Source organism: Adiantum capillus-veneris, chromosome 9 (genome assembly GCF_014529385.1).
Source record: "Adiantum capillus-veneris isolate H3 chromosome 9, ASM1452938v2, whole genome shotgun sequence".
NCBI lineage: Eukaryota > Viridiplantae > Streptophyta > Polypodiopsida > Polypodiales > Pteridaceae > Adiantum > Adiantum capillus-veneris.
Genome location: NC_140939.1, coordinates 117,092,282 through 117,164,370, shown reverse-complemented (window position 1 = coordinate 117,164,370; position 72,089 = coordinate 117,092,282). Strand labels below are relative to the sequence as shown.

Sequence of the window (72,089 nt, the reverse complement as noted above, 5' to 3'; positions counted from 1 at the left end):
GGTACACATCCATCATGGCGACTGGTGAGCAAGTAGGCTCTTAACAATTGCACTACCTAATCAAAGCTTTGATACCATGTGTTGTGGCCCAGGAGCCACAACTTGTTTGAACACAAGACAATTCCTTCACCTTAAGCGCCGAGGAGGAGTACGAGAAAGTGGGACATGATTGCAAAGAAAATAGTTGATTACTTGAATGAGATTGCCAATTAAAAGAGAAGTTGCTCGCAAGAAAGCACGCCAGGTAGCTAAAGAGTTGAGATCACAATGCAAACCATGGTTTTGTTGTTTATAGTACTTAAGAAATCATTTTTTACATGCACTCTTCTCATCCTTCTTAGCTTTCTTTGCATATGCAAGTTACACGGATTTTGGCTTACCATGTATAGAGACAACTTTCCCCTTGTTTGATCTACAAAACGCATAATGTTCCTATTCTGCTTACATTGCTCCTCTTGCACCAAAACAAAAACCAACTCATCAAACTTAAGGGCATTCAAATTTCCCTTCATCGTAAGTATGAGAGTAGAAGCAAAACTATCGTAAGAATCTAGAATACCATTCTAAATAGTCTCCACAAGTGAATTGTCAAGCAAGATTTAATCAGCAACCACTAACTGCTCCTTGAAATCCTTGATCTTAGTAAGAAACATACCCATGGAGTCACCCTCACTCATACGTTCCTTTCAGACTTCTTATGTAGATAAGCAACTTGAGCCTCATTTTTTACTTGATACAGAATTGAAAGTGCATTCCATGCCTCTTTTGCAAGTCTGCATGAACAAATGTGGAAAATAATGGAATGTCTAACAGATAATGATATAAAGGCATGTGCATGCGTATCATGTCCATCCAATTGCTATGCAACATCTTCACCAGATGTAGAAACAATTCTTATGAGTGCAACAATATGACCAATAGTACTAGGACCCGCAATATTCTCAATGGTATCTATAGCTATAGTAGGAGGGTCCACTTGTGAACCCGGTCTAACCTCACAACCTTGTAAATAATATTCCATAAACCCTTTGCAACTAGTACATGCTACATTATGTAGGCCTATTATGTGTGGTTGGTCCCATCCAACTTATCCTCGATGATAAGCATACAAAAAACGTCCGAGTTATCAGCTATTGTAGACTCATATTATAACCCAAAAATGAACATTACAAAGAGATACAACATCATAAATATGACCGATGCAACATTGCACAACCCATAGTAATAAGAGCCTGCAAAATATATTGTTTTTGTGCAAATGAGACAAAATCGACAACACCCAGTCATTTTCAACATGCAAAGGGCCCCTTGCCAAGGCTTTGACATGAGGGCTACTCTCTGGACACAACCATCTATGCACTATGTAGAGGGTTGGCATGGTTTTTTCTTATCAGTTGTAGTGTCAGAAGCACAAGAAGTGGATGATGAGCCTAAGGGGGGAGTGAATTATGACATTGACATGGAGATGGCCCTCAACCTCAACTGCACTTCGTGCTCCCTCAACCTCCTTTGCTACTTTCTTGCTCTTCCATCTATGGTTGAGTTCTATCCTTGCCCTACAAACCTCCCATCTGCCTTCACCATTCGACACACCTGTTGATAGTGAGACCCGCCGAAAGAAAGAGAGGGATAGAGAGAGAGAAGGAGGAGGAAAAGAAATCGAGAGATAGGTGGAGAAAAAAAAGGGATAGGGATAGAGAGAGAGAGAGAGAGAGAGAGAGAGAGAGAGAGAGGAAGAAGGAGTTTAACGAGAGGTAGGGGTAGAGAGAAAGGGGGAAATAGAGGGGTAGAGAGAGAGAAATGAAAGGAAACAGGGATATAGAGAGGCCAAAATGATTGTTACAAATTGGTGAATCTGATACCATGGTTAGGTATAAGTGATAAGTGAAACTAAATATTACATTGATTTGTGATAACCATTTTTTGCACTTTTGTGATAGAGATAGAGAGAGATTTAGGTAGAGGCAAAGAGAGAGAGAGAGAGAGAGAGAGAGAGAGAGAGGAGAAGGAGGAAAAGAAGTCGAGAGATAGGTAGAGAGAAGAAAGAGGGATAGGGATAGAGAGAGAGAGAGAGAGAGAGAGAGAGAGAGAGAGAGAGAAATGAACAAATGCAAGTATACAAAGAGAAGTAGCAAAAATAGAGATAGATAGACAGCAAGAAAATATTTAGAAAGAGAAGAGATTACACTAAACTTATGGTAAGACAGAGAGAGAGAGAGAGAGAGAGAGAGAGAGAGAACTTTTATTGATCTGCTTTTATGAAATTTGTCAAGAGCGAGGAGTTTGAGGGTAAGTGGGGCCATGCCACCACCGAAGACAGCACCGTTTTGCTAGTATGTATCAAAAGGCATGCACACCTCTCATTTCAAGCTAATATATATTCATAAAGGAACAAGCCTACACCAACAATACTTGAGCTTGGAATGCAAATCCAATGCAAGCGTCATTCTAAAGAGAAAGAGAAAGTTTCTTTCTCGTAGAAATACTTCTTTTTCACCACCACTTCCGAACGTCAACTGTTGTCATGTGTAATTTATTTTACTCCCGTGTCAAGTTATTTTGTGTGTCTTGTTAGCTAGTTCTAAAGTTCTCATCATAGACTCCATCCAAACACTTTATTTCTAGCTTAGTAAAATACTGAAGGAACTATTTAACTTTTGCAATCGTTAAGCAACCTAAAGAGTTAATTAAATACATGGATCATAACAAGGGAGAGAGTGGCAGAGTGTGTGTGGAGGGGTGAGAGTCTTGTGAGAGTGAGAGAGGCTTGAGAGAGAGTGAGGGAGTCCCCTTCCCCCAACCGTTGGAACAAACGGCCATACACAACTTGTTTGACTTTGTTGACCAACACGGACAACGCACCATCCTAAGCGGACGTGGTCGCCGTTCCAATTGGGACTATGACCGTCGATTGTGCACCGACCGAACAACGATCACCATCCATAAACAACTATGCTATATGGTACCGTACGAAGTTAAAATTTGCCATCTTCTGCCATTTGTTGCCTATACACATGTTGCATTTACACACATAATCTACCATTTGTTGGCTTGACGCATGTCTTCTATCATTTGTTGCCCACAATAATTAAGCTTTGAGTGTTGTTGGCTTTTTTAATGCTAATATTGTACCATACCTTATAAATTCTTAAGTTACCAATTAGACCTCGACATTGTAGCCACATTGCTATCTCGACAAGACAGGCAAAAGTCGTTCAAGATTAAGTACGCATTACTACGAGCCTTTCTAGGTGACAAAGAAGATCTATAAAGTTGCTTACCTAGGTAATCATTGGAGACTACTAGTACGGCCGGTCGCCTTCGGCGGCCTCTCTCTCTCTCTCTCCCTCTCTCCCTTTTTATCGCATGCAACTGGGTTTTTTTTCGTTTTGGACTTTAGCTTTTCAGGTTGTAGATTACGACACGTGTAAAGGGAAGCCCTTCCGCCATATTATGTTATTAGTAGATATTGCTTTTCATGTAGTCGCTTGAGTCTTGGCACATAAGAAAAGAGAGGTCACAAGTAAAGTTTCCCATATCTATGTCCATGGTGAAGTTTTACAACTACTCATCAATGGATGCGAATTGGATGGAGGAGGAGGAACTCACATATACTCCTCAGGTGTTGCAGTTTTACCTTAAAGTCTTTTGAGTTATAACTGACTTCAATTAGGAGCATTACCCATTGCTTGAGAAGAGTACCACCTCCACCTCCATAGAGACAATTTGGTGATACTAGTGTATTACCCATAGTGACCACTCAACCAGAAACGGCAAAAATAGAAACAAAAAAACCGATGTTTTGAAGTTTCGGTAAAAATGGCAAGAAACAATGTTTTAAAAATCATTATCATTTGTCATTAGCATCATTATCTTTTTAATTACACCCTGTCACCTCTTATAACTGAATATTCATGTCACTTAGAAGTTGTCATCGAAGCCTAACAATAGCTCCAGATCGAGCTACCACAATATTCAATAGTAGTCTTGACAATAGCTTTGGGGATCAAAATTGAGTTGCCATGGGTGACACTGCCCAAGAGAAACTTACATTCTGCAGAGTTGTAGCATGACACCTCAGCCTACTACTTATAGTGGTGTGGACATGGGATAATGGTTGAGTCGTGATGAGCTAAGGCTAATCAAACCCTATAGGTTTGCTTGAGCCTTGCACACTCACTAGAGTGTGTGTAGTTTGTTCTATAGTGAATAATTCGTGTGGGTGTTCAATATACATAAAAAATGTTTTGTTTTTGCAGTTTGCAAGCCTAGCCCAACCTACAACGTTGAAGGTCCGAAACATCATTTTGACAAAAACGAAATGAGCCAAAACGGCCATACCGTTTCGCCACGGCCAAAACGGAGTTTCTTGTTATTACGGTATTACGCGAGGTACGATTGGTTGACTTTGCCATGAAGCCTCTATGGTTACTGTGGATTCAGACATAATGTTGGGATTTTAGACACTCCAAATGTTGTGGATAGCCGCATCAATGCTATCAAGTTAACACGGATAGCCACGCGGTGCTATCAAGTAAAAAGGATAGCTGGGACAGTGCTATCAATACACAAAACTCAGTGGTTTGTTCATTCAAGAGGAGAATGTCATGTAGACGTGAATTTACATGGACGTTTATTCATTCAACAAAGGGGCATATCATGTGGGCGTGAATTTATGCAAAAACACTGACCAAATTCCGTAAATTTGCAAGTAATTACCTAAGGCCTTAAGCTACACGTGTATTAGGCTCGTGTGAATGCCAATTGTCGACTAGAGAACTTAACTCACATGGAGACCCAAAATAGTAGAAACGCCCACTAATTGCCAAGCGACAACATTTTTTTTACAAGAGAGGGACCACTTTTAATTTTCAAGCTTGCTTTGGTTGCTCGGATATTTTGTAACCTGACTCTTTTGAAATCAAAGTCAAGATACTGCAAGGAGCACCGTTTTGAGGGCCAACCGGCATCTTATGCTCTCTTTCTCTCTCTTATTCTTTGTGAAAGTAATGTAACAAGGTGGCCAGTGTGATTTTTGTAGCACTCCCTCATTCTTTTCCAATATGTGAGTGAAATCACAAACTGTAGCTTTGTATTGCTCTCTTCCACACAACTTGCATTACTTTCTTACCCTGGAATTCCACTACATTCTCCAATGTTGGAAGAGCACAAGGTTTTCTCCTAGGGCTTATCCAAGCTTTGATGAATAATCCATATGCTTGATTAAAATCTAGACCTAGATATCCCCTTTGGGTAAATTGCAAGAGACTAGTTATATCAACCTTGAGATCATTTGGACGTTCTACAATAACTTCTGCTTTTCCATATCCTCCAAGAATATCTTTATGGCACAAGTTGATAAAGGGTACGCCTATCATCAGTAATGCCCAAAGCTTCACAAGTTTCATCGTCTCGCCGATACTATCATCTAGAATTTCCTGCCGTCCCTCGTATTTTTAAGAAGACTTGGGGGGATTTTTTCTGAGACACTTTGATTAGAAGGGATTGTGGCCTTCTGATCGGAAAGATATATATATTATTATTATCTATTTAAGGTCTAAAAAATGGGGCTATATAGGAACCTTACATAGAATTATTTCCATAAATTTAAGAGATTTTGGTTTTTTTTCATCACAAATTGATATAAAAAATACACACATCTTATACTTTACTAAAACTGGATTACATATACACTCTGAACGTTTGTTTTAAGTTAAAAAGTTGTAAGTTCGACATAGATGACAACTGATATAGTCCAATAACACTTGTAAAATGGATTCAAGGCTAACATATTTGTTGTATTGTTTGAATGGATGAAGGTAAGGACTCTATCCTTTCTTGGAATTTTTTGGCTTGAAGCAAATGACTGTCCGCGACTTCACTTGCTCCTACTACTTGGGAATTACTTCTTTGATGGGTTATTATTATTGTATACTAGGATGAGACCTCAATCTTATAGCCATGTACAAAGATAATTCTAAGACTGAGTTGTTTTTGTACTAATCATTGCCATTGTTTTCTAAAGACGGCTGTCTTTTGAGCGTAAAAGTTCATTTATGACCTATTATATAAGTAAAAACAGCTACACACACACGTCACTTTCATCTGTAGCTTACTGTTATGATAATGGATACTTGTTGATATTGAACACTATATTGATGGTAGGTAAATTAAAAAAAGGTTTTAAGTAGGACATGGATAGCAACTGAGAGGTTTGTTGACACCTGTAATATGTATTCAAGGCTAACATATCTGTTGTCTTGTTTATATGGATGCAAGTGAGGACTCTATCCTTACTTATGATCTTTTTGTCTTAGCTATTGTCCATCACTGTCGAACCTAACCTCTTTCACTTCAGAATAAGTTGTTCTTGACTATCTTATATACAAAACACTAGAATGTACATAATTGAATCAAAGACTGAGATGTTTTTGTGCTGATCATTTAAACCAGGTGTCTTTTGAACTATTATTTTCTTTTGTGTATAAGTAACAACAACAACACACACACACACACACACTTGGCTATGATTTCTTCATCTATCTACAATCTACTTGCTTCCGTTGCGTGTTATCTTTTAAAGTAATTCTCACTCTTCTAGAATTTGACTGTGCTAAGAAGCTGGTTTAGCTTGCTTATTTTCAACTGTTCTTAGTAGTTTGCTTATACTGACCATAATAGAGATGAATTGGTTATATTGCCTTGTGGGTGATTCCAAGAGTCTTTACCTTGTACTTCCCTCAATGGTCAAATCTGGCTTATGCTTTGCATAATGGAGTTGTTGGCTATATTGTCTTGTGGGTGCTTACCATGAGTCTTTACCTTGCATTCTCCTCAATAGGTGAATCTGACTTGTTCCTTTTTTCCCTGATATGGATGACTTTGGGATTTTTTCCTCTTTTCCCTACCATGATTAATTCTCTTGCATAGTTGATGGCCAATGCATGATGGACCTGAACAATTTCCTTTAGCTTTGCTCAGCTTTGATTCTCCTTCTATCTTTGTACCATGACTTGCATGTCTTAGTAGTTTTGCCCTCTTAGTACTTCTTTGATTTATTTTATGGGATGCTCCTCCTTGGTTGCCTTGGGGGATTAAAAGTGGCATGTATTTTTTTGGGACTTTTGGTCTATTTTCTCCTTATTCTTCTAGTCAAGAGACTTGTTAAATGGTCTCATAATAGGAATACACCTTCTAAATTTTGTAAGGCTAAACTTGGGCTTATCCTAGAATCTTTTAGTGCATTCTCCAGTGGGAATGCCCCCTTCTTTGTAATGAGGTGGAAGTTTCTAGAAGCATTTTTTCCTTACTATATAATGGGTTTTGGGTTTTCTCGCCTTTGAGGCTTATGTATGTGTGATCTTCGGATGGGCTCCTTGTCTGTGGGGTTGCTTTACTATGCCTCATCCCTATTTTGCTTTGCACAAGACTATCCTCGTTGTTCCTGGCCAAATATTTCCATTACTCTTTATGCCCCCCTTTGTTTTGAGTGATGGGCTCAAGCTTCCTTATGGAAAGATACTGCAATACACCACTTTCTATCTGGTTTAATTCTTGCTTGGATTTAGTTGCAAATTACAATATGGAGAGTATTATATGTTCTCTTTAAATCACAGTTCGTCCCATGGTTCTTATGACATTTTAGGTAGTGATACTCTTGTGCCTATCACTTGCTTCTATATGATGGTTCCTACCTACATATACATTTTGAAGGTGATGGGAGTACTCCTATGATCTTGCCTACTCAATATTGGTTGTGGAGGGAAGAGAAGGACTTGACTTACTGCCCCTTTCTATTTAAAGGTGAGGGAGTTTTTTCCCTCACTTAGATTTTAGTTACTTAGTCTTGCCTTAAAGAGTGGGAGAGAAAGAGATTTTTTCGAGAGTGAGATGTTGTAGCGTGCTGGTGTTTTCCATTTTGATATTTATTGATACTTCCTCCTTAACTACTCTATGGAGATAATGGGAATGCTTCTTCTTCAAAGGCTTCCTACTTTATAACTGTCTTTTTCTCACTTGCTTGACTAATTATGGTGTTGATTGAAACTCTATCATGGATGCTTGGCTCTAAAATCTAGTCTTAATTCAAGTAGTTAACTTTGCAAATGTGGACTTCTTGACTAGCTTGCAATCCTTATTACTTGAATTAACTTGAATCACTAAAAGTAAGAGGATATTTTGGGCTTTTGGCAAGCTATGTGAAAAGAAATATGTGTCTTTGAAATATGGTATTGGCTATTTCTTAAATACTAGTTGGATTTATGGACTATGATAAGACTTTCTAGATTAAGAAAGCAATACTAGACCTTATCCGTTCGAAGGATAGTGACGTAGGCGTGAGGCCTTTTGAACATTTCTAAAGCTTGGCTCTCTAAGAATTTATTGCTGCTTTGGCTTAATTAGATGACTATTTGTGGTAAACACCAGGAGTTTCTTGTTCACACCTACTATAGAAGTTTATGGAAAATTTCATTGTCTATTGGTTACTCCTGAATCTAGCCGATGTGGCTACAAGTGTTTACTGGTAATGGTGTCCATTATAGCTGATATATTTTTGGCTGCTAAACCTAGTTCATGTTAAATGTTTTTGACTAATTCTTTTGTGTTGCTTTTTGTTTACCCTCTCTATTTAATTTGTCATGCTACATTAGTCTTCTGGTGCTAGTAATTTTAGACTTCTGATTTTATGCTCTACAACAAAAGGATTACCGATCTTGTTGCTACTCTAGTGCTACAAGATGGTTCTTATTGTGGTTTACAACCTAGCTGCTATTCAGGTTTTACTCTACCAACATTCCCTTTTGGGTTTGGTAGCTCTTGTGTGGCTAAATTCCTTTGGTTATTACTACTTAGTCTACTGGTTGAAGCTATAGTTTGCAACAAATGATATGATGACCTGGTTGCTACTCTAGTTCTATAATCTTGTTGTTTCTCCAAATTACAATCTGGATTTTTATAAATTGGTTCTGTTTGTGGTTTAGAATCTTGTTGACACTCGGGTTTGCTTTATCGGCACTCCCTCCTTGGATTTGTGACACTTGCTGGGCATGGTTCTATTAGTTTTTATTACCAATGTACTGTTAAATATACAATACATCATGGCTTGGCTACTGGCCTTTTGAGAATCTTCATGAGTCTCTAAGCCTATGTGCTATAACTTTTCTCTATGATTTTGACACCATAACTAACAAAAAATTGGGTAGGGATGATCTTGATAGCGTGGTGGTAGAGATGATGGGGTGCTTTTGTTCTTGAGACCTAGCCAACTGGGTTTGAATCCTAGTATTGTATGCTAATAAGTTGGCCTTGTTACCGTCACATATGATATGCTAGGTGGAATTTTTTGACTGAATGGTTGTGATATCTGGATTTGGAATCCTTTTGAGGAGGCATGTTATAAATTACTTCTCTAACCAGTTCCTTTTCTTGCTACACTACTTCTAAATATGGTTACATGATGCTTGGAAGCCCTTTGTTGGATTATTGTTGTACAAGTGATTGCTAATTTACTGACAATGCCACTTGGATGTTTGGAAAAGCACTTTTTGCTGCTTATATGTCTAATTATCCTCGTGGAAAAATTTCTTATATCCTGGCTTTTCTAGACTCTTATGTTTAGGATAAATTGAGAGATCTCCCTAAAGCTTGAACGAGCTTGGAATGATGATCATTGCATTGAATTCTTGGTTGTAAGTTTCTATGAGCAAAAAGATTTGCTTGTTCTTCCAATTAAAACTTGTAGACTAGGTAAAGGATGTCATTGCACTTTTACTATCCAAAGATGACTCCATTACTAAATGCTTGGATCTAGCTCAAGGAGAACCAAAGTTGTAGAATAAGCATTGATTTTCCATTTTGCAAAAAGATAATTTGAAAAAAAATTATATTCAGTGATAAAATATAGATTTATTTTGCTAAGTCTCTAATGATCAAATGTAAATTACTCTGAGAATGCAATTATCGCTTGGTACCTCAAAAATTGTCGAACATTTTGCTGTCAATTTTATCAAAGTCAAAGTAAGGAAATGATATTTTTATTTTTAGGATCACATGTCTACCTTTGCATATATAATATTGTAGTAGTTTAATAGTTCTTAAGTTCGACATGGATAACAACTGATAGGATCTTTGACACCTGTTACACATAGTCAAGTCTAACAAAATCTATTCTCTTGTCTATATGCATGCAAGTGAGAATTCTACTTGATTTAAAAAGGTCTAGTGTTGTTGCAGCCCGACTTTGGAGATGAAGGCTTATTTCATTCTCATTTACTGCTTTAGTCTTGATGTAATGAATAATTGAGTGATTGATACTAAAAAATGAGGGGGGGGGGGGGGGGGGGGGGGGGGGGAGAGAGAGAGAGAGAGAGAGAGAGAGAGAGAGAGTACAAAAGATACCTAAGAAACGTGCCTGATGAGTTTTGATTCTTGAATGCAAGTGCTTACATGCTCACTATAGACTTACTCAAGGAGGGAGAGGGGTGGAATTTTGAATATTGTAGAAACAATCACATTGAGAGAGAGAGAGAGAGAGAGAGAGAGAGAGAGAGAGAGAGAGAGAGAGAGAGAGAGAGAGTCATTGTCCTTATAGGTTAGATTGACCTATGGGACCAAATACAACATGTAGAATGCTTTGAAAACTATGGATTTAATGGTGTCAACTAACGAGTTAAAGCCATGATTTTTTTGGGAGAGAAAGAAATGTAAAGCCATGGTGTGAGCTAAACTGTGAGAAAAGAAAGTTTAATGTGATGTAAAGCAAAGAAATCAAGTAGGGTACGATGCTCATACTCTCAATTTTTCAAGGGACATAATGGGAATACAAAAAGAGACTCTCCTACACCGCCTCAATGCCCAGTCTCGCATTTAAGGTCGCAAGAGTTATGCCAAATGGCCAGTGTGGTATAGATTGTGGATAAGGGAATAGGCTCAAGCTTGTAAATGGTTGAATATAGCCTACTCTTTGAAAGAGAAACATTCTTTTGTAGTGTGAGAAAAGGAGGTGAGCAAGATCAATGACATGAATTATTTCATTTCACAAACTCAATTCACCAAAAGATACCTAACAAATGTACCTAATGAGTTTTGAATCTTGAATGAAAGTGCTTACGTGCTCGCAAACTTACTCAATGAGGGAGAGGGGTGTAATTTTGAATATCTAGAAACAATCATATATATATATATATATATAGAGAGAGAGAGAGAGAGAGAGAGAGATTCATCATTCTTAAAGGTTGGATTGACCTATGCAACCAAATACAACAGGTAGCATGCTTTGGAAACTATGGATATAATGGTGTCAACTAGCAAGTTGAACCCATGAAGTTTTTGGGAGAGAAAGAAATGTAAGCCATGGTCTAAGCTAAAAAGTGAGGAAAGAAAGTTTAATGTATGAAAATCAAAGCACTCAAGTAGGGTATGATGCTCATACTCTCAATTTTTCAAAGGACATATTGTGCATACAAAAAGAGACTCTCCTACACTACCTCAATGCACAATCTCTCATTTAAGGATGCGAGAGCTAAGCCAAATGGCCATTATGGTAATGGAATAGGCTCAAGCATGTAAATGGCTGAATATAGTCTGCTATCTCAAAGAGGAACATGCTTTTGTAATTTGAGAAGAGGAGGTGACAGAGATCAGTGACATGCATGATTTTATTTCACAAACTCAATTTTGCACCACGTCTTCAATTTAGCATAATGGCCAAAAATCTTGCGAAAATAAACAACCGAGCAACTTTATTTTTCTTCAGTTCTATCATTTTTTTTCATGCTCATAATTGTGAGTGGGTATGTTATATTAACTCAAAAAGGATATACAATCAACCTCAAGTACTGTGTGTGCCTTGAGGGGGAAATGATTCTAAAGGGAGGATCGTATCTATATGCAATAGGAGCATGACAAAGAGCCACTAAGTATTATTGTGGGACCCATGTCTAACCTCACCATCCTATCTTATTGCAGTATTAGCGAGAACCACGATTAATTTGTCAAACCATTGGACGAAGCTGACTCGACTAGTGCAGGCTACAAGAGGTTGTCAATCTCACGGAAAACAACTAACAACTCGCACCTAAATCAGGCTACACTCAAGTGGCTGAAATCACCAAAAGACAATTGCTCATCGGCAAGCAAATCACATCCTTTATAGCATCAAATGACATCCAAACGTAACGAAACTTCTAGGACAAGTTTATAAGACCTAAGCACACATGCTTATGGTCTCAAACCCCACTTTAGGTCAAGTTCCAAAATCACGATTATTAACAGCAGTGGGTTTTTGACCTAGTCGTTTTCGACCCAGAATGCATCTAAATGCTTAGCAATGATGCCCCAATACTGCACCTATGCTTAGTTTTCAATTTAAAATTATAAATTCCTAGTTATGATGAAATTCGGCGATGCCAAAAGCTACAAAATACTGTGAATGGCTTATGTTAATGCGTAGAGCTCTTACCTGCGGTTGCAATGCAATAAACGCACTCGCAATGTGACAACCGGAGAGGGAATAGGAAGCACGAGAAGGAGAGAAGTGAGCACCGTTAGCTCACTCTGTGTATTTCTTATCCAAAAACTTATAAAAAACTTACAAGAATTGGCTTTTATACCTTGGCCAAGGTTTTTGGGTGGTCAAACCTAATAATCTAGAGTTCTACCAAAGCTGGGCGATGACTGGCTGATACAATCTGAAAGCTTGTAGCCCCGGTTCATTAATTACAAAGTTTATCCGAGAAAATAGGAATTACAATATTCTCAATTTATCAAAATAATAATTTTTTTACAAAGAGAACTCCGAAAAATGATGTCCGTGTTAGCTTGCTGCTAACATTCCCCCCCTCCTCCCCTGTGTCGTCCTTTGACACAACTTTATGGGATGAAATAGTCTTTCGAGTTGACGGCTGGCGAGGCGGTCTTTAAGCGCATCCAGTGCCTTCTGATATCTGATTCTTCGTTCTTTGTCGGGCACTTGCAAATTGCATTGTTACTTTATCCTTCAGCTTCACCGTTGAGTAGCCTACAAACCTGGATGTTAGGTTGTTGATCGATAGTGCAAATATCTTCGTTCGCCAGGTGAAGAATCCAATGTAGAAATCTTCTTCAAAGGCTAGCATATTATGCGATGGCAAGAACATACATGTGGCATAGAATCCGTAAAGGACTTCTTCTGAAGGCTACCCACTCAACTCGTAGCATAAACCTTTGTTTCCTTCCAAGAATAATAGCCATGGGGCTCCTGTTTGCTCAGGCTCATTAAAAACTTGTATACATGTTAGCAACATTCTGCAGATTTTATATAACATAGCACAGGAGAGATCTACCAGACTCTTGAAGAAAGACATGGCACCCATTAGGGTTTTCACCATCTATTTCTCTGTCGCTTGGCCTCTCTCTGGAGCTGGCAGCCTGGGGAAGTTAAGCCAAGTTGGCCTCTTCTTTTGCAGTGCTTCATGCGCTTGCCATGTTCTTACTCTGGGTACAGGACAGAAGGTTGGATCTCTTTGAAGGGCTGCAGGTGCTCTTGTGAACAGAATCAGGTATCCTGGATTCTTGTTCAGCCAGCTTAACCACCACTTTGGGTGGTCTTTATCTGCACCATCTTCTTGCATATCTTTGTACAGCCTCTCTTTCACCTATAATAATTCTACTTTGATGAGAGGACACGGCAGGGATTGTTGATGCCATTGAGTGTTGATCTGATTGGGAGTGAGTTGAGTAACATTGACAGAGTGTAAAACTCTCAACTCCCAATCCATTGTGTCTTTCCAGTGCTCATCCACCTCTAGGGTGATCTTCTCCTTCGGTGCATCTTCTTTATCTTTTGACAGGCTGAACCATTGGCACTGTGTCTTCATTCATGATGTTAATTTGAAAATCGTCATCACCACTCGGCTTTGCTGTTGACTGTGTCTCAAACTCTGCAAACAAGACCGAGGGTATTTCTATCTGCGGCGGCTCTGAAGTGCTTGCCTCTTCCTGCGTGTCTGGTTTTCCATCTATGAGGAGTTGATTAATCCGTTTGAGTTCTGCTATCTCCTTTAGAAGCTCCTCCTCTCTCTGAACCCGCATCAATGCCAGGTCCTTGCGTTGTGATTGTTCTAGTTTTAATTTCAATTCTAGGTCTTTGTTTTTCATTTCAAGTGCTTTGTACACTTCATCAGTTCCTTTGATCGAGGCCACGGCTGGATTTTCTCTGATTTGCCGTAAGAAAATGGCATGATCATTGATCCACTGCTCCGAGTACAGCAGAGAAGCATTGGCAATATCTAATTGTACCTTAACTTTTTGAGCTGACAGAGATGTCATAAGAAGTTCATTCGTAACTTCTGTCAGCTGCTCATCTTTTGCTTTGCAGGCATCGGATAGTTTGGTGAGTAGATCACCTAACTCCTCCATTTCTTTTTGTTACCTATCTTTGGCTAACTCATGTTGTTTCGCTTTTGCCTTCAGCTCTTGCACCTGCCTTTGAAGATCAGTGATGACAGTCATCGTGTCTTCTAACTCTCCTTGGAGAGCTTCGATCACCATCTCAAGTTCTTTGGCCTTGGTGCTACGGTTTAGTACTGCTAAGCGGAGTCTCTCCGTCATTTCCTGCATCTGCCATGCATATTCATTGACCAGTACTATTCCTTCATCATCATTTGACTGCAACTCCTCCTGTCTTGCCAGATGGATGTGCTTGCAGCCTCATGTGTGGCTTCTTGCTGCGTCGTAAGTACTGGTTGTTCTTGTGTAGAGGTAGATGGTCGGTCTTCTTCTTGGGCATCCTGAGGCTTTGATGCCTCGGCAGTTTTTGGTTGAGTAGAAGTAGAGGGTGTAGGCTCCGACCTTGCTGTCTCTTCAAGTACCAGCCTTTCTTCCTTCTTTGGCTCAATTTCTTTCTCATGTGCAGTGGTAGACTCTTTTTCTGCATCTGCTTCCTTATCAATCTCTTGTTCAGATCTACTTGCCTTTTCCTCTTCTGGGTTTTGAGTATCTTCAGCTGCCTTCTCCTGTTTCGGCTTGGCCTCTTTTTCTTTTTGTCTGTCATGTTGGTCAGCTTCTTTTGTGGATTCTATTGGTTTGGTGGACTAGAATCATTGTCTTTCTCAGGCTCTGCTTCTTCATTGGTGTCTTTGCCTGTAGGTGATGGTGGTAGGCTAGGCATGGGATGGTCTTGTTGTTCTGTAGGCGGTGAGGTGGGTCGGGGAGATCCATGACTTTGCTCTTGGCTAGCCATTTCCTCGGCTTGCCTTTGGTCTTCCGCCTCCTTAGCTTTCTTAGCAGCTTCTTCTGCCTCCTTCAGCTTTAGAGCTTCGGCCTCTTGGTACATTCTTTCTAAACATTCTGTTGGATCATCCGCCTCTTTTCTTGTATGATGCTTCGTTCGAGGGCCTTTAAGTCCAACAGATACCCATTTTTCTGGGCCCTTCCCTTGTGCTTGCCCACTGCACTGGTACGCCTGTTTCTCTCTTTCAAAGCACGCTTGTTTTTGAGCTGGCTCTTCTTGGTGTGCGGCCACATCTTTTCTTTTCATCTCTTTTCTCTGAGCTCTCTTTTCTTCGTTGTTAGAGCTCTCGTTGCTGTGCCTTTTTGGCGAGCTGTCAGCTGACTCTTCATCAGATTTATATGATCTCTTACCTGACCTTGTAGCTCTTGGAGAGAGTTGTGCTGCCAATATCCATGTGTTCTTATCAGGGGCAGGTGGTAGGTTGTCGTCCATGCCGATGGCATGATATGCTATTCTAGTCAAGACCTCTGGCGCACCCAAGTACATGATTTTGCCTTCCTTCTTGGTGCCCTTCAAGGTTGTCAAGACATACTGCGCGTGTTCCACATTAGGAGAAAGTTGGACTCACTTTTGGGCCCTGTAAGAAGTTCCACGTCGGCTTAGAGAGAGAAAATGAAAATGTTAACTTGTGCATTTTATGTGATACTTTTCTGCGCAACAAAAAGCCAAAATGACATTCTTTGGTAGGTAGCCGCCGTCTTTATTCTTACCCTTCGTTCTCTTGTCAGGAATCCAACTAACCGTATGACTAATTAACTTGACCCTTGAAAGCCTCCACGAAATCATTGCGTTGTCTCCTCTTCCTCCTCCTAGTTTGCAGTAGAACCCAACTTCCGATAGTTATACGAGATGGAATCCATGCTTGATCGTCTGTAGTATAACTGTTAAAAATGCTAACAGAGTCAATGGTAGTGCTAGGCCTTCGAGAAGTAGACATGGTGTGCAGTAGAATGAATACATAGAAAGGTTAGCGCAAATATAAAAAAGGGAAGAAGTTTTGAGAGGGAAGTAGAGCTACTCAAAGTCATATTTCGGCGGGAACAAAGTACTAGATAGAGTCTTCAATGAAAGTTCTGAAATTCCTCGGTACATAGTTAGTACGACTTACGGCATTTATGCCTTGAAAGCGTGAAATTGTGCAATTTGATGAACCAAAATAAAATTTCCTCCCTTTTTTTTAAAAGAGCTTGACTCCAAAATGTCGATTTTCAACGTAACGTTAGCCTCTTCCTCATTGGTCGAGCGCCACTCTCTCTATAGAACTGAAAGGCCCAAAAGTGAGTCCAACTTTCTCCTAATGCTGGTTGTCTTGTTGTCAACTTGAGAACCTAAGTGAATGTGGTGGCCACGGCGTGATTTGGTGTAGTGTACCCTGGTGGCCTTTTTGCCAAGAAATGAAAGTGTTGGTGGTACAAACGGGCAGGCTCTTCCACTTGTTTGTGAATGAGGTCTGCAAATGTAGTCGCGACAGTCTCTTTGGTAAATGTGCCTGCAATTTTAGTGTCCCTTGCTCGCATGGTCATCCCTTCTGTGGGCAGTCTGAGTGCCTCTGTCACTATCTCTTTTGTGATCACTACTTCGACCTTGTTGCCTTGGGTGTCGGATATCTGTGCGGTTCCGTCTTCTTTGATGGTGGATAGAACTCAAAAGCCTTCTGAAAATCCACTCCGCAAGGCTCTTATTCGTAGAAATGCCTAATCCCCAGCCTGTGGTTAGCCTCTTTTGTCTCTGGCTTTGCGGCTACATCATAGACTTCTATGGACAGGAGTTGCAACGGCACCTAATGCCCCTCTTCACTTTTGAACCTGCCAATGAAGACTGTAGTTTGGTGCTCTTCCAGATGTTCTCTAGAGAGATAGGATGCCTTTGCTGCTTTGACTGACTCGGGGTCTAGTTGATACGCGGACAGTTCCTGTAGTTTCTCTTTTTTGTTGAGCTTCTTTTTAGCCCTCTCCGCTGCTTGCATGGCTCCTGTTCAGTGAATAGGGTGTAAAGTTAGCAGATTTGTCAAAATTTTCTTTGAAATGTCCTTTTAAACTGAAATGCTGACAATTTGGTTCACTTTGCTTCAAATCAATTTTTAAACAAGCAAAGATGCATAAAAACATGCAAGGAACAAAACTATATGGTCAAAACAAAAATTGCAACCAAAGTAAATAATCGCGATTATTTACAGCTGAGGACAATTTTCAACTTTTTGCAAACTTGGCCTTATAGGCTTGAAGTATATACCAAATACATGCTTTGAGTGAATTATGGGTTCATTTGGATGTATAGGGTGAAAATGGTACCAGATTTTGTCTCTAAAATGTAGATATAAAGGAAATTTGAGATTTTGAGCTCCAAACTGATTCAAAATTGGCTAGTGGGCTCAACACATCATGTACTTTGGATGTATGATGGCAAAATATCAAAAAATTTCAATTTTGACCAAAAAGTAAATAATCGCGATTATTAACTTTTCTTCCAAAAATTGACTTTTTTTTGGTACAAATTGGTTCTAGGCATTGTATAGACCTTGATTATGAGATATGAAGTGATTTGGATCAAGAATTGTGGTCCATAACCCAAATTTTGGCTTGCAAAGACTTCTTTGCCTTTTTTGACAATTTTACAAGTAATGGGTGGTCATTTTGGCTCATACTTGATTTTTGGCATGTAATAGGTGTGTACACATGATAGGTTAGATGATTGACAATTTCCAAGCAAAACTGATGCAAAAGTAAATAATCGCGATTATTTACAACAGTGACAAAAACTTTGCAAAACCTACCAATTTTGACCTAGACATGTTTCATACACCTAATACAAGTCCTAAACTGAATTTGGTCAAGTTTGGTCATGCCGGCATCACTTTATGCTCTGTCGACTCTAAAATCACCGCTTTTTGTAACTACACTTCCGTTCGGTCGGTTGGTCAACTTTGAGGCTTTGAACTTGTCCGCAACATAGTCGTGAAGCAATCTGTCCAATTCTGGCTCATTTGGAGTCACTTTGACCCCGTATGTCGAATTTGACGCTTTGTAACCTTCGAGCCATTTTCTGCTTTTTGAGGGCTTTGCTTGATGGATTTCACCAAACCAATCATATACATTGTATATGGCTCATTAGCAAGCCATCTGTGGAGTCAGGTCGGAATTTTGGCATTTGCCAAAAATCCAACTTTTCTACTGGGGACCCCCTCCACCCCAATCGAATGGTCATCTAATGGTATAGAAAGGTTCTATTATGTTAGGGCATGCTATGATTCAAATCCCATCTGATTTGGTCAAGCTGGCAGGCCGCTATGGTCAGTTTTAGGTCGTATGTCTTCGTGCACTGCTCAATTTCTAGGGTTTTTTCTAGGGCTTTAGACTAGCTACTGGCCGTACAAAATGGGCCATTGTTAAGTAAAGAACTTACCCCTCATCTTTCATGTGAGACGGTGCTGAAAATGGTCAACTGTGGGCTCCAGAAAAGTCGCACAAAAGAGGCCGAAATCTCTCTCTGCAAATGCTCCACGTGTAAATGAGGTGGTTTTAGCCTACCTTGGATATCTATACCCGGACTTCCCGAACCAAATTTCCCCAGATTCCCCCATTAGTCCTACTAAGCCGTGAAATCTATGTTAGACTCAAAAAATTTCCCTGATCGGATTCCTGTAGCTCGTTCTGCAAGAATTTTGCAAAAGTAGGCATGGTCGCCTAATTTAGACTTCCCGCTTCCATCTTCTGATTTTTTTGAAAATTTTTATGCTTGTCCACCTTGTCTTTCTAATCACCATCGTGTCTTTCATTTTTACATTTGAGCTTCCCTGCTATTTATTATTAATTTTTGACCTGTTTATTTGAAAAAATTAAAGAAAATATCAAAATGCTTTAAAAAAGTAAAGTAAAAATCCAATAATTAAGAAGATCCCTTGAAAAACACAGATTTATTGTTTTTTGTTGGATTTTTCTATTTTTAAGCCTCATCATCAATAAAAATAATGAAAAATACCCAAAAAATGACTATTTTTTATGATTTTTTGATAGTATGTACACTATTTACACTCATCGGAAAGATATTATCAATCAATTTTCCCTTGATGATGAATTATAAGGGCATTATTAGATACTTTTGTAAAAAATCACACATCAATATCAAACTTTTTCCTCCCTCTTCAAACATTGCCCTTCATTACTTAGTACTTAGTGCCCTTCCACCCCTCCTAGATGGCGTACTCCGCGACAACTGTGTGCATGGGTTGAGCAATCGTGTCTATGCATAGTCGTGATTTGGTCTACCATAATATGAAGATCAATGCAATTCAAACCAATATGTTGTGCAAGAGCTGGGTCTTGAGTAATTAACTCAAGGTTCCGATGTCGAGGTTTGCTACTGATGTCTTCGAAAGAGAAAATCTTGTAGCTTGTGTGCTCTCTATTTGATTGTACCATCAGGATGCTTTAGCACACTAATTGCTTGACCTGTTGGTAGCACTTTTGATTGTTGTCGAGCTTTTTCTCGCCATTGGTAATTTAGTCGGCGTGGTGCTGCATGGTGTGGTGGAGTCTGTTGAGACTTAACTCGCCATTACTTGATTAGTTTCACAGGTTGTGGAGAAGATAAGTGCTCCTTTTTCTTCCAAACCATTTCCATGTTAGGTTCCTTGCTCGAAGATGGTCGTCTCTATGTTCGAACCCTTGGAACCTTCTTTTGTTTCGTCGATGAAGTTTTAGGCACCCAAATTTGAATCAGTTTATTTGTGCTTTTGGTACCCAAATTTACCTGACTCCTTGCATGCTTTTGTTTCGTCGATGAAGTTTTAGGCACCCAAATTTGAATCGGTTTATCCTTAAGCTATGCTTTTGGTACCCAAATTTAGCTGACTCCTTGCATGCTATATGTAGCATTTTCTATTTTCAAAGTGTTGATGGGAATGGACCTGCGCATCAAAGTACAACTCAACAATCATAGAACCAATGCTTTGGTCGACACAAGAGCTATTCCCATTGTCGATTGTCTATTTTCAAAGTGTTGATGGGAATCGGTATCTGTTGATGCTTGAGAGCAGCAGCCGAAGCCGAGCTTGAGTATCCGAATCCGAGCTTCCTCTTGGGCTTCATCAATAACCTGTTGTTGTTTGATCTTCCTTTGTTTGGTGCATGAACTCTTTCTACAATTCATTCGTTAATGGAAAATTGTAATTCTTTAAACGACATCCACTTATCCAGTTAGCCATTGGTTCATAGCCATTGGTTCACCATCTAAGGTGGACAATTTTAATGCTCCACTTGGAGATACAACTTCAATGATAAATGGTTCGTTTCCCTTTTTCTTAAACTTGGGAATGTGTTGCTTAAGGGAATAGACTAGAACTAAGTCCCCTTTCTTGAAGATTTTTGTGATTAAGTGGGAATCAAAAAACTATTTTTGTTTTCGCTTTTGTGCATAGATATGAGCTACAACAGCTAGCCTTTGCTCGTCTAGGTTTTCCAAATCTTCGAGTCTTTCTGACAATTCACATCCAGTCCACTCAAGATTTTGTGCTACCCTTAATGTCGGCAATAGAAACTCTATTGGAAGTATGGCATCAAGACCATAAACAAGGTTAAAGGGTGTAGCATTTAGAGTTGTTTTGAATGAAACTCGATAAGCCCATAGAGCAGCATGGAGATTCATTTCCCAGTCTGTCCTTCCTGAACTAACCACTTTAGTCAGCACCGAGCTAAGAATTTTATTCGTACGCTCAGCTTGTCCGTTTGCTTGTGGGTGATAGGGAGCCAATTTGTTATGGATGACCATAAACTCATTAAGCAAATACTATATTACCTCATTGAGGAAATGAGTTCCCCGATCACTGGCAATCTCGATTGGCAGTCCATATCTCGTGAATACATACTCACACAAGAATGCAGCAGTGGTTCTGGCATCATTCTTTTGAGTTGCTTTCGGCTCGGCCCACTTGGTCAAATAGTCCATAGCTACAATGATATATTGAGCTTGGGTTCTATAAGCAGGTGGCTGTATTGGTTCAAAAAAATCTATACCCCATTTTGCAAAAGCTCTAGCCCCCATCATTGGTCTTAAGGGCATGCTATCTACTCGTGTTGGCATTTTTTCTCGTTGACAAGCATCACACCTTCGAACATATTCTTTAGCATCTGCAAAAAGTGTTGGCCACCATATGCCTACCATCAATATTGCTCTTTCGGTGGTCTCACTAGAAAAGTGACCTCCAGCTAATCCAGCATGTACTTGTTCTATAATCGGAATATACTCATTTTCATTTGCACAAAGACGCAAATGTTGATCTTTATCTCTCCAATACAATTGGTTCGCAATAAGAGCATAGTCTCTTGCTTCAGTTTCAATTGCTCTTTGACGGCGTTTACTCATATCCTCAAGAAATGTTCGGCTCAATAAGTAAGTAACCAGATATTACTCCACTTAGGAACAGGTGACATTTGAAACAATGTTACATGAGGAATGGGTGTTTGTTTTTGACATTGAGGGCAATCCTTTACAAAAGATCTAACATCTCTCCTCATAGTCGGCCAAAATATTCCAAGTCTCAAGATTCGTTGCATAGTTTGGTCTTCCGCAAAGTGAAGTCCTACTATGGTAACATGTGCTTGACTTAGGTACTGTTCTTTTTCTTCAGGGTTAATGCATAAGAGAAATACTCCGTCCCGATTTCTTTTGTATAGCCTTCCAGCTAGTAATTGATACATAGCCGATTGCTCGATTAATCCGATTGTGATAGGAAGTGGTATTTGTGAATTCCACTTGAGCTATTGTCATTAATGACACAATGTTTTCCAACCATCTAGGTATCATTTCTACGGAGAACAAATAGGCATCTGGTAAATCATCGTCTACCCCTTTAGGTGATTCTCCTGAAACAATCCTTGACAAATGATCTGCTCGTTGATGTGTAGTGCCTTTTTTTACAACCACAGTGAAATCAAATTCGAGGAGAATGATGAACCATCTCACTATTCTCCTTGTGTTGCAGGGCTTGTTGACCAAATACAACAAAGCTTGGTGGTCCACAAAGAACACAAACTTGTTGGCTAATAGGTAATGTCTATACTTTTTAATGGCATAGATCATTCATAATACTTCTCTTTCGGTGGTGGTGTAATTCTTTTTCGCCATGTTCAATTGCTGGCTAGCATAAGATATAGCAAAGTCAATTTTCCCGTCTCCTGGTTGAGCTAGTATACAATCGATAGAAAAATTAGAAGCATCTACATGTACATGGAAAACCTTATCCCAATCTGGTGCTTTCAATATTGGAGCGGAGGTGAGAGCTTGCTTAAGCTTCATGAAGGATTCTTCACATGCCTTGGTCCATTAAAAGTGTGTAATCAAGCTATATTTGGGTTTTGCAATTATAGCGTACATGTAGATGAATCATCGGTAATATCCACAATGCCCCATGAAGGCTTGTACTCCCTTGGTTGTTGTTGGTCTAGGCAAATTTGTAATGACATGAATCTTCTCAATGTCAGTAGCTATGCCATTTTTAGAGACTATATGTCCAAGAATTTTTCCTTTTCTACCCATGAATGTGCACTTTTCAGGATTTAAGCAAATCCTATAAAGTCTACATTCTTCGAATATCTTTTTGAGGTGTTCAAAATAATTATCCCGGATTGATGAATGTACACATAGATCATTCATATATACTTCTAAAAATTTCCTAAGATACTCTTTGAAAGCATGGCTCATCAACCTTTGAAACGTGGCTGGAGCATTAGTTAACCCAAACAGCATAACGCGATAGGCAAATATAGCCCATTCTGTTGCAAAAGCAATTTTATGCTGATCTTTTAGGTAAACCAAAACTTGATTGTATCCCGAAAAGCCATCTAAGAAGCTGTAAGCTTCTTTTTCTGCAACTCGTTCTAAAACATGCTCAGTTATCGGAAGAGGAAAGTTGTCTCTGATGGTAGCTGCATTCACCCTTTTGAGATTAACACACACTCGTAATTTTCCATTCTTCTTGGGTACTACCACAATTGGAGATACCCAATCGGTGTGTTGAATTTTGTAAATGAATTCAACTTGCTCCAGTTTTTCAATCTCTTCTTTTATTTTCCTGGCAAATGTTTTGTTATACGTGTATGGTCTCTCTCTACTTGGTTTTGCGTCATCTCTCATGGGTATGGTATGTTGACGGATTTCTGGATCAACACCCTTGAGATCCTTGTAAGACCAAGCAAGGATATCATGGTATTCCTTTAATAAGCTTAGCAAAAGCTTTTCTTCTTCTTCTGTTGGGTCATTCGCAATGTAAGAAGGTCTAGCTCTTCTCCTGGTTCAGCCAAATCTATCCTTTTAGCGTTTTCAGGTCCTTCGTAAGACTCACCCTATTTTCGTAGTTCCCTAACAGGTTGTTCAACTATGATTTTTCAATCTTGGAGAGTATACTTTTTGTAATGGGATGGAAGATGCATTACATCCTTAACATCCTCTTCCGTGGTTTCCATTTCGGTTATGTATATCTCCTTTAGAGCTTTTTTCAACTCTTGATATTTATTTGTTCGCTCGACTCTGGTCATGAGTGGTTTTTTATCCTATGATTTTTCTTGAGTACCCTTCCTTTTTTTTCTCGATGTCTGAGATATTTTTGAGTTTTTGTTTGAAGGATATCTACCAGTTATTTTGTCCTTGACACAATCATTAGCATCTATCTGCATCAGGAATTGTGTTTTACTGGAGACTGATGGCATAGGTCGTGTTTTCACAATTTTGGTGTCTCTCTTTTGTCTATACACTTTTGTCTTCTTGACTTTTGGTTTGGAAAGTCAAAAAACTTTTGCTCCCCTCCTTTTAAAAGTAACTTAGCTCTCATATGCTCTTTTTCTGACCCTGAATCTTCTGAGGTAGCTGAGTGTTCATCTAACTCATCAATTGCATCGTAATAGAGGTCTGAAAAGACTTGTTGAGCTTTCATTAAGACCTTGGGTTCCTCATCTTTGTTTTCAATGTTGAGGATTGAAATCATTTGGATGGGAATTATGTCGTAGCCATCCTCATTGCAAAATTGAGTAGGCATAGACGTATCCACACATACATCCATTGTTGCTAAAATTTGAGTCCACTTAAATGGCTTAAATAAATGCTCTGAAAAGGGTTCAGGTACATAGGCTTTGTCTGTGTAGACCCTTTCTAAGATACATTCTTCTCGTCTTAAGATTCCGTTTTCTGAAGCTCCACACATCCAAATAGGAGTGTCTTTGTTTAACCAGGATGGGAGTTTAGTTTCAGCCGATGAGACTGAATCAAACTCTTGGATGGGTGTTTTCAAGACATCTCTATAAGTGTGATCTTTTAGATTTACTCTTGTTATAGGTCCCACTTGCTTCAAGTACAGATAGATGTTTCCCAATCTTGGATAAGCTGTACCTGTCGCATGAAAGGGACCCATTATGATTTCATAGTTGAGTTTTTTTCCCAAAGTCTACTATGGCAAAAATGTGTTAATATTCAATTCAAAAGAATTGACTATCACTTTTTTCAAGCAGCCCTAATGGTCTCTCAATGTGTCCGTCAGCCAACTGCAATTTCATTCGAGTTTGTCTAATGGCTAGCTATCCCCAGGATTTCCATACTTGTTTAGTGGCTATGGCTATGCCAGCTCCACTATCTAGTATTTCCATGGTTTCAATGTCATTATATTTCATTGGGAGGGTGGTGTTTCCTTCTTCTCCTTCATAATATTCTCTAACTTGGTTCATAGGAACTGATCGAATCTCTTTGTTTTCCATTTCATTTTTCAATTTTCCCAAATTCTTCGAGATTAACCCCATTATCCCCACCTTCTCTAGGATTTTTTGTAAATCGTTCCATAAGTATGGTATGAGTTTTAACAGTTCTCTCAAGGTAGGAGTGCATTGGATGGGTGTAGACATGATTGAATGAATGTTGTCTACTTCTAGGGTCTGTTCAGCTCTTTTTACTTGAGTGGTCTTGCACAGGATGGATTCATCTTCTTTATCTCCCAAGTAAGAAGGTAATGTTTTTAATGTCAATGGTTTTGACATTCTTGAAGCTTCCAATCCGCAATCCCCGTACAAGGATTGTAAATCCATGTTCATATCAGAAGGTAGGTTATCCAACCAGACTTCCTCTATAGGAGCTGACTTTAGAGTTAGGCTCCCATCATTGATCTCTCTTACTTTTTTCCATAAGTGTCCTGGCCAGTCTTCCTCTACGAATGGAATTTCATCTAAGGCATCTTCGCTGTCCGGTACTATAAGCTCTGGTTCGTTTTTTTCAAGGTGGGGTTCTGCCACCACATCGGATTTTTCTTTCGTTTCTTCTACCACAAGCTCTTCAAGTTTTGCAATACTTTCAAGCTTGGTTTTTGTTTTTCCAGCATTTCTTGCGTGATTCTTACCAAATTTTGATAAGCTTCTAGCTTAGCTGCTTCCATGTCTGGAGATGGATAATTTTTCCATTTGTTTTCCATGTTTTGGCCTGCTTTAAGTCCTGCTTGGTAGGCTTCCAAGGCAGCATTAATAGGCTAAAAAAGTTTTATCAACCAGAATGGATCCTCCAAATTTCACGGTTGATTCCTTGAATTCACTGCTGCGAGTTTCTTTCAACTTGTCCTAGACTAGCTTCCTTGCTTTCTCCTCAATTTCAACTCATTGTTTTTGTTTTCTCACCTCATATCTTTTGCTTCTACTCCTTTTGATTCGTTGAAAAGAAACTTTTGTATTTTTTGAATCATCAAAAGGAGTTGTGTTTCTTTTTCTTTGCCTGGGATCTAGTGATTACCTTGATTGGGACAATCAGTTCACTCTCTGATGAGCTACGAGACATCACTTGGACTACGTTTACTATGGTCTCTCCCATGTTCAAAGGATTTTTAGGACAATCTTCCGGAAAGTGTCCTCCCCTTTTGCAACATTGTATGCAATAGGCTTCAATTGGTTTGAGGTTTTTGTCAGGCTCTGGACATTCGTTTTTCCAATGGTCAACAGCACCACAGTTTGACAGTTTCCCGTTCTCGGATTCATCATGGTTCTTCCCATGGGAGGTTTACACCTTGATTAGCTACATAATACATTGGTGCTAGCTCTGGTGGAGCATAAGTCACAGTTTCTTCCATTGGTGGTGGATGTGGATTATACCAATCTTCTTCTATCATTACTGTAGATGGACTAGGCTCTGTATAGGGTGTAATAGGCACTAATGCTTGTTCATCTGTGACTTCTTCAGAGTGCATGAACTTTATAAGCACTACATTATGTCGTGGATACAGAGGTTGTTGTCCCAACACAGGTTGAGGTCTTTCCATACCCATTGGTGGTCTTTGAGATTGGGCCATATTAGGTTGATATCTGTACATGGGTTGTCCTTGTGGCCTCGTGGGCACGTACTGAACATTCCCATCATACTTTGGTCTGAAGTAGCACTCGTGGGTCTCATGGTTGGTCCATTTACCCTCGATTGCACACCATTTTTGTGGCCTAAATGGTTGTGCATGTGGGGGTATCCCTTATCCTGGTCCTCTCATAGGTTCTTTTTGCATGTTGTTTATCATGTCGTTCATCCTTTTTAGCATATCTTCTATGGCTGAGAGTGGTGCCGCATCAGCCGTTTCCACTTGTGTTGATTTTGTGGATGTTGTCTTCTCACTTTGGTTATCCTTAGGGACATCTTCTTTGTTGAAAATCTCGCAATTGTCTCCTAGGTCAATAGCATCAGACACACACGCTTCTAGGGTTGTATGCTTTTTACTATATAGTATAGCATGAAGTTCTTTGTTTAGCAATCCCTCCAGAAACAAAGATACAAGTCATTCTTCTGCAAGTATCTCCATCTTTGGGCATTTAGCAATGTATTGTTTCATTCGAGTTGCACAATCCCTAACAGACTCACCATGTTTCTGTTTAAAGCTGTAGATTTGAGCTACTGTTTTATGTTTGATCCCCGTTTTGGAACAAGAAGCTACAAATCCTTGAGCTTATGTGTTCAAGTCCATGATTGAACTTGGTGGAATGTTTTGGAACCATGTCAGCGCTTTTACTTCTAATGTCATTCCAAACCCCTCGAATTGAGTATGGAAATCGAATATACGCTCTGCTCTTAGCACTTGCTTAAAGCTTGCTAACTGGTCACATGGATCCTCTGATTCATTGTATTTTCTGACCCATTTTTGAAAATCAGCTGGTCTGACACGTCTATTTGGTTCAACTCCAGGTCTTCTGGGAGTTGGTCCTGGTCCGAGTCCTTCAAGTCAGTCTGTTGGAAATAGTGACTCATGTAGCCCTGCACTAGCCATAGTGTCACCCAATTTTCTTTGTGATGAGGTGGTTTCTGGTTTCTTCACATTACTCTCATATGATCTCTCACGGTGTTCATCTCTTGGAATTGTTTCTGGTCCTTGACCCAATATCCAATCTCATATGGAATACCCTTGGTATTTGGTTTGTTCTACCTCCTCGAAAGTCATCATAACAAAGTTGTTGTTATAACAATCCCTAAACAGGTAGGTTGGTAGGTCTGTTGATCCCTTATGTTTGATCTTGAAGATATAGATTATCCTCATGGCCGTTAATTGTTCTGGTTTGGCATGAGAAGTCCATAAAAGATCTTTTATGTTTCTATCTTCCCAACACTAGACTCCGATCTTAAGATTATTCATACTAAGCCGTTTCAAAGGCTTCAAGTCTACTTGATCGTATCCCTCGAATTCTAAAGTTGGTGGTCCTTCTTTTGCTGACATGTCCGGGATTATGGTGTTTACTTCTAACCCCCATTTTTCTATTACGTCAAGGTTTTTGACTTGTAAATATTGAGTTCCGTTTCGATCCATGTATATTTTTCCTTGTTTATTTGCCCTAACCTCTTCTTCAAACTCAATACCATGGTTATCAATGCGAATAGCATACTCCTCGTTAGGGTCCAAGTAAACTTGGACTCCATGACGGTTAGTCTTGTAAAAAGATAGTATATGCTTATAGCGCACTATCGTTCCGGTTTCTGAGTGAGTAGAGTAAGAAGACATTTCAGATGTTGAATCTGAAAAAGTGTCTGAGACTTCTTCAGGAATTGTGTGCAAGAAATTGCCTTGATTAATGCTTTTTTTGGTAGATACTCTACTAGAGGTTTCTCCGAGTATCCCCTAATTTCCTAGTACCCGACTAGATCTAAGGTTCATATAGACTTATGAAGCCCTAGATAGAGTACTCACCTTTGGATTGACGTGTCGTCAATTTCCACCTGATTCAATTGCAACTTTCTGTCAAGCCATTGATTCCTCGTCTGCAACCTGATTCCTGTACAAATTTGATCAAGTTAGATATTCTCTATAAGGACAGTAGAGTTTTTGCTATTCTCATGGTTGATCTCTATGTATCACTTCAAATCGAGCTATGAGAGTCAAAACTTGACTTTCAAATTCGACTTTAGCAAAAAATCAAAGGTCTAATCTACAACCTGTAAATTGAGTGTACATGTATCAATTTTGATCCGATTGAACCTAAAATTGCCCTGTGGCTTTATATTATGTTGGTCTATCACTGTATAACTTCAAAAGTCAAAATTGATGTCTCTGGATAGCAGAAGTAAATAATCACGATTATTTACTTTTGTCAATTTTTTGCACTTTTTTTATTGGTTTGGCAAGTATACAACTTGTTAGAGTCCATGGACAAGTTTCAACAAGTTTGGACAAAATCTGATCAAGTATCAACTGTTTGGTGTCCGCAGACTCTGATTTCGAGAATCTAGCTTAAGTCTCACTTTTGAGATCCAAATTTCACCAAAATGGATTTGTGAGGTCTACTTGATGTGCTTGACCTTGTGGTATACTCAAATTTGCAAAATCATCAAGTTTTGAATCAGACGTAAATAATTACGATTATTTACTCCAGCTATATTTTTGCAAGTTTTTGCCCCAACTTTGACACAGATCTGTTAAGCACCTTAAGTTAAGGTCACTAGCCAATTTTCATCAAGTTTGGAGAATTTTTGGTCAAATGGTCATCAATTATCTGTCCGCATACTAACTTTGCAATTTTAGTCACAAATTTCAATCCAGTGATCCAAATCTTACCAAATTTGGTTTGTGGGCTTGTTACAACATGGTGAAACTAGTGGTATGCTGACTTGGTCAAAAAAGTTAAAAAATAGATCAGATGTAAAGAATCGCGATTGTTTACTTCTGACAAATTTTTGGGCAACTGAGCATGTACACATGTTTATCACATCAAAATAAGCCTATGAGTCAAATTTCAACAAGTTTGGATAAATCTCCGCCCAATTTATACTCAAGATTCAAAAAGTTAGAACAAACTTTAGTTTTTACCCAGTTTTCTGCTAGTTTAGTGATCCAAATCTCTTGGGCCTTTACAAAAGTTGTTTGTACACATGCATTGAGTCAATGGTATGAACCTTGGTCAATTTAGAGCAGAAAGTTAATAATCACGATTATTAACTCTAGGCTTGAAATGAGCACTTTTTTGCAATTTTTCAAAGACAGTCTTTATATGAGCTATTTTAAGCCTATGGATCAAGTCAAAACTTAATTTGGCCTAAAATGTCAAGAAAAAGTAAATAATCTGAGTTTTGATCAACTCTAAAAAAATTTATCTCGAACTGTCTTTGAGCTTACCAACTGGTTCAGACAACTCTTAGGCTTACTCTCAATCGGATTGAGTGGATTGGAGTCTTTTCGAGCTATTTCTAGTCGTAGACCTGAAATTTTGCAACTTCCAATAACAACTCACACTTGATTCTTTTAGAGAGATCAATGTTCTAAAATCCACCTCGGATCCTACTTACCCTACTCCTAGATGTTAGGAAATAAGACGTAGCTAAATAGATAATTGAGTAGATTACTTAATGGAGAGAGACAGATTTATATACACGAGATTATAGAGTAGAGAGAGAGAGAGAGAGTACACACGATATACGTGGTTCACCCAATGTGGGCTACGTCCACCGGAAAGCAGCCACTCAATGGCTTTAGTACTTCAAAACAAGAAGTAGTTTACAAAGGGATTATACCCTTAATGGAGCTCCCGCCTTGCTTCACTCTCACCACCTCACACTCACCTTGTTGCATCAACTTCACACTATGAAATGTGTGTAGAAATGGCCTCCTTTTATAGGCCAAAAGGGCTGCCCTCTCTTATGAGAGACAGCCATGTGTAGCCGCCCTTGTGCGAATAAGTCCAAATCGGACCCATTAATCCGCCCATGTGTGGCCGCCCTTGAGAAGACAAGTCCACTTTTGAATTCAGCCACCGGCCATTGACTTCCGACCACCGACCACCGGCCAACCGACCGGTTGTTTTCCGACCACTTTCCGGCCGCAATTCGGCCATAATATTCCGACGAAAAAGAATATTCTCGAGGGCTTTAAAGTTGCCACTGATTCTTGTCCGTGAAAATTTTGGTTTCCGATGAGTGATTTTCCTTCACGCATGATGGCTTCTCCTCATAATGGGGGCTTTACAAATGTGCGCTTTTACCACAGAAAATTACAAGGGTAAATCAGGCTCCATACTTAACACTAGATTCTCCTGCAATGGGGTTGTGGAAAGTGTCCACAAACACTCGTTTTCTTGTGTTTTTTATGTTTTTCAGAGCTTTGATCTTAAGACTTGTCTTGTCTACCAATCATTCTCCAAATCCTAATCTAAATCTACAATCCTACAGTCCTAAAGGTACTCAGCAAGTACGATTACTTCCAAGCTACCTCTACACAGCAATGGACGACAATCTTAATCTATGCGGGTTTCTAAAAGAAAGTTTTGAAATCTAGGCGAACCTAGAGGAAGTTACAGGACAACTACACAAGATGCTCGTGTTTTCCGTAGTTTAGGTCTCTTAGATCCCCGGCAGCGGCGCCAAATGTGGGACGCATGTCAAACCTCACCATCCTATCTTATTGCAGTATTAGTGAGAACCACAATTAATTTGTCAAACCATGGAACGAAACTGACTCGACTAGTGCATAGAGGCTACAAGAGGTTGTCAATCTCTCGGAAAACAATCAACAACTTGCATCTAACTCAGGCTACACTCAACGACAAGTTTAAAAGACCTAAGCACACATGCTTATGGTCTCAAACCCCACTTTAGGTCAAGTTCCAAAATCGTAATTATTAACAGCAGTGGGTTTTTTACCTAGTCGTTTTCGACCCAGAATGCATCTAAATGCTTAGCAATGATGCCCCAATACCCCGCTTATGCTTAGTTTTTTATTTAAAAGTGTAAATTCCTAGTTATGATGAAATTAGGCAGCGGGTCGGCGATGCCAAAAGCTACGAAATACTGTGAATGGCTTACATCAATGCGTAGAGCTCTTACCTACGGTTACAATGCAACAAACGCAATTGCAAGGTGACAACCGGAGAGGGATGTTACCATATACATGTGGTAGTGATGTGTGTGAACACACTAGGACCGTCGGGGCATTTTTCCCTCTTTAGGAGGTTTTTCCCCCCGAGCATTGTATATACGCCCATCACTCTAGGGTTATCTATCTTTCATTGCACACTAAGTTATACACTCTCTATTGTGTGCCTTGAGCTTCCTTCGTCTTCTCCAAGCTATGTGTGTTTCTCTGCAACCCTAATTCCAACAATTGGTATCAGAGCAGGTTGCGTCCTCCCGGGCTTAGTCTCCAGCTGCTCCAGTACACGCTTGCTCACTTTCTCCAATTTACGTGAGCTTTGGAGAGCGTTCGCAGGTTGACAAATACTTCGGGACAGCTCATAGAGCTTGGTCTGCTCAGATTTTCGATTTGGGCTCATTTCGACCTCCGTTTCCACTACAGGCAGGTTTGCACAGGCAATTTCGTCATTTTGTGCAAATTTTTTGTTAGTGCCATTTTCTGCATAACAGGTGCCTTATTGTCTTCTACGGTTTGTGCTATATAGCACGTGTTGTTCTCGCTCCGTTTCTCCTACTTTCAGGCAGTTTTCACATCAGGTGCAGCATTTACCATGGCTGAAAACAACAACACAAATGTGTTCAAGATGTTTGCTACTGAGGACAAGTTGGATGGGGACAATTACCCTATGTGGGCTTATATGATGCAACACGTTCCTGTGTCAAAGGGCGTCTAGAATATTGTGCATGGCATTGATGTACGTCCTGGTTCTGAGGATGTAGGCGATGTTGAGGATGTTGCAGGTCTTGCTGCAAGGATTGCAGTTGTTAGAGTTGTTTTGCCTATGGCAAAACAAGCTCGTTGGGATGCTAAGCATGCACGGGCTCATGCATTGATTGCGTTGTCTGTGAAGCGCACCATTGTTCCTCTCATCCGTTCAGCAAAATCTACAAAACAAGCTTGGGATATTCTAGCAGGTCTTTATACAAGCCGCAATGAGGCTAAAATTGCTTTGCTGCGTAAAGAGCTGGAGTCAAAGATTATGCATGAGGAAGATGATATGGACACTTTCCTTGCTAGTGTCAAGGATATCAATGAGCAACTTATTTCTGCAGGTGAAGTCATTTCAGACAGTTCCCTTGTGTAGACTATTCTTGATGCCTTACCGGATTTTTGCTAGTACTTGGAGACTTATGACCCAAGGAAATCCTAAAGTTGTCAAGTTTGATGCATTATGCTCATTGCTGTTGCAAGAATCACTTTCCAGAAAAAACAGGACTAGGCAGCGTGCATTTGAATAGGCTTTTATTGCTTCTCAAAGAAAGGGTGGTAACAGCAATGCAGCCACTTCTTATGGTTCTGCTGCGAGCAGCAAAAATACTCTTCCTAATGCTTCTGCTAGCAGCACTTCGTTTGGCAATTCTGGTGATAAGGGCAAAAAGAAGATGCGTTTCCATTATTGTAAAGCTAATGATCACTTGATCAAGCAGTGTCCTAAGTTGAAGGCAAAAGAGGCTAAGAAGAAAGAGGGTGCTTCCACTGCAAATGTTGGTTCCACTACAAATGCAGCCATTGTTGAGTCTTCTGTAAAAGGAGACTGTAATGCTGATGTTGATGCAGAATGGGCTTTTATTGCAGAGTGCACTTACAATCCTGATGTCCATGATGCATGCTTGTCAATTGCTACAGATTCACATGTGTGGTATTTCGACAGTGCTGCTACAAAGCACATTACCTCACATCGTGAAATGTTTACCTCTCGCGAGTCTGTCCCTCATGGGAATTCAGTCACTTGTGCCAACAATGCCTCTTATCCACTTCAGGGAGTTGGAAAGATTGTGCTTACTGCTACTAATGGCAGTTCTTTCACACTTGTTGATGCAGTTTATGTACCTGGGATCAAGAAGAATGTCTTGTCTGTATCCGCACTTGCTAGACTCGAACTTGTAGTCAAATTTGTGGATGACAGATGTACAGTTCATGATCTCAGTTTTGGTGATGAAATTGTTGCATCTGGCCTTTTGTGCCGTGGTCTATATAAGCTCACTTTGTATGACAAGTGTGGACAAAATTTTGCAAATGTTGTTGCAGATTCAAGGGCTATTTCAGATGCAAAACTTTGACATGCACGTTTTGGTCATCTGAATTTTGCTAGTTTGTTGCGTTTGCAGAAATCTGATATGGTTGCTTCTTTGCCGCCTCTTGAAGCACCTGTCAAACATGTTTGTGAAGGTTGTATTTTGGGTAAGATGCAGTATTCTAAGTTTCCAAAGGATGGTTCAGTTCGGCCACATGCAGGTTGCAGCTTGTGCATAGTGATGTTTGTGGGCCCATGCAAACTCCGTCCTTGGGCAATTACCTGTACTTATGATTACTCCACGCATGCATGGGTATTTCCGCTTAAAGCGAAGTCCGAAGTTTTTATGTGCTTCAAACAATTTCTGGCTATGGCTGAAAATGTCTCGAAATGTACTATAGGCACCCTCCGTTCCGATCGAGGGGGGGAGTATATGTCTCATGAATTTAATGAATTTTTGGCTAGTCATGGGATAAACCACCAATGTACAGTGCCTTATACACCTCAGCAAAATGATGTTGCTGAGAGGAAAAATAGGTCACTTACGAAAATGGCACGATGTATGGTCAAAAGTCAAGCTTTGCCGCATTCTTTTTCTCTTGAGGCCATCATGTGTCATAATAATCAATATCTAATTCTCCTAAATGATTTTCTCATGTTAAACTGATCATTTAATATGGGGAAGTGCCAGGGGAGAAAAAGCTAGAATATTGGTTAAGCTAGCAGATCGGCCACAGTAGGGATCCAAAGGAGGGAAAATAGGGATCCAAAGGGGGGGGCATCTGCAAAAGAGCCATGTGAAACAATGGGCTAAAAAGACCCTAAGGTTCATCCCATTAAGACTTCCAAAATGCTAAGGTTCCAAAATTCAAAGGTTATGTCCAAAGGTCAACCTTAAGGAATTGGATGCTTTGTGTGTGACCAAAAAAGTCTTGCATATCCCTACATAGGAGGGGGCGAGCCTAGCAAGTAGGGGATGAGAGAGAAAGCCACACACACACACACACACAATCCCCCTTTACACAAAGGGAATGAAGGACACATGTCAGATGCCTAAGCTAGTTGCTCCCAAAGTGTGCTCAATTCCTATTGGATGACCCTTGAAGTGGACCAATGAGAATTAGGCTAGAGTAAATTTAGCCTAATTAATTTTAAAACACTTAATAAAAAGTACCAATGAAAATTAAGTCTCCTAGATGATTATTGGACAGCCCGTGAAGGGGTCCAATAGGAATTGAGCAGCCCAATGGGCTACTTAATTCCTATTGGTCAGAATGAGGAAAGGTCCAATGGGGATTTAATTCATTTAAATCAATTCAGGTTAATTGATTAAGCTCTCACAAAAGGGGAAAGGGGGACACATGTCACAAGGCTATCACTTATGCTGCTTAATAGCCCCATTGGCTTGACTTGGGGAGGTCCAATGGGGGGAAAAGCAAGATCAAATAGCAAGAGGGCTCGCCCAAGAGAGAGAGGGGGCTGATTTTTGCAAGGCATTATCACACACACACTCACACAATCTCATGTGTGAAGAAAGAGAAGACTATCTCTTCCCAAGCTTTAATGGAGAGCTCATCACCTACTCCAAGCTTGTGAGATAGAAGCCTACATCGCCGCACTCTTGGCATGTGGATGCAAATCCAACCAAGAGCCAAGCTTCAATGCATGCTCATCTCCTCTACCATGCTAATTACTAAGCTAAGCTATGCTAATATGAGTGATTATGTGAGGAGATGTACATCTTTCTCGTAAGATACTCCTTCTTCCTCTCAATCTACTCTCATAACCTGCTAGCTCTCACCATCTTCGAAGGTGTGTGAGGTCTTGGGTCTGAGAACGGGGATAATTAAAGTTGTGTTTGCTAAGTTTTTTGCTTAGTGCATGAAGCTTTCATCTTCATTGCACTAGCTAGTCTTGAAGGAACACAAAGAATTGTATTGTACAATGTCTCTCTTGATGGGAGAAACCATAATACAAAGCCTTTTGGAGGGGGGACCGGCTCCATGCAAATCCGGTCCTCAACTGTTGTCAATAGCTTAATTTCTCTCTCTTTTGAAAGTATTGTTGATGCTATCTTATGCTTTTTGTTGCTCTCTCCACCCAAGCACTCTTGTAATTCTCATTAGGAATCTATTCTAATGAAATGCCCACTATGTTCATGCTAATTTTCGCTACACATAAGTTTCTAGACCATTAAATGTTACATTGGTATCGGAGCACAAGGTTTCTCTTTTCTTGCTCAAGAAGGGAGGTCCTCAAGCTAGCTATAAATGGTTGGTATTATTAATTGCATGTGAGTAAGTAGAATAGGGATTTTTCAGCCTTGCAATGCGCCTGCCTTTGTGCAGTTAACGGGGCATCACCGTCGAGAGCTATGGTCTTAATAGTGGAGTCCTACGAGGCTTGCCTACGTCTTAACCACTATTGAGCTATTAGAAGCTTGACAGGAGCCGATGTTGTTTTGGTGTTGAAAGACCCTCTCTTCTATTCCTTGCAATTAATGGTATTCGAACCACGGGTACAATAGCTTGAGTGCTTTTTCTAAAGAGGTAAAGAGGAGTAGCAACTAGGGCTTGAAGTGCCAAAGTACACCTAAAAGTTGTTAGAATGGCTGACAATAGTAAAGAGAGTGAAATTAATGTTGATAACTTCGATTTTGCTAATGAGCAAGCTACTAATGATGCTCGGATGCTTGTTAACTATCTTGTTTCTAGGCTTCAACAAGCCATGGGCAATCCATCTCTCCAAAGCGAAGTGCAACGGCAGCTCCGTGCTCACGGGATTCTCCAAGCTCATCACCATGACGAGAGAACATTCACCATGACGAGAGAACACCTAGGAAGCCTCCTTGTGAGACTCCCAAAAGAGGTCTCTCTCCGATTCGGGAAGAAGAAGAGAATCCATACGAAGGCCTCAAGAATTTACTTCTTGATGATGCATCTCCTTCCCAAAGGAGAACTCAAGAGCCTCCACGGAAGGAACGAGAAAGAAGTGAGTCTCCCGCCACCTCGGCGGAGATGGCTCCACGAAGACGACGGGCCATTATTCAAAGATGGCTCACACTCTTTTCCACGCCATTATTCAAAGAGGGATGATAAAAAGCAAGACAAGAAAAAGGTGAGAAAGAGGACACCCTCTTCTCCATCTTCTTCATCCTCTTCCTCTTATGAAAGTGATGGTAAAGACGACGAAGATCAAGACAAGAAAAAGGCGAGAAAGAGGTTACCCTCTTCTCCACCTTCTTCAAATTCTTCACCTTCTGAAGAAAGTGATGGTGCAACCTTTGAACCATCAAAAAGAAGAGGCCATAGGAAATCCTATGCCGCATGGAAGAGGTCATCCAAGCTGAAGAAGTTCAAAGAGGGAGGGAAGAGCATCTCTTTCCTTACCTATGATGGCACCTTTGGTGCTACGGACAAAGTCTTGGCCTTTATCCAGCAATTCAATGCGCCGTTTGGAGATGAGGGCTTCACGGAGTCCTCTAGGCTACGCCATGTAGCTATGCACTTTCAAAAGTCCGCCAGGCAATGGTGGTCTAGCCTACGAGCCAACGGTGAAGCTCCACGAACATGGAAAGCTTTAAGAGATTCCATTATGAAGCAGTTTTTGGCCACCGATGCCAAAGACAAAGGACTCACCGAATGGCGAAGTTTAAAGCTCTCTCCCTATGAATCCATCCACAAATATGTAGACAAGTTTTGGGACCTACAACTCAAATCCACTGTCTTCAAAAAGTTGGATTTTGGAGAGCAAAAGCAACAATTTTGTGTGGGCTTAACCGAAGAAATGGCGGAGTATGTCAACTCCCAAAGGCCACGTACCATATCGGCGGTAATACACCATACTATGGTGGCCTCTCGAATCAATTTCCAAACAGGGGCTAAAAGAAAAAATAAGCGCACAGAAAACAAGGGTTCCAAAGAGCCTAAGGGGAAGGACAATGTCCAAAAGTCTCCTAAGGGCAACTCCAACAAAGCTAAAGAGAAGGGAGTTTACAAAGGTAAGAACAAACTCTCTCCTGAAGAGCTTGAGCGTTTATCACAAGGATAACCGGTGTTTCAAGTGCGGCGAACAAGGGCATGCGTACCGCGCTTGTCCCCAAAAGAACAACCGCCAAGATCCTCCTAGAGCTTCCTTGGTTGAAATCCAAGAGGAGGAGACTCACCAAACTCATCACAAAGGATCTCCTCTATGCCATGCTTGGAGAAAGGTAAGAGAACATGATGCTTTTATTCTCTTTGACCCTGGTTCTACTCACAATTTTATATCTATAGAGTTGGCCACCAAGCTAGGCATACAAGCCTACGAGATGGGAGATGTCCTACCCGCAAATAGTGCTTTCAAGGAGCAAGAAGCTTCAGTAAAATTGGGAAATTGAGGCTTCATGTTCAAAGCTATGTGGACAAAGAGGACTTCTTTATCTCTCCTCTCAAGCATGAGGATGTAATCCTAGGGGCACCATGGTTTGACCGCCTGGCTACAAATGTTAAATTTCCTGAAAGGAGAATCTCCTTTAAGTTCAGGGAAAAAGACATGTATATAGATGCTAAGGAAATAGGTAACACTATCCCCATTGTACATACACCAGCTTTCAACAAGTCAGTAAAGAGCTCTATTTCGGTGTACATGATTTTTGTTAAAGATTCTCAAAATGAACCTAATGCTTTAGCAAAAGAAGATAAAAGCAACCAAAAGAAATTAGAGTTATCCAATTTTCTCAAGGGGTTTCAAGATGTTTTTATTGACGACATCCCTTGTGAGCTACCTCCTAAACGAGGTAATGATGACCATGCAATTGAACTTCTTCCAGGAAGTTCACCGCCTAACAAACCTCCTTATAGAGTTTCTCAAGCTCAACAAGAGATTATGCGGCCAGTGCATGAGTTAGTTGAGAAGGGCATGGTTAGGCCTAGCTCATCTCCATTTTGCTCACCTGTGCTATTAGTGCAAAAGAAAGACGGCACATATCGTATGTGTGTCGACTATAGAGCACTAAATAGGATCACTATCAAGAATAGGTTTCCCGTTCCACAGGTAGAAGACCTATTTGATAAGCTACAAGGATCGACCTACTTCAGTAGGATTGACCTAAAAAGTGGCTATCATCAAATAAGGATAGTTGATCAAGACATTGTAAAGACCGCATTTTGCACCACATTTGGTCTTTACGAATACATTGTCATGCCTTTTGGCTTGACCAATGCACCAGCCACATTCAACCGCTTGATGGAGAAGCTGTTCACGCCTCATCGAACCTTCACTGAGTGTTCTTTGATGATATTATCATCTACTCTAATTCATTAGACGAACACAAGCAACACCTCTAGGTAATATTTCAAGTTTTAAGAGAGAATAAACTTTATGTTAATCAAAAGAAAAGTGAATTTTTCTTGCAAGAGATTCGGTATTTAGGTCACATTATCTCTCAAGATGGCATCCAAATGGATCCATCAAAGTTAGAGGTAATAAAAGGATGGCCTAAACCAAGGAATCTTCATAAACTAAGAAGCTTTATAGGTATGTGTGCATACTACAGACGCTTCATAGAAAAGTCCTCACTAATAGCAGGATCATTACATGACCTAACAAAGAAAAACATTAGGTACACATGGTCTGCCAAGGAGAACAATGCTTTCGAAAAGCTTAAAGAAAAGCTTATCTCTCAACCTGTGCTTACACTACCAGATCTCTCAAAACCATTTGAGGTCCAATGTGATGCTTGTGGTGATTGCCTTGGAGCTGTTTTGCTCCAAGAAGGGCACGCCATAGGCTATGAGAGTCGAAGGCTCGACCCTGTTGAGCAAGCTCTAGGCATATATGAAAAGGAACTCCTTGCAGTTCTACATGCCTTAGACTCATGGAAGCACTATTTATTGGGGACTCCTTTCATTTTGCGAACGGATCACCAAAGTCTTAAGTACTTCATGACGCAAACCAAGCTCTCCGACAAACAAATGAGGTGGGAAAATTTCCTTTCGTAATTTCATTTTCATATTGCTCACATTGCTGGCAAGCATAATCAAGTAGCTGATGCACTCTCAAGAAGGCCGAGAGTGAATGCGGTTTCCATAGCAACTAACAATGATCTATCTTCAATAATAGATGAGTACGCTATTGATCCCGACTTTAGAGATGTGATTTCAGCCCTTGCATTAGGGAAGAAAGAAGAACCATTTACTTTACAAGATGGCTATCTTCTCTATGGCAATAGACTATGTGTTACTAACTCACTACGTGAGAAAGTAATGTATGAATCTCATGCTCCACCTTATGCGGGGCATAGAGGGATTCAGTCTACCTTAAAAGGAATTGAAACATATTTCTATTGGCCTACCATGAAAGTGAGCATATAAGAGTATGTTTCTAAATGTGTGGTATGCCAAAATACAAAATTTGATAGAGGGAAGCAACTTGGATTGCTTCAACCCTTGCCAATCCCTAATTCACCATGGGCCTGCGAATGTCCATAGTGTCCGATAGAGATCCTAGAATGACCAATAATTTCTGGAAGGGTCTCTTTGAGAATTTAGGGACAAGGCTAAACTTCTCTTCGGCCTATCATCCACAAACGGATGGCCAAAGTGAAATAGCTAACCTAACCATTCTCGATCTACTAAAAGCCTATGTAGGAAGTAGATCAAAGATCCCAATGGGAGAAGTACTTACCCTTAGTGGAGTATGCTTACAATAACACTGTACATACTTCCACGCGAAAAGCACCTTTCGAGGTAATTGAGGGGAGATCAAAAAGTCCCTTGCTACTTAAAGTACATGGGAAGATCTTCGTTGCAGAGGAGTATAGCCGAGACCTACAAGAATCTTTTCAAAAGATTAAGGATGCTATCTCTATCTCACAGCAAAGGCAAAAGGCTGCTCTGCTGACAAGCACAGAAGATCCCAAGCCTTTAAAGAAAATGATTGGGTCTTGTTAAAGTTTCCCAAGACTCGATTAAGGCACACGACGGGCAAGAATCCTACGAACCACCAAAAGTACTATGCTAAACTAGCAAAAAGGTACTATGGTCCCTTTTAGATTCTTAGGCCAATCAATGAGATGGCCTATCAACTCAAGTTTCCCAATCATTGGCTCATACACAATGCTTTCCATGTGATCCTATTAAAGCCTTACAAAGGAGAGACACCTCAAGAACCAACTATTGAAGACCCACCGGAGATCGAGGACCAAGAGGAGGTGTTGCAGCGCGAGTCCATTCTCCGACATGAAGACAAGGTACTAAGAGGCGGTAAGACTATCCGACGATATCTTATTAAGTTTAAGAATTATCCTTTTGAAGATGCTAGATGGATGCAAGGCATACAATTAAAGGATAACCTAAACCTTGTCAATGCTTACAATGCTTCCCAAGAGTAAGCAAATGTACAAAATGTTAAAAATGAACAAATTTTTTGTCTTATAAGACTCTCTTTTTCTTTATTGTGCACAAAAATGAAGTAGTATGCATGCTTAGATCAAGTTTGCGGAGACGACGTCTCCCAAACACCAAGTAGAGCTTGTCACTCTACTATGGAAGATTGATAGGACTAATATGCATACATGCTTGCGGCAGCCTCAGGCTCTCAAGCGCCAAATGGACTAGTCATCCATTGTGGAATGATGTCGTAGGGTAACATAGGGATCCTCTACTCGCTAAGAAAAGGACTCATGAATATGCTTTATCTTCTCTACACCATAGTCGAGGACGACTATGATTTCAAGAGAGAGGTAATGTCATAATAATCAATATCTAATTCTCCTAAATGATTTTCTCATGTTAAACTGATCATTTAATATGGGGAAGTGCCAGGGGAGAAAAAGCTAGAATATTGGTTAAGCTAACAGATCGGCCACAGTAGGGGTCCAAAGGAGGGAAAATAGGGATCCAAAGGGGGGGGCATCTGCAAAAGAGCCATGTGAAACAATGGGCTAAAAAGACCCTAAGGTTCAGCCCATTAAGACTTCCAAAATGCTAAGGTTCCAAAATTCAAAGGTTATGTCCAAAGGTCAACCTTAAGGAATTGGATGCTTTGTGTGTGACCAAAAAAGTCTTGCATATCCCTACATAGGAGGGGGCGAGCCTAGCAAGTAGGGGATGAGAGAGAAAGCCACACACACACACACACACACAATCCCCCTTTACACAAAGGGAATGAAGAACACATGTCAGATGCCTAAGCTAGTTGCTCCCAAAGTGTGCTCAATTCCTATTGGATGACCCTTGAAGTGGACCAATGAGAATTAGGCTAGAGTAAATTTAGCCTAATTAATTTTAAAACACTTAATAAAAAGTACCAATGAAAATTAAGTCTCCTAGATGATTATTGGACAGCCCGTGAAGGGGTCCAATAGGAATTGAGCAGCCCAATGGGCTACTTAATTCCTATTGGTCAGAATGAGGAAAGGTCCAATGGGGATTTAATTCATTTAAATCAATTAAGGTTAATTGATTAAGCTCTCACAAAAGGGGAAAGGGGGACACATGTCACAAGGCTATCACTTATGCTGCTTAATAGCCCCATTGGCTTGACTTGGGGAGGTCCAATGGGGGGAAAAGCAAGAGCAAATAGCAAGAGGGCTCGCCCAAGAGAGAGAGGGGGCTGATTTTTGCAAGGCATTATCACACACACACTCACACAATCTCATGTGTGAAGAAAGAGAAGACTATCTCTTCCCAAGCTTTAATGGAGAGCTCATCACCTACTCCAAGCTTGTGAGATAGAAGCCTACATCGCCGCACTCTTGGCATGTGGATGCAAATCCAACCAAGAGCCAAGCTTCAATGCATGCTCATCTCCTCTACCATGCTAATTACTAAGCTAAGCTATGCTAATATGAGTGATTATGTGAGGAGATGTACATCTTTCTCGTAAGATACTCCTTCTTCCTCTCAATCTACTCTCATAACCTGCTAGCTCTCACCATCTTCGAAGGTGTGTGAGGTCTTGGGTCTGAGAACGGGGATAATTAAAGTTGTGTTTGCTAAGTTTTTTGCTTAGTGCATGAAGCTTTCATCTTCATTGCACTAGCTAGTCTTGAAGGAACACAAAGAATTGTATTGTACAATGTCTCTCTTGATGGGAGAAACCATAATACAAAGCCTTTTGGAGGGGGGACCGGCTCCATGCAAATCCGGTCCTCAACTGTTGTCAATAGCTTAATTTCTCTCTCTTTTGAAAGTATTGTTGATGCTATCTTATGCTTTTTGTTGCTCTCTCCACCCAAGCACTCTTGTAATTCTCATTAGGAATCTATTCTAATGAAATGCCCACTATGTTCATGCTAATTTCCGCTACACATAAGTTTCTAGACCATTAAATGTTACATCATGTGTGCCACTTATGTACTTAACAAGTGTCCTACGAAAGGCAGTCTATTACTTCATATGAAGCATGTCATGATAGAAAGCCTTCTATTGAGCACATGTGTGTTTTTGGTTGTTTGACATATGCTTTCGTGCCACAAGTGCAACGCAAAAAATTGGATGATAAGGCTGTCAAATGTATTTTTGTTGGTTATAGTGTTGAAAGCAAAGGTTACAGGTTGTATCATCCGCAAACAAAACGTATTTTGGTTTCACGAGATGTAGTGTTTGTGGAAGATTCTGTTCAGCCCTTGCTGTCATGTAATAGAGACAGTAATGTAAGCTCACAGGACATTTATGACACTTTGTTGCCTCTTTTCAGTGGTGGAAATACGAATGTAAGTTCCAATGAGGCAAATGTACAGCCTATGGGGGTTTCTCAAAATGTTCTAGATCAGCCTATTACTGATGCATATGTACATGATGTACTTGATGAGGAAAGGGCTGAAAATGAGCAGGCTAGAGGTATGTCAAAATGGCTGGTGCACACTTTGCGTGACAGTAAATTGGATGCACCTTTGTCTAGTCGTACTCGTTCAGGCTCTCGCCATGTATCTTATGCATCAGATTGTTATGCTTTGGCTATGTCTATCTTACATGATGGTGAGGAGCCCCTGTCTTTTGATGAAGCACAAAATTCAAAAAATTGGATGGCTGCCATGCAATCAGAATATGATGCACTCATAGAAAATGACACATGGACTTTATGTGATTTTCCTCCTGGCAAAAAGGCCATTGGTACGAAGTGGCTTTACAAGTTGAAACGCAAGCTGGATGGTGAGATTGATCGCCATAAGGCTCGACTTGTTGCAAAGGGTTATTGCACAGCAAAAAGGCATAGATTATGAAGAGACTTTTGCTCCCACTTGTCGTATGACTACTGTGCGTTTTCTATGTGCATTGGCAGCTCATTTTGGTTGGGATGTACATCAGTCAAACATTGTTATTGCTTTCTTGAATGGTGACATATTTGAGGAAGTTTATGTAACGCAGCCTCGCGGTTTTGTCATAAAAGTACAAGAGGACAAAGTGTGCAGAAGAAGACTTTGTATGGGTTGAAGCAATCTCCTCGTGCTTGGTATGAGAAAGCTGACACTCATTTGGTTAAATGAGGCTTTTGTAACAGTCCAACAGAAAGCACATTGTATGTAAAGCGTGAGGGTGATGTACTTCTTATTGTGGTTCTTTATGTTGATGATTTGCTGATCACTGGACCAAATGAGAGACATATTGCTGAATTTAAGGCTGATTTGAATGCTACTTTCAAGATTTGGGGCTGTTGCATCATTACTCGGGTATACAGTTTAAGCAGTGTGATGGTGGTATTGCCTTGTGTCAGAAAAGCTACATAGAGACATTGCTATGTAAGTTTGGACTTGAGGATTGCAAACCTATTGCCACTCCCATGGAAACAGGTTTGAAGTTGAGTCTACATGATGCTGGCAATCCTGCTGATGTCACTCTTTACCAAACTGCTGTTGGCTGCCTCATTTATGTATGCAACACGAGGCCAGATATTCAGTTTGCAGTCTCACAGATCAGCAGATTTATGCATAGCCCACGGTCTAAGCATTGGCAGACTGTCAAGAGGATTTTCTGCTACCTTAGTGGCACTTTACATCTTAGCTTGTTTTATCCCAAGGGGGGATCATTGCCGCCAGACTTACATGCTTTTCCAGACTCAGATTGGGCTGGTTGTTTTGACACGCGAGTGACCACAAGTGGTTTTTGTTTCATGCTTGGCAGTTCATGCATATCATGGTTGAGCAAGAAGCAACCTACTGTGGCCACTTTGAGTTGTGAGGTTGAGTACAGGGCAGTGTTCACAGCTACGGTTGAGTGTGTATGGCTCAGACGCCTTATGGCTTATTTGGATGTTGGACAGGACACTACCAACACTATCTACACTGACAGTCAGAGCGCATTGGCAGTTGCGAGGAACCCGGTTTTTCATGCTCGCACAAAGCACATTGAGGTGCATTACCACTATGTCAGGGAGAGGCTCTCAGCAGGAGAGATCAGCTTGGCTTATGTGCCAACACAGGACAACCTTGCAGATCTTTTCACAAACGCGGTGTCTCGTGAGAAGCTTGAAGCTTTCCCCAAAGCTTTGGGCTTACTCCCCTTTGTGGACTGGTCATGTCCTCAGGGCATGGCACTTCCCTTTACTCATGTGCCAAATCGCATCACTCCAGGGGGGATTTGTTACCATATACATGTGGTAGTGATGTGTGTGAACACATCACTAGGACCACCGGGGCATTTTTTCCCTCTTTAGGAGGTTTTTCCCCCCGAGCATTGTATATACGCCCATCACTCTAGGGCTATCTATCTTTCCATTGCACACTAAGTTATACACTCTCTATTGTGTGCCTTGAGCTTCCTTCGTCTTCTCCAAACTATGTGTGTTTCTCTGCAACCCTAATTCCAACAAGGGAGTAGGAAGCACGAGAAGGAGAGAAGTGAGCGCCGTTAGCTCACGTTGTGTATTTCTTATCCAAAATCTTATAAAAAAACTTACAGAAATTGGCTTTTATACCTTAGCCAAGGTTTTTGGGTGGTCAAAACTAATAATCTGGAGTTCTACCAAAGCTAGGTGATGACTGGCTGATACAATCTAGAAGCCTGTAGCCTCGGCTCATTAATTATAGAGTTTATCCGAGAAAATAGGAGTTACAATATTCTCAATTTATCAAAATAATAAATATTTTACAAAGAGAACTCCCGAAAAATGATGTCCATGTTAGCTTGCTGCTAACAATTACCATGCGAGTAGTCGATGCAACTACATGCATGTTTTCATTCTCAACATTAGCAATTGCCCCTCTCTTTGATCCTACACCATAGATAAGCTCAATGCTCTTAGTCTACACGTCATTGACCTAGATTAGAAAGCTTGGAAGTGCCCAAAAGACAGAGTCTTTACAAGCAGACTAGTTCCCTCATCAAGATATGGAAGGAAATTGGTCAGAAGAGTATTGGCAAAGGAGTGTTAATGCCCTCAAATGTTTGTATGGAAGGTGCTATAGGGAGCCATCCCAACTAGGAACAAAATTTCTAAAAGTTTGCAAGTGGGTGTGGAACCTAGAAGATTGTCATGTCTATCATGTTCTAAGGTGCCAATTGGCATGTAAGTGTACATAAAAAAAATAGTGTGAACCTTATTCTACTAACCTGCTTATGCGTTGCTATGATCAAGTGATGATGTATACTATTACCACACTTGTGCTCAAAACATAAATAGAGATGCAAGCAAGGCATCTACATAGCAACATAGATGGAAGGGTGAATCACATTCTTGAAATTAAAAAACACCAACTTATCTCTTTAAAACTTGAAGCTCTCAAGATACACTGAAACTATGGGCCCTAATCTTTCCATAACTCCACTCTTAGACATGAACAAATTTATGATTACACAGTGTAGTAGCTATGTGTCTTCATCTTTAAAAACTTGCTGACTTACCCAATTTGTACTCCTAGAGTTGGTAGCACATTTTCCAACCCTATGTGGACCAAGGGGAAGACATCCTTCCTAATATACAATAGGTTATGATGTGCACGACTATCATGTTTTTCTCACAAGAAAGATGCAAGGATAGAAGCAACTAAGACAGTGGAGTAGAGACATTAAACCTAATCGTTTTCCCATTGTTGGAACCAATTCTAGAACCCACTCCATTCTCAAACAAAGTTTTAATCAAGCTTGGTGCACCAAGATAGACCAAAATGGAGCTCTCTCTCTCTCTCTCTCTCTCTCTCTCTCTCTCTCTCTCTCTCTCTCTCTCTCTACCCCAATAAAAGTAGAGCACTCTTAGGTTTGTTAAACAAGGCTAGTAGCTCACAAAAAAATAACAACTACAAGAATCTCCTAAGCTTGGCACCAAAGAATCATTTGTAGTCTCTTACATATATTCATGTTTGTTTGAATCCGTCACGAGGTTGTGTCATACATCGATTTAGAAATGCAACAAACTATACATGTAGAAAGAGAGTATTGATAGTGTTCCACTTGAAAGAGAAGATACCCTTATCAGAATAGAAGCCATGTTTTTTTGGTTGCAACAAAGCGTTGGGGACACATACTAGCAGATTATGAAGGAGACATTCACTTTATAGTAGTACCATAAAGGGACACCTCATTTTGATAGTAACAGGACTTAGCCTACACTAAAACTTTTGGTGCTATTGTATGTGAAATTTAGTATGTGTATTATTCTCCATGCTTTTTAGCCCAACCAAAAGACAAACCCATCTGGCATTAGGAGAAGAGAGAAAGGTGCACAATGTTTGGCCTACATAAGGCCTTGGTGGACCATGGAATCTTTGGGACCTCTTGTTGACTATGGATAAAGCTTGCCACCTAATGCCACATGGCAAGCTAATGATGGTAGTCCATGTGAGAGATAGTTGACATTTTTTTTCTTATTTCTACCAAGAGGACATTGATTAGTGGCTCACTCACACTCTTTCTAATCTCTAATGTAGTCTATTGTGAATTTTCACCTTGTTTTGTATGCTTTGTTTAGTTAATGGATGGTCCCTTCATTAAAGGGCCACAATGAATTCCTTTACAGGTTGTTTTGAAATGCCTAAGTGATGCTTTGCCTTGTCAACTTCCAGAAAAAAAGTCTTAGGGGAGAAGAGAGTTGAAAATACAATTGATATTTTATTATTATTTATATTGATGGGACCTACTTTTTGATAGTAATTGACCTACTTTTTCATGTGAAGAATTAAAATTTCTTTTGCCTTTAATTATTAAAAAGGTCCTTCATTTCATAGAGTTACTTTACTAGCAACCATTATAGAGAGCATTAACGGAGAAAGAGAAAAAAAGAACATAGAAATGATGTTCGAGACTTGGGACCCTTGAGAAACATAGTCCAAGTCAATGGATACTTTGTTCAAGTCATCTAAGAGCATCATCATTTGGGCATCATCTACATTGCTACCTCTATATTATCCTTTTTTTTAATTTATAAAAGTGCTCTATTGAGCTTGAACTGTTTAAAATTCACAAAGTAACACAGAGCTTTGGCATATCCTTTTCATAGGGTTGACCAAGGAAAGATACATCAGAGGGTGACAAGACTATCCTTACATCTTTAGCTTGTAGGGTTTATACAATGTGTTTTTCACAATGTGTTTCTCACCGGCATGCTTCTAGAACAACACAAGAGTTCAGGGGCTCACACTTCCCTTGAAACAATAGCGCAATCTTGGATGGCCAAATAGCTCTCAATATTGTGGCTCTTAATATGCATATGTTGATCAAAATATCAACATCATCAATGAACCTAGAGCCCAAAACAAAGTCGGGCCTAAAGAAGGGAGTTCCCAGAAGTACGTGCACCCTCCTGTAGATTGCACACATGAAATTGCTATTTTTCAAATATCCCTAGAACAGGTGCAAAAGGGATTCATTGGGGTGCTTATATCTCACACAAGAACCTTCAACAAGGCCCCTAGCTTTGGCATTGCACTTGCTTGGGATGAAGTCAAACAAAACTCTCTAGAGAAAGACTTTGTCCCTTTCTTCACACTTGGCCCTCCAGATGTTCCAAAGGACTTGACCCCATTTCTTTGCGGCCTATTTTTTGGACCAAATCTTGTTGAGGTGATCAATCCACTCCTCCACAAAGCACAGAATTTTGTAGATAATGTTAGACTTGGGCGAGCTAAATAGTCTTTCTCCAGGTCACATCCAAGCTTTCCAATCCAGCAGTGTGAAGCAGGGAAGAAGGGTTAGGACTAAAACTTTTTCTAGAAGACTTGTGACAAGGACTTCCTCTTGCATTGAGAGATTACAACAAATCTTTAGATGCACAAAGGTTTTCCAATCCCCTTTCATTCATTCCACATGGCATCCAAGGTGTCAATGCCCTTGCTATTTAGCTTCCCCGAAATTTCCAACCATTGTTTATTAAGGCTCAAATCCTCTACAATTGGGCCACATGGAGACCAGTGTCTAGCTGTCCCTTTCCAATATCTAATTTCCTCTTTCTACTTGAGTGTCACGGTGGCTTTACAACATTGTTTAATAAACTTCCCAATAAAACCACCTACTTGAGCCTTCACCCAGAAGGGGGGAAGAAGTTCGTTTTGGAGGTTGAGATTGGACCATAAATCTCCTTTGGATTTCATATGGGCTTCCGCAACCATTTCTCTTGCCATGACATCCCAACTCTCATAAGAATTGGCGAGGGTGTAGATTAATCTAGCACACAGAGCTAGGTCATGAGTAACATGGCCAAGTATGCCTAGTCCACCCTCAGCTTTTGCCTTGGCGATGCCTGTCCATTTACCCCATTGCTAGGGTCTACCAGCAGTCAATTTATTCCTCCATAAGAATTCCTTATTGGTTTCAAAAAGGAATTCCAATTTTTTTGGAATAATTGTGGGAGTGGCAACATGAATGCTATATAGGGCGGTAGCTCTGCACGGAAAGGAATCAAGATGAATTCCCAATGCTTCAGTTTTTTTTCTTTTTTCTTGAACATAATTCCTATGTGGTAATCTTGTGTGGTAATTCCTTCCCTAGCTGGCATCCCAAGGTGGCGAAAGATGTTACCTCTCTTTACAACCTCTCTAGTCCAACTTGTAGCATCAAAGTTGTCACCTTGTGTCAAAGAAATAAGCCTTGATTTTCTATGTTGCATTGAGACCCTGACGCTGTGGCAAACACCTAGAAAATCTCCAAGGCATGCCTATCATTGTTCTCATCTTCTTGGAGGAAGAGTAATGAGTCATTTGCGAATCAATTGTTTGCCATCTTGGATTTGCAACCCTTGAATCTATCCTCTTGCGGCCGCTTCTTCCAACATTGCAATAAGGGGTTGAGTGCAGGCAGCAAACCAAGGAGAAGCTAAGGGGAATCCTTGACGAATGGATCTCTTGACTTCAAAGCTAACGACTATTCTTGAGTTGAATAGCAGTTCCGAAGAGATCATTGAAGGAGTACGAGCAGAAGTGCGACGCGAGACAGAGTCCGAGAAGAAGAGCACGACGATATGCTGAACTCGCTCTACTGTAATGTGTAGAGCATAGTGAGTTCTTATTAGGTTTTTACAAAAGAATATGTGTACATACCTGGCGGCCCGCCCACTTACCTGGGCGACCACATTGGGCTTTATACCCCAACAACCTCCTACTTAAAGTCCAATGTGGTACTTTAAGTGTGAGAGAAGCTACTATACAAGCTAATATGCAAGAGATGTAGAGAAGTGATGTACTACCCTACACCTAACTGCTTGCAAAAATGCGCAAAGCTCTCTGAGGGAAGTCCTTTTGTAAGTAGATCAGAAGGATTTTCTGTGGTGTGAACTTTGACAAGCTGAAGTTGCTTATCCTCGAGCATTTCCCTGATGAAATGATACTTCACATCCACATGCTTTGTCTTTGAGTGATAAACTGGATTGCGAGCCAATTGTATAGCACTTTGACTATCACAATATAACACAGGCATCTCTTCTTTGATTCCCAAATCTGTTACTAGTCGATTAAGCCAAATTGATTCTTTGCATGCCTCTGATGCTGCAACATATTCAGCCTCTGTAGTAGACTGAGTAACACAATCTTGTAATCTAGAACGCCATGATACTGCTCCACCAGCCAATGTAAAGACATACCCTGACGTAGACCTTCGGTTGTCTAAGTCACCTGCATAATCTGAGTCTGTAAAACCCTTTACACTTAGCTCCTAACTCCCATAGCATATGTGCATACTCTTTGTAGCTTTCAGGTATCTCAATATTCCTTTCACTGCCTCCCAATGTTTCTTACCTGGGTTTGACATGTATCGACTTACTACTCCCACTGCAAATGCAATGTCTGGGCGAGTAGCAATCATTGCATACATCAAACTACCCACTGCAGACGCACATGGAATCTTATCCATTTCAGCCTGTTCTTCCTCAGACATAGGACAATCTTGTTTGCTAAGTTTCACATATGGTGGCAATGGAACACTCAATGCCTTTCCCTTATCCATATTGAAACGTTGCAAAACCTTGTCAATATACTCTGTTTGAGATAACCAAATCAACTTCTTTGATCTGTCTCTCTCAATGCGCATACCAAGTATATGACTTGCCTCACCCATGTCTTTCATGTCAAACGATTTTGCCATCTTTGACTTCAAAGCTGAAATTTCTTCCAAGTGCTTGCCAGCAATCAACATGTCATCCACATACAAAATAAGGATCAGCCAACTACCATCCTTAGCCTTCTTTGTATATAGACAGTGATCGAACTCACTACGTTTGTAGCCTTGAGAAAGCATAAACTTGTGGAATTTATGGTACCATGCCCTCGATGATTGTTTTAAAGCCATAAAGACTCTTTAATAACTGGCATACCCAATCTTCCTTGCCTTTCTCAACAAACCCAGCTGGCTGCTGCATGTAAATTTCCACATCTAAATCACCATGCAAGAACGTTGTCTTGACATCCATTTGGTGAAACACCAAATCTAATATGGCAACCAATGCAAGAAAGCATCTCAATGTAGTCATCTTGACCACCAGAGAGAAGACTTCATCAAAGTCAATGCCTTGTTCTTCCTTAAAGCCCTTGGCAACAAGCCTTGCTTTGTACTTTGGCTGACTATCATGAGTGGTGATCTTATACCTGTAAACCCATTTACAAGGTAGAGCCTTTTTGCCCTGTGGTAATTTAACTAGCTTCCATGTCTGGTTTTTATGCAGAGCTGTCATCTCTGACTGCATGGCCAATTGCCAATTCCCGGAGTCCTTCATTTGCACTGCTTTCTTGTAACATGAAGGCTCATTGCAATCAGTCAACATGACATAGTTCATAGATGGAACAAACCTATCAAGAAGTCGCGTGATACGTCCAGATCTACGCACAATAGGTGGCTCAGGCTCAGCCACAACCTGTGGTTCCAATCTATCATGTCCTTGCTCCTCTTGAGCCCTGACATTTTGTCTTGCACGTGCAGGTCCATCTTCTTGGAAGACAACTCTTCTAATCTCCTCAACCCTCTCTGGTTTAGAATGATATTTGGCTTCATTAAAGTGAACATCATTGCTGCGGATAACCTTTCTGGATTCGGGATCCCAAAGTCTGTACCCCATTTCACCAGAATTACCATAGCCTAGAAAGATGCACTTTCTACTCTTTGGCTCAAGTTTGTTCCTAAATTCCTTTGCAACGTGAGTATATGCCTCACAGCCAAAGACTCTGAGATGCTTGTATGAGGGCACCTTGCCTGACCATACCATCTCTGCCACTAAATCCTTCTGCAAAACCTTGCTAGGAGATCTATTTATAAGATGAACAGCTGTTGATACAGCTGAACAACCCAAAACCCATTTGGCAGCTGTGCATTTGACAACATACTTCTGACCTTCTCTTGTATGGTCCTATTCATCCTCTCAGCAACACCATTTTGAGGAGGATTGTAAGGAGCAGTAAGTTCACGTTTTATACCTTTTGACTCACAAAAGTCTTGAAAGGCCTTTGAAACATACTCTCCACCATTGTCAGTGCATAAGCATTTAAGCTTCTTGCCACTCTGATTCTCCACAAGTGTCACAAACGTTTTGAAAACACTAAACGCTTCATCCTTGTGCTTGAGAAAGTAAACCCATACTTTCCTCGAGTAATCATCTATAAATGTCATAAAGTAAGAAGCTCCCCCTAGAGATAGGTTAGGCATACGTCCACACAAATCGCTATGAACAAGTGCCAACTGTGTATCTCTCTACTACTTCTATGCTTATGTGGCTGTTGTGTTTGCTTACCATATAGACAATGTTCACAGAATTCAAAATCATTAAATGAAAATACACGCAAATAACCAGAACGAGACAAGATTTCCATTCCCTTCTTGGACATATGTCCTAATCAGCTATGCCACAAAGAAACGTTAGGCTGCTCGGTTACATTGATTACATTTTTAGAGACATTTGATACATAAATCATGTAAAGTCCTCCAGACTTTACTCCATGTGCTACTGTCATAGAACCCTTGGATATCTTCCACATGTTCTGTCCAAAAGTGGTGACGTAGCCAACATCATCAAGTAAACCTGTGCTGATCAAGCTCTTTGTAATTGCGGGAACATGTCTCACATTCTTCAGCGTGAAAGAAGAGCCATTCTGAAACTTCAACTGAACATTTCCAACACCTAAGATCTCACATGTCTGCCCATTGCCTAGCCGAACATGATCTTTAGTGGGCACATAAGAGGTAAACCACTCCTTGTTTGGAGACACATGAAGTGATGCCCCTGAGTCTATAATCCAGTCACTCAGTGCATTTCCATCAGATGCTGTAAGAAGAGCTGAGTCCAATGTATTCTTCAAGAAGTAGATGTCTCTTGACACTAAACTATCATCCTCTGCAACAGTGTTTGTCACATTTATTTCTTGAATCTTCACTGAGGACTTGTTCTTCTCACCATGGTCTTCAGCTTTCTCTTTGTCTTTTTCTGCTTTCCATTCTCTGCAGTCTCTTTTCATGTGACCCTTCTTGCCACAATGGTAGCATTCTATGTCACTCTTGCCTTTAGCATTGCGGGACTTGCTACGAGACTTATTCCTCTTTCCACCTTGTACTTTTCTTTGGTCCTTCCCCTGACAACTAAGGCTATTCCTTTGCCTTTGTCCATTGTCTTTCTATTGGTTTCTTCAGTAAGCATATTTCCTTCTACACCTGCTATGTTCAAACCATCTGGAGGTGCAGAATTACTCAAAGCTGTGCGAAAAGTGTCCCAACTTTCCGGCAATGTGATCAACAGGAACATAGCTCTAACAGGTTCATCAAACTTGACACCTTGAGCTGACAACTGACTATAGATTGTGTTGAATTCATTCAGATGATTGGACATAGGTGTCCCTTCTTTCATCTTCAAGTCAACAAGCTTCTTAAGCCAGTATACCTGTGAAGCTGCACTCTGCTTCTCATAAAGATCACTCAGCTTTAACCATGCTTGATAAGCCGACATCTCGTCTGCTACATTGAAGTAAACGCTTTCTGCCAAAGTCAGCATAATGGTAGAAAGTGCCAATTCATCCATTTCGCTCCATTCATCTTCGTCCATATCTTTTGGTTTGATCCCCTTGAGCTTTATAGGTTTATCTGCTTCTTTTGTACCAACACGTGCCAAATCTGCTTCTTCCACAATGGGAAGTTGGTTCCATCCAATTTCTTGATATTGTAAAGAGCAGTGTCCTGTGATCCAGCCATAGCTACACTTCACAGTAGTTTACTTTCCTTGGAAAAATTCGGCAGAGTTTTCCTTGTAAACTGACCTCTGAACCAATATCACCCTGTCAAATGAACCAAGAAATCTTCAGATTCTGTAGAAATTTTGGTAGAGTCTCCTTTGTAAAATGGCTCTGGTGTACTCAAAAAACAGACCAAAAACAGCTCAAAAAACCACTGTCTCTCTAACACTGTAAGCTGTGGGTAAACCTGTCCTGCACCTGTACTGTCTCTCACTGTCCTGCACTATCCTGTCACTGTCCTGTAAGCATAGACTGCGACAATGCCTCAACGGCAGTAAAGCAAAGATGTAATCCCAACTGTATAACTCACAGTCAATACATCCTAGCTACCTATCTAAGGGTGCTCGAGGGATCGCTCCAAGACCTGTATCACCGAAAGGATCTCAACATTCAAGAATCCCCCAGCTAAATAAAACCTCACTCGACCCTCAACAAAGGCTGTAGTAAATCTAACAGTACATAGACTTCCCACAAAGTCATACATCCACAAATTTCCCACTGTATGTTGTAACCGTTGCGGCGGTTATTTGCCGCGTGACTCACAGCCAGCAAACCCTCAACAAACATACATCATCTCTGACAATACATCCCATGTGGAAGTACCTACAATGTCAGGATGAAATCTGGAATATCAAGCAGCAAACACAAGCTACCTGATGAACTAGTGGATGTCGCCTATAGTCTGTGTGTAGATGCGTCCGTGTCGTATGTGACACGTCTCCAAGAACTGTGAGCCATCCTTCGATGTGTAGACAGCCACAAATCAACACTCTGGGAGTGTCGATATCCTCAGGACCTGCAGTAGGCCAAAAACCCTAAATTTGCAGAGTTGGATCTGCACCTGCTGAGACCACGTAGTCAAAATCGGCCTGCGCAGAACTTTGTCGAAGCCGAACGGTGGCCGAGATGACCTCAGAATGAAATTCTGAGAACACGGGGGCCTTCGGGCTTACCCACAAGAATTTGGGCCGTGTCTTCGCCTGTCGAATCTCACTCCAATCTGAGCTGGTGACTCTGGCTACCTGCAAATGCTGCCCCGAGCCTCGATCTGAGCTCTGATACCAGTTGAAGGAGTACGAGCGGAAGTGCGACGCGAGAGAGAGTGCGAGAAGAAGAGCACGATGATATGGTGAACTCGCTCTATTGTAATGTGTAGAGCATAGTGAGTTCTTATTAGGTTTTTACAAAAGAATATGTGTACATACCTGGCGGCCCGCCCACTTACCTGGGCGACCACATTGGGCTTTATACCCCAACAATCATTTCATCAAGACTATTAACAGCTTGACAAATTTTATGGACCTAGCCCCAAAGTTTGTAGACCATGTGATCCTATCATATGCCTTATCAAGCTCCAATTAGAGAAGGACACATTCTTGTTTCTTGAACTTGGTATATTCCATCCCAACCATGGCTGCCAAGATGTTGTCATAGATTGATCCACCTTTAATAAATCCATGTTGATGAGGAGAGAAAGGATCAGCAAATAGTAGGGACATTCATTCAGCAATCAACAAGTTGTAAACCACAATCATCATTGTGATTGGTGTCCAATGTTTGAGTTGAGAGCAAGAAATTTGCTTGGGAATGAGTTTAATCAATACTTTCGTCACCCTTAATTCAAGCAAGCTGGGGTGGCCAAGAAAACCATCACTTTGGCTTCTCTAATTATGGGAGAGGGGGAATCTTGTCTTCCAATGATTTGGCTGAGGTGATCTAACATCACTTGCCCATCTCATCAAATACACAAAATTACTCGATGCATGGTGAGTAGATGCTATTATTCTACTAGGCAAAGGAGCACTCAATTTACTATCTTATATAGTTTGATTTAGCCAGCTCGAAATCACTTGTGCATCCCCAATAGAAGTGCATCCTCTCGCAATACATGATCAATTTGTATATCATCAATTGGATGAATCTCATGCTCAATTTCAGCCATATTTGGAAGCAAATTTTTAGTTCTATGAACCTCATTTGGTTGGTCTAGATGGCCATTATCTAGTGTACCACTTTGGAACGAAGGCATAAGCATATCAAATATATCTTGAGACCTAATATGACTGGCTGCATTTTACATTCAATCAAGGGATGAGCTGAATTTTCAACAAATACCACATCATGACTTGCAAAAATCTTTTTCATCAATGGATGCTACAAACGGTAGCCCTTACTTTCACTGAGTATGTCCCACAAAAATACATTTTATAGCCTTCTCTTGTACTTTGTGACATTGTTGTGAAGGCACAAGAGAATATGCCAAGCAACCAAACAAACACATGTCTCACCATTGGCTTTTGACAATTCCAAGTCTCATAAGGTGTAACAACTCTCAAAGCTTTAGTGGCACACCTAGCTAATACATAGTTTGCATACATGAGTGCTTCCATCCAAAACTTGTTAGGCAGATGCTTTCTCTTAACCATACATTGTGCCATTTCCAAAAGAGTACAATTCTTATGCTCGGCAACACCATTTGGTTGAGGTGTATGTAGCACAGTACATTGATGCATAATACACTTGTTACAAAGAAAAGAATTAAACTCATGTGACATGTATTCCTCATCACAATCCGTGCGAAGAGTAACAAGTTTTTTGCCAATGAAATTTTCAGCCATAGCCACAAAGCCCTTAAGTATGAAAAACTTTATTCTTGGATTTCAATGGATACACCCAAGTATGGGAAGTAGCATCATCCATGAAGGTAACAAAGTATACATACTTCCCAAAAGATGGAGCCTTCACATGATCACATACACAACTATGTACAAGCTGTAATTTCCATGCAGTATGAATGGAGCCATCCTTGGGAAAAGAGACACAATGCAGTTTATGAAGTATACAACCTTCACAAGCATGATTCTCAACGGAACCAAGTGTGGGGAAATTTTCATAATAACAAATATCTAATTCTCCTAAATGATTTTCTCATGTTAAACTGGTCATTTAATATGGGGAAGTGGCAAGGGAGAAAAAGCTAGAATATTGGTTAAGCTGGCAAACCGGCCACAGTAGGATTCCAAAGGAGGGAAAATAGGGATCCTAAGGGGGGGGCATCTGCAAAAGAGCAAGGTGCAACAATGGGCTAAAATGACCCTAAGGTTCAGCCCATTAACACTAGGTTGGTAACCTAACAGGACATAAAAGTGTCCTTTCAGGGTTTTGAAAAAAACCTCCAAAACCATAGTAGATCCACTCATTTTGTAAAATCCTTTCATGAGGTTATAGTTCAAGGCCTACTACACATGGAAAAAATAAGAAACTTGTAAAATTTCTCATCTTTTGGTCACACCAAGCCTCCAAAGTTGATGGACCAGTGCATTTTCATCAAAACAGTAATTTCTTACGTTTTGTTGCATAAAAATAAGATTAGGGATTTTTGTAGGACTTGAGATAAATTCCCTAGTTAACTTCAATGGGTTGGTGATCAGAACATATGATTGCTTCTCACTCACTATTTTTTGTTTTGCCAAAATAAATAGGTACAAAAAAGTTGAATTTTTACCATTCTGCAAACCTATCATCAAAGTTTCTATAGCCACACTCAATACAAATTATATATGCATGTTTTCTTAGTTCCCTATTGTTCTTTATGTTCATAAGGAGCCATGGAGCATGTCAAAAGAATAATACATCTCTTACCAAGGGGAATCTTGGGGACAAAGATGAAGTGCTAAATACAGCAAACATGAAAAAATTGGGTTCAACACTATGAGTTGTAGAATCCCATAGAAACTATTCAATATCTAACCAATTTGATCCTTATGACTAGATATGGTTACTACCTACAAAATGCATGTAGTTGTCAGAAGAAATTAACAATATTGAAAAAGCTATACTTGATATACTAGAATGTTTCGTTTTCTTCTATAATTGAAAAAATCAACCATCGTTGTATACTATGTAAAATAGGGTATTAGGTGCCCCAAAACTCAAGGAATATTAGCTTTATGTTACAATATGCGACATAGAAAATAAAAAATGCATTTGGACATCATGAAATCCACCAAAAAAATCATAGAAGGGCTAAAATTGGCTAAAAAATAGGATTTGACAATTTTTGTAATTTGGTCATAACTTACAACTTTAATATTTATTTCTCCCTAGAAGCATCAGAACATGTTGAGGCCTACTAAAGATAGTTCTCTAGCATTATAGACCTCACGAAAATGAATTCTAGAGTGGTATAGTTGCAAAAAGTTGAAAAAAGCCAAAAACAGTACCCGTTTTTTCACACCGTTTAGGTTGTGAAATGTTGTGCAAGGACAAGGTTAAAGATGGAATTGATATTCCAAAAAAATGTCGAGTTTTTTTCAGCTCATGAGACAACTTTCTAGATAGGTAGCACCTCAAAATACATTTTGAAACTCTTGACATAATTCAAGGAAAATGGTCACTTAACAGGACATAAAAGTGTCCCATTACCAACCTAGTGTTAAAGACTTCCAAAATGCTAAGGTTGTGTCCAAAGGCCAAACACTAGGGAGATTGGATGCTTTGTGTGTGTCCCAAAAAGTCTTCATAATCCCTACATAGGAGGGGGCGAGCCTTGCAAGTAGAGGAATAAGAGATAAACACACACACACACACACACACACACACACACACAAGATCCCTTTACACAAAGGGAATGAGGGACACATGTCAGCTCCCTAGCCTAGATGCCCACAAGGTGTACTCAATCCTATTGGATGGCCATGGAGGTGGACCAATGAGAATTAGGCTATACTAAATCTGGTTTAATTATTTTAAAAACACTTAATAAAAGAACCAATAAGAATTAAGCTCTCTAGAAGACTGTTGGACAGTCTCCCAAGGGGTCCAATGAGCATTCAACAGCCGAATGGCTTGCTTGATTCCTATTGGCTATGAGGCACGGTCCAATTAGAGTTTAGTTGCATTTATTAATTACCTAAAGCTCTCACAAAATGGGAAATGGGGACACATGTCATAAGACTATCACTTATGCTCCTGAAATCTTATTGGCTAAGCCTGGGGAGGTCCAATGGGGTGTCTGCATGAGCAAATAGCAAGAGGGGTCGACCAAGAGAGAGGGGGGGCTGATTTTCTCAAGGCATGATTGCATTACACACTCATACTAGTCTCTGTGTGGAGACTTAGAAGACTCTCTCTCTCTCTCTCTCTTCTCAAGCTTACTAGATGTATTCGACCATGCGCCCAGATTATGCAGGGAAAACCAGCGATACTTTTTAAGAGCAAAGGGTTGGAAATCTTACCACCTACTCCAAGCTTGCGAGAAGGGAGGCCTACACCAACAACTCTTGGCTTTGTGATGCAAATCCAACCAAGAGCCAAGCTTCAATGCATGCTCATCTATTCTACCATGCTAATTACTAAGCTAAGCTATGCTAATATGAGTGATTATGTCAGGAGATGTACATCTTTCTTGTAAGACTACTCCTTCTTCCTCTCAATCTACTCGCATACCCCACTAGCTCTCACCATCTTCAAAGGTGTGTGAGGTCTTGGGTTTGAGATCGTGAGGGAATTGAGGTTGTGTTTGATAAGTGTTTTGCTTAGTGCTTGAAGTTTCCATCTTCATTGCACTAGCTAATATTGAAGGAACACAAAGGATTGTATTGTAAAATGTCACTCTTGATGGGAGAAACCATAATACAAAGCCTTTTGGAGGGGGGACCACGGCTCCATGCAAATTCGGTCCTCAATTGTTGTCAATTGCTTAGTTTCTCTCTCTTTTGAAGTCTTGTTCATGCTATCTAACTAGGTGTTATACGTTTTGTTGCTCTCTCCACCCAAGCACTCTTGTTATTTCTCATTAGGAATCTATTCTAATGAAATATTCACCATGTTCATGCTATTTTCCACTACAGACAAGTTACTAGGCCATTAAATGCTACATTGGTATCAGAGCACAAGGTTTCTCTTTTCTTGCTCAAGAAGGGAGGTCCTCAAGCTAGCTATAAATGGTTGGTATTATTAATTGCATGTGAGTAAGTAGAATAGGGATTTTTCAACCTTGCAGTGCGTCTGCCTTTGTGCAGTTAACGGGGCATCACCGTCGCTCGAGAGCTATGGACTTAATAGTGGAGTCCTATGGGGCTTGCCTATGGCTTAACCACTATTGAGCTATTAGAAGCTTGACAGGAGCCGGTGTTGTTTTGGTGTTGAACAACCCTCTCTTCTATTCCTTGCAATTAATGGTATTCGAGCCACGGGTACAGTAGCTTGAGTGCTTTTTCTAAAGGGGTAAAGAGGAGTAGAAACTAGGGCTTGAAGTGCCAAAGTACACCTAAAACGTTTACACCTAAAAGTTGTTAGAATGAATGACAATAGTAAAGAGAGTCAAATTGATGTTGATAACTTTGATTTTGCTAATGAGCAGGCTACTAATGATGCCCTGATGCTTGTCAACTATCTTGTTTCTAGGCTTCAACGAGCCATGGGCAATCCATCCCTCCAAAGTGAAGTGCAACGGCAGCTTTGTGCTCATGGGATTCTCCAAACTCCCCACCATGACGAGAGATCACCTAGGAAGCCTCCTGGCGAGACTTCCAAAAGAGGCCTCTCTCCGATTCAGGAAGAAGAAGAGGATCCATATGAAGGGCTCAGAAATTTGCTCCTTGATGATGCATCTCCTTCTGAAAGGAGAATTCAAGAGCCCCCACCAAAGGAACAAGAAAGAAGTGAGTCTCTTGCCACCTTGGCGGAGATGGCTCCACGAAGACGGTGGGCTAAACGCTCTCCATCACCTCCAAAACGGAGAAGACCATCACATACTTCTCCACACCATACTTCAAAGAGGGATGACAAAAAGCAAGAGAAGAAAAAGGTGAGAAAGACGACACCCTCTTCTCCATCTTCTTCATCCTCTTCCTCTTATGAAAGTGATGGTGAAGACAAAGAAGATCAAGGCAAGAAAAAGGTGAGAAAGAGGTCACCGACTTCTCCATCTTCCTCAAATTCTTCATCTTCTAAAGAAAGTGATGGTGCAACCTTTGAACCATCAAAAAGAAGAGGCCATAGGAATCCTATGCCACGTGGAAGAGGTTGTCCAAGCTCAAGAACTTCAAAGAGGGAGGGAAGAGCATCTCTTTACTTACCTACGATGGCACCTTTGGTGCTACAGACAAAGTCTTGGCCTTTATCCAACAGTTCGATGTGGCGTTTGGAGATGAGGGCTTTACAGAGTCCTGTAAGCTATGCCATGTAGCTATGCACTTTCAAAAGTCTACCAGACAATGATGGTCTAGCCTACGGGCCAACGGTGAAGCTTCATGAACATGGAAAGCTTTAAGAGTTTCCATTATGAAGCAGTTTTTGCCCACAAATGCCAAAGACAAAGTACTCACCGAATGGCAAAGCTTGAAGCTCTCTCCCTATGAATCCATTCACAAATATGAGGACAAGGTTTGGGACTTACAACTCAAAGCCACTGTCTTCAAGAAATTGGATTTTGGAGAGCAAAAGCAACAATTTCGTGCGGGCTTAACTGAAGAAATGGCAGAGTATGTCAACTCCCAAATGCCACGCACCATATCGGCGGTTATACACCATACTATGGTGGCTTCTCGAATCAATTTCCAAATGCAGGCTAAAAGAAATTTTAAGCCCACAGAAAACAAGGGTTCCAATGAGCCTAAGGGGAAGGAAAATGTCCAAAAGTCTCATAAGGGCAACTCCAGCAAAGCTAAGGAGAAGGGAGTTTACAAAGGCAAAAACAAACTCTCTTCTAAAGACCTTGAGCACTATCGCAAGGATAACCATTGTTTCAAGTGTGGCCAGCAAGAGCATGCGTACCGCGCTTGTCCCCAAAAGAACACATGCCACAAACCTCCTAGAGCTACCTTGGTCGAAATCCAAGCGGAGGAAACTCACCCCAAAGGATCTCCTCTATGCCATGCTTGGGGAAAGGTAAGAGAACATGATGCTTTTATTCTCTTTGACCCTGGCTCTACTCACAATTTCATATCCACAGAGTTGGCCACCAAGCTAGGCATACAAGCTTACGAGATGGGAGATGTCCTACCCGCAGACAGTGCTTTCAAGGGGCAAGAAGCTTCAACCACTCCCTCAATCGGGAAATTGAGGATCCATGTCCAAAGCTATGTGTACAAAGAGGACTTCTTTATCTCTCCTGTCAAGCATGAGGATGTAATCCTAGGGGCACCATGGTTTGATCGCATGGCTACCAATGTTAAATTCCCTAAAAGAAAAATCTACTTTCGGTTCAGGGAAAAAGATATGTACATAGATGCCAAGCAAATGGGTAACACCATACCCATTGTACATACACAAGCTTTCAATAAGTCAATAAAGAGCTCTATTTCCGTGTACATGATTTTTGTTAAAGATTCTCAAAATGAACCTAATGTTTTAACAAAAGAAATTAAACACACTCACAAGGAATTAGAGTTATCCAATTTTCTCAAGGGGTTTCAAGATGTCTTTATTGACGACATCCCTTGTGGGCTACCTCCTAAACGAGGCAACGATGACCATGCAATTGAATTCCTTCCAGGAAGTTCACCGCCTAATAAACCTCCTTATAGAGTTTGTCAAGCTCAACAAGAGGAGATTATGCGGCCAGTGCATGAGTTAGTTGAGAAGGGCATAGTTAGGCCTAGCTCATCTCCATTTTGTTCTCCTGTGCTATTGGTGCAAAAGAAAGACGGCACATATCATATGTGTGTTGACTATAGAGCACTAAATAGGATCACTATCAAGAATAGGTTTCCCGTTCCACGGGTAGAAGACCTATTTGATAAGCTACAAAGGTCCACCTACTTCATTAGAATTGACCTAAAAAGTGGCTATCATCAAATAAGGATAGTTGATCAAGACATTGTAAAGACCGCATTTCACACTACGTTTGGTCTTTACGAATACATTGTCATGCCTTTTGACTTGACCAATGTTCTAGCCACATCCAACCACTTGATGGAGAAGCTATTCAGGCCTCACCAAACCTTTACTGGAGTGTTCTTTGATGATATCATCATCTACTCTAATTCATTAGACGGACACAAGCACGGGCCTCCAGGTAATATTTCAAGTTCTAAGAGAGAATAAACTTTATGTTAATAGAAAGAAAAGTGAATTTTTCTTACAAGAGATTCGGTATTTAGGTCACATTACCTCTCAAGATGGCATCCAAATAGACCCATCAAAACTAGAGGTAATAAAAGGATGGCCTAAACCAAGGAATCTTCATGAACTAAGAAGCTTTATAGGTATGCGTGCATACTATAGACGCTTCATAGAAAAGTTCTCACTAATAGCGATCATTACATGACCTAACAAAGAAAAACTTTAGGTACACATGGTCTGCCAAGGAGAACAATGCTTTCGAAAAGCTTAAAGAAAAGCTTATCTCTCAACCTGTGCTTACACTAACGGATCTCTCAAAGCCATTTGAGGTCCAATGTGATGCTTGTGGTGATTGCCTTGGAGCTGTTTTGCTCCAAGAAGGGCACGCCATAGGCTATGAAAGTCAAAGGTTCGACCCTGTTGAGCAAGCACTAGGCATATATGAAAAGGAACTCCTTGCAGTGCTAGATGCCTTAGACTCATGGAAGCACTATTTATTGGGGACTCCTTTCATTCTGCAAACGGATCACCAAAGCCTTAAGTACTTCATGACGTAGACCAAGCTCTCCAACAAACAAATGAGGTGGGAAAATTTCCTTTTGCAATTTCACTTTCATATTGCTCACATTGCTGACAAGCATAATCAAGTAGCCGATGCACTCTCAAGCGGCCGAGAGTGAATGCGGTTTCCATAGCAACTCACTATGATCTATCTTCTATGATAGATGAGTATACTATTGATCCTGATTTTAGAGATGTGATTTCAGCCCTTGCACTAGGGAAGAAAGAGGAATCATTTACAAGATGTTTATCTTCTCTATGGCAATAGACTATGTGGTACTAACTCACTCCGTGAGAAAGTAGTGTATGAATCTCATGCTCCTCCTTATGCAGGACATAGAGGGATTGAGTCTACCCTAAAGGGGATTGAAGCATATTTCTATCGGCCTACCATGAAAGCAAACATACAAGAGTATGTTTCTAAATGTGTGGTATGCCAAAAGACAAAGTTTGATAGAAGGAAGCAACCTGGATTGCTTCAACCTTTGCCAATCCCTAATTAACCATGGGAGAGCATATATATGGATTTTATCTTTGGATTGCCTAAGTCTATCCATGGGAATACGGGAATATGGATGATAGTAGACAGTAAACAAGCTCATTTTATACGTGTCAAAAAGACTATCAAAGCCCATCAAATGGCAACCCTCTTCATTTCACAAATCTTCAAGTACCATGGCTTGCCAATGTCCATAGCGTTGGATAGGATCCTAGAATGACCAGTAATTTTTGGAAGGGTCTCTTTGAGAATTTAGGAAAAAGGCTAAACTTCTCTTTGGCCTATCACCCGCAAACAGATGGCCAAAGTGAAATAGCTAACCTAACAATTCTTGATCTACTAAAAGCCTATGTAACGGAAGTAGATCAAAGATCCCAATGGGAGAAGTAATTACCCTTAGTGGAGTATGCCTACAATAACATTGTGCATACTTCCACGGGAAAAGCACCTTTTGAGGTAATTGAGGGAAGACCAAAAAGTCCCCTGCTACTTAAGGTACACAAGAAGATCTTCGTTGTAGATGAGTATAGCCGAGACCTACAAGAATCTTTCCAAAAGATTAAGGATGCTATCTCTATCTCACAACAAAGGCAAAAGTTTGTTGCTGCTGACAAGCACAGAAGAGCCCAAGCCTTTAAAGAAAATGATTGGGTCTTACTCAAATTTCCCAAGGCTCGATTAAGGCACACGACGGCCAAGACAAGATACTAAGAGGCGGTAAGACTATCCGACAATACCTTATATTAAGTTTAAGAAATATCCTTTTGAAGATGCTAGATGGATGCAAGGCATACAACTAAAGGATAACCTAAACCTTGTCAATGCTTACAATGCTTCCCTAGAGTAAGCAAATGTACAAATGTTAAAAAGGAACAAAGTTTTTGTCTTATAAGACTCTCTTTTCCTTTATTGTGCACAAAAATGAATTAGTATGCATGCTTAGATCAAGTTTGCGGAGACGACATCTCTTGAACACCAAGTAAAGCTTGTCACTTTACTATGGAAGATTGATAGGACTAATGTGCAGACATGCTTGTGGCAGCTTAGGCTCTCAAGCACCAAATAGACTAGTCATCTATTCTGGAGCGATGTCATAGGGTAACATAGGGATCCTCTACCCACTAGGAAAAGGACTAATGAATATGCTTTATCTTCTCTACCCCATAGTCGAGGACGACTATGATTTCAAGAGAGAGGTAATGTCATAAAAACTAATATCTAATTCTCCTAAATGATTTCCTCATGTTAAACTGATCATTTAATATGGGGAAGTGCCAGGGGAGAAAAAGCTAGAATATTGGTTAAGCTGGCAGACTGGCCACAGTAGGGATCCAAAGGAGGGAAAATAGGGATCTTAAGGGGGGGCCATCTGCAAAAGATCAAGGTGCAACAATGGGCTAAAAAGATTCTAAGGTTCAGCCCATTAAGACTTCCAAAATGCTAAGGTTCCAAAATTCAAAGGTTGTGTCCAAAGGCCAAACACTAGGGAAATTGGATGCTTTGTGTGTGTCCCAAAAAGTCTCCATAATCCCTACATAGGAGGGGGCGAGCCTTGCTAGTAGGGGATGAGAGAGAAACACAAACACAAACACACACACACACACACACACACACAAGCTCCCTTTACACAAAGGGGATGAGGGACACATGTCAGCTCCCTAGCCCAGATGCCCACAAGGTGTACTCTAATCCTATTGGATGACCATGGAGGTGGACCAATGACAATTATGCTAGAGTGAATCTACTTTAACTAATTTAAAAACACTTAATAAAAGAACCAATAAGAATTAAGCTCTCTAGAAGACTATTGGACAGTCTCCCAAGGGGTCCAATGAGCATTCGATAGCCCAATGGTTTGCTTGATTCCTATTGGCTATGAGGAACGGTCCAATTAGAGTTTAGCTGCATTTATTCATTACCTAAAGCTCTCACAAAAGGGGAAAGGGGGACACATGTTAGAAGGCTATCACTTATGCTCCTAGAAATCTTATTGGCTAAGCCTGGGGAGGTCCAATGGGGTGTCTGCATGAGCAAAGAGCAAGAGGGGTCGACCAAGAGAGAGAGGACCTGATTTTCTCAAGGCATGATTGCATTACACACTCACACTAGTCTATGTATGGAAAAAGAAGAGACTCTCTCTCTCTCTTCTCAAGCTTTAATGGAAAGCTTACCACCTACTCCAAGCTTGTGAGAAGGGAGGCCTACACCAACAACTCTATGCTAATATGAGTGATTATGTGAGGAGATGTACTTCTTTCTCATAATACTACTCTTTCTTCCTCTCAATCTACTCTCATACCCCGCTAGCTCTCACCATCTTCGAAGGTGTGTGAGGTCTTGGGTTTGAGACCGTGAGGGAATTGATGTTGTGTTTGATAAGTGTTTTGCTTAGTGCTTGAAGTTTCCATCTTCATTGCACTATCTAGTATTGAAGGAACACAAAGGATTGTATTCTAAAATGTCTCTCTTGATGGGAGAACCATAATACAAAGCCTTTTGGAGGGAGGACCAGCTCCATGCAAATCCGGTCCTCAACTATTCTCAATTGCTTAATTTCTCTCTCTTTTGAAGTATTGTTCATGCTATCTAACTAGGTGTTATTCTTTTTGTTGCTCTCTCCATCCAAGCACTCTTGTTAATCTCATTAGGAATCTATTCTAATGAAATGCTCACTATGTTCATGCTATTTTCCACTACACACAAGTTACTAGGCCATTCAATGTTACACAAACCAACCACCATATCATGCTTTTGTAAATAAACCAAGCTATTGAAGTTTAAATGATTTAAATGTGCATGCCATAACTCGATTTCAGCCATAGAAGGAGTACAAACAAGCAAGGAATTTGAGGCATGTCTTTCATAAGTATCCATGCAATACAAACCATTTCATAATGTGCTCTGCAGACATCATAATAGGCTATGGGACTACGTGAAATACCATCATCATGGTGAAATGATCTTATTGGTTGAATGAATTGCTTCTGTTAAAGCAATATGAGTGTTACTTGCATACTATCCCTATTTAAGATGGGGAGTGTTTGCAGACGGTATATACTAGCCCTATGTATTAGATAAGTTACTCCCATACAACACATCTATCTAGGTTCATACTTTGCTTCCTTAGTAGCTTTGGGAATAGATGTGTGTTGGTTGTAATAGGATAGGTCATGTGCACTCCCATATGGGACATCTGTTGTGTGATGGTGCACAAGTATAATAGGGACAGGATAGGGGAGATCGAATACTCATAGACATAGTGTCACCTCCATTTCAAATCTTTTGTTTCATTGTTGCCGTTATCTTTAGGGTTATAAGTGTAGGAAGAGGAAGCTTCACACCCATCCTTGAAAAGAATTCTGTTGGTTGTTCAACATCCAATTCACCTCTATCACCAAATATTTTTCCAATGCGTCCATAGCGGCAAATAACATCTTCCAAGAGATACTTTCATACCACTTCTTTGCTCTTTGTTCATCTCGCCTTGAGAAATGTCACTTCGGTCTCCTCCAAGATTGACCACAACTGGCTTCTACAGCACCTACGTCTGAGTAAAACCAAGTAGCTATACTGGCTACCAATTCTGAATCTATCCATCTGCATGTGTCGCTAGTCTTTTCTTAGTCTCTCCCTATGGCTGTCGTCAGGTCTCCTCATGTACTTGCTCTTCATCCACTAGCTTCAGTGTGGTGAGTGAAGGGTATTATCTCTCTAGTCAAAAGACAATGCAACCCATAAATAGGATTTAATTTTTCCTTCATCTTGTCCAACTCCTCCTCTAAAGTAGTTATTCTAGCTGCTTGGTTCAGTAGTTCGTCTTGTATGCTACTCCCCCCACCTTCTGTGAGAGAATTTTGGACCAAAAGATAGGTGTAGTCCTTGGGGGGAGATTGAATCAGGTCTGTGGACTTTAGTTCTTTGTTTGAAGACAAAAGCACCTTCGTTGTGCCATCCTGTATCTTCGTTGATCTCGCAAGATCTCGATTGGTATCCAAAACGGTTTCGAAGGTCCTGAGTGCTGGTTTCCTTGCAGATGGAGAAAAAGGTTTTGTAACTTAAAACCAGATAGATATAAAGCACTTACAAAAGGCTCAACCTAATTAAAGAAAGCTTCAAAATTGGAAAACCAAGAAAGCCCTACCTGTAAGAGCATGTAATAATAAAACAGTTTCTAAAAGTGAATAGCACACATTTCCTTGTTAAAATCAAAATGCAGGAAGGGAGCAAAAAAGGCAACTTCTACGACTCCAACTATGAGATCTAAAAGTCGGCAACATTAAACATTTGCTACTGAGGCAACATACTAAAACTTTCACTCATGGCCACTACCACTCAGCCTCACTCACTGCCGTTGTGGAGTCAGGATCTGAAGGCCACCCGACTCTTTCAAGAGACAGGGTCAAGAACTCTGGAAGCTGTGTAGCACAGAAAACCGTCCTTTATTGTAATTTCCACAGCTAAAATTAGAAAACCCCAACTAGAGTTTGGGATTTAGGCCTTACTAGAAGAAAACATAAAATTTCACACATCCTAGTGTAAAAACCGGAAAATCCGTCATATTTTGACCCGAAAACCAGAAGAAATTCAGCTTTGTTCTCTTTCTCACTGGTTGGGATTTTTGTTTAATGTGAACACTGTTAGAAGGGCCTATTTTCAACTTTCCCTTCCGAATCTCTTATGGAACAATGCAATAAGAAGACATACTGCATGAGAAGTTTAAGTAGAACCTCCCGACGTATAGAAGGGCAATTTTTACACAGGCCCTAATTCTAACGACAGTTGGTTCGTGAGACTTTTTTCTCTTTCTACTACTACCGACACAAAAATCCCAACAGTAACAGTAACTAAGAGTAAGCTTACTTGGGAGCTGGAGACGATGCCTTGTCTTGTGCATAGTATATCGAACCTTGTTGTAATTCCCATTGATCCAAATCTTGACCTTGATTGCCACACACATTCGATTACATTACAGACTTGCAAATTACTTAAAGATTACACCAAATTAACACCAACCTGCAGTCATGATGGTGCACGATGTGCAATCATAGAAAGTTAGGTAAGGAGATCTAGCTCCGCTTGCTGTTGAAGACACAGATCTGCACGCGCACTTGCTGCTTCATATGAGAGAGAAGCAGATGTGCGATGAAGGAAAGAGAAGCAGATATGTGCACTGGAGATGAGAGAAATTGACGTGCATAGAAGAGGAAGGCAGTGGGCCAGGCCTTCTAGAAGAGGCAGGCAGTGAGCCGGCGGGAGAAGGCCAGGCCCAATGGAGACAAGCTAGGGGGGAGAAGAAGGCTGATCAAGGCTGGAGCCTTCACTTATACTGGGAGAGTCTGCTTTGCCTTGGAGGCACTGATCACGTGTTAACACTGCTTCACAATGAAGTAGTGCTCGCCAGGGCCAGCTCCCCATGCAGCACACCGCCCCCCCCCCCCCCCCCCCCCTTTCACATCCAGAATCTTGCCTAGATTATGAGGTTGCCTTGACAAAAATTTGTAAATATTTAAAGGTTTTAATGTAAAAATCTATTAATCTTTAATTTTTGACCTAAAAACCGGCAAATGTTCAATTGTGCCCTTAGTTTCTTTAGTTAACCGGTTCTTCACCCTGCCCTGCGTCTGGCCTCACATACTCACCTTCTTGCCTCCCAACCCCTTTCTCGCCTTCTCTCACCTTGGCCAAAACCTATTGCTGCGTGACAACTCAAACGATTGGTGAGAGAGAGAGAGAGAGAGAGAGAGAGAGAGAGAGAGAGAGATGACAAACACACCATGAGAGTTTTGAGGGTAAGAGAGACTCCCAATGCAAGAGATCCATAATGATACAACCGCATGCCTTCAAGGTGAAAGTGTCCGTGATTGCATTTAGAGAGATACCCTCTCTTTGCATCTGCTAAAACTAGTTTGCCTTGATTGCTTCACTATGTATATGGTAAGAAGTAAAAAAGTGATAGTGCTTGCCTTCAAGGTACGTAATAGGTGATTGCATCTCGAGAGAGGCTCTTTTCGCTTTGAAAACCGTTCAAGCTTCTTTGCCATTCCGATGTTTAGCAGGATACACTCAAGTCAACACATGGTTTAGACATTGAGTAGGCTTTCCTACTCTACTACATGTTATGCAGTCCAAAGTGCTTCTTGCTCCAAATACACATGAGGCACTCATGGAGCCTATAAGAATAGTTTGAGAGAGTGGGAGATAATTACAACTCAAGGATCGAGAGTCCCAAGGCTACACCGCAAACAGTTTTGGTACTACAAGGGCTCTTAGGAGAGACACGCCTAGATGATAGATAGATGACACACATCATGGTACACATGTTTTGTTCCATAGCCTGACGTCACATCTATCTCTCAAGTGAACTTGTTCTCTTTAAAGGCTACCTACAAGGGCCATCCTCATCCAAAGATCTTTTCATCAGTAGACAATCTTGCCTTATTGTTTGGTCCACATCCCTCATGGAAAGGATAATTTAATTCCTTGGTGCGTGCTTGCCACCTATTGTGTCCTGCTTAGAACCTAAAGAAACAAAAGCTAGGCAAGAATCAGATCACGAACGCCAGCATCTTGATGATGCCACTTGCTTCAAGATGTAAGCATCACCTTTGAGACGAAAGAATAGGTAACTAAGTTGGAGAGATGCACTCGCTCAAAACAACCTAGAGCTTTAATTGATTCACTCTAGACATGGTGTGAATTAAAGAAGAGGAGTAGTGTTTTATCTTTCACCTCATATCATCTCTTATTTTGGAGGCGGTGTAGCATCTCTCCACAAAGCTTTTACCAAAAGCTCCACGACCTCACAAGACAAATGAAATTTGACATTAACGAATATGTGGAGGATAAAATTTGTAAACAATAAATTTAACAGATGGAGGAAGATGCATTTCGTGAATTGGAAGTTTTGTGCCCAATTTATTAAAAAAACAAAAAATCATACATACGTATGGTGTGGAGTTGACACCATTCTCCACATATTATACCGTAGGGAATGTGCCCTTCCCTCACCACTTTTATCCCCTCTAGTGTTGAAGGGGGACTTATGCTTCTCTTCCAATGTTGGAAGGACTTTCTTATTTCAAAAATCTTGCAAATGGACGAGGAAGAACTCATTATCGTTGATTTATGTTGGCTTGTGATATTCTAATTGTCACACTATGGTCCACTTTCAAAGTGTCCCTTCGTTCGACATCACAGAAGTTCTTCAACCTTTATCATGTTCATCTACAATCTTTTCAATAAATCTGATGTTGATCGAGTGTCAAATGTTCCTTTTGTTGTTCCACCACCAAGTCGCTAGTATTTGCATTGATGATATAACGTGTACCTTAACAAATGAAACCTTCTTCCAACCCGATATGTCATACACAAAAAATCCTAGATTGCAGTTCTTGAGGGAGATGTTCCTCTTGGATTCTTGCATGGGATATTCCTAAGGAAGATTTAGATTCTTTGGAATGGAATCAAGCATGTCTTTTGTTGTTGCTTTTGCAATTCTCTCCTCTCTTTGGGTGAAGCTGCAAATAATGCTAGACCATAGTCGATTGGCATATGCTGAAAACAGCCTAGAGATTTATGGCCCTACTCCAATCAGTACATTCCAAGATACTATTTGTGCTTTCTCAAGTGCACCACATTTGGCACACACATTGACCAAGGAGAGCACAACAT

The 72,089-nt window shown here is 40.5% G+C and overlaps 1 protein-coding gene across 3 annotated transcripts; it reads right to left on the bottom strand.

Moving 5' to 3' along the window:
• Nucleotides 1-12,517: 12,517 nt before the first annotated feature.
• LOC147451047 (uncharacterized) lies at nucleotides 12,518-69,843 on the bottom strand. Of its 3 annotated transcripts, XM_086520004.1 has the most exons (4): nucleotides 69,432-69,843; nucleotides 69,279-69,357; nucleotides 28,449-28,533; nucleotides 12,518-17,242 (listed from the first exon to the last, which is right to left on the bottom strand). In XM_086520004.1, exon 4 carries the CDS (start codon nucleotides 15,755-15,757, stop codon nucleotides 15,056-15,058), a length of 702 nt encoding a protein of 233 aa, XP_086376130.1. In that variant the 5' UTR covers nucleotides 15,758-17,242; nucleotides 28,449-28,533; nucleotides 69,279-69,357; nucleotides 69,432-69,843; the 3' UTR covers nucleotides 12,518-15,055. The 3 variants fall into 3 exon arrangements, with proteins under 3 accessions (XP_086376130.1, XP_086376129.1, XP_086376131.1); XM_086520003.1 differs by lacking the exon at nucleotides 28,449-28,533; XM_086520005.1 differs by lacking the exons at nucleotides 12,518-17,242; nucleotides 28,449-28,533 and adding an exon at nucleotides 67,348-68,444.
• Between the last annotated feature and the right edge of the window lie 2,246 nt (nucleotides 69,844-72,089).

Bases quoted from the DNA above. Each gene is read 5' to 3' on its own strand.
- LOC147451047 (XM_086520004.1), bottom strand. From the start codon at position 15,757: ATGTACTTGGGTGCGCCAGAGGTCTTGACTAGAATAGCATATCATGCC.